The 72,089-nt window shown below is 39.1% G+C and overlaps 4 protein-coding genes and 1 pseudogene across 4 annotated transcripts; 3 read left to right on the forward strand and 2 right to left on the reverse strand.

Annotated features, from left to right (window-relative positions):
* Positions 1 to 10,576: 10,576 nt before the first annotated feature.
* On the forward strand, positions 10,577 to 11,521 carry LOC113430677 (olfactory receptor 5P60-like). Its single transcript, XM_026693099.1, has one exon. It carries the CDS (start codon positions 10,577 to 10,579, stop codon positions 11,519 to 11,521), a length of 945 nt encoding a protein of 314 aa, XP_026548884.1.
* An 11,856-nt stretch (positions 11,522 to 23,377) lies between these two features.
* LOC113430283 (olfactory receptor 2J2-like) lies at positions 23,378 to 24,322 on the forward strand. The gene has a single exon (XM_026692739.1). The coding sequence runs from the start codon at positions 23,378 to 23,380 to the stop codon at positions 24,320 to 24,322; it is 945 nt and encodes a 314-aa protein (XP_026548524.1).
* A 17,297-nt stretch (positions 24,323 to 41,619) lies between these two features.
* LOC113431889 (olfactory receptor 5P68-like) lies at positions 41,620 to 42,564 on the forward strand. Its single transcript, XM_026694145.2, has one exon. The coding sequence runs from the start codon at positions 41,620 to 41,622 to the stop codon at positions 42,562 to 42,564; it is 945 nt and encodes a 314-aa protein (XP_026549930.2).
* Positions 42,565 to 53,606: 11,042 nt separating this feature from the next.
* Positions 53,607 to 60,420, reverse strand: LOC113426037 (olfactory receptor 2W1-like). The gene is made up of 2 exons (XM_087945793.1): positions 59,454 to 60,420; positions 53,607 to 53,639 (listed from the first exon to the last, which is right to left on the reverse strand). Exons 1-2 carry the CDS (start codon positions 60,345 to 60,347, stop codon positions 53,607 to 53,609), a joined length of 927 nt encoding a protein of 308 aa, XP_087801919.1. The 5' UTR covers positions 60,348 to 60,420.
* A 5,109-nt stretch (positions 60,421 to 65,529) lies between these two features.
* On the reverse strand, positions 65,530 to 66,272 carry LOC113426036 (olfactory receptor 2B8-like; annotated as a pseudogene).
* Between the last annotated feature and the right edge of the window lie 5,817 nt (positions 66,273 to 72,089).

The following is a 72,089-nucleotide window of genomic DNA, read 5'->3' on the forward strand; positions in this document are numbered from 1 at the left end:
CGTGGGCAGCATCCTGCCCACACACTTTTATCTTTCTCGGTGACTTCAATCTACCTCATATTAACTGGACCCTAAACGAACGTACAACTGAACCCATACATGCAACCTTCTACAATGCTGTAACAAATCTGGGACTGGAACAACTAGTAACCAACAATACTAGGCTTAACAAATGCCTTGATCTCATCTTCTGCAACAGTTTGAATTCAATTTACGGAATACAAATTAAAGAACCCATTTCCAACAGTGACCACAACATGATTGACTTTTGTCTCAACATACATCCATACAAAAATCATCACAATGACAAAATCCCCAATTATAACTTCAAAAAAGGCAACTATGATCTTACAATCAACGATCTCTCTTCCCTTGATTGGTAATTTCTATTCACTGGATGAAATACTGTAGGAGACCATTACAACATATTTTCACTTGAAGTCAAAAGAGTCATCAAACTATATGTACCAATAACAACTCCCAAAACCAGGAAAAACAGATTACCCATAACAATAAGGAAACTTCAATCCAAAAAGAGATCACTTTGGCAAAAAAACAAATCTGGTCACGTTGCCAACTTCAAAAGGCGATACAAAAATCTATGCCCAGATAAAAACTGAATGCACTAATTATCACATTAAACAAGAGGAAAACCTTCTACGCACAAATTCCACCCATGCTTTCTACAATTTTGTAAACAACAAACTAAAATACTCATATATCTGATAGTAACACAATTGAAAAAGTCCAGCAATATTTCACAAGAAGAGTTCTCCGCTCCTCTACTCATTGCAGAATACCTGATGCCACCAGACTTGAAACACTAGACCTAGAAAACTAGAACTACGCTGCCTCTGGTCCAATCTAAATATAGCATATAAAATCATACATTGCAATGTCCTACTTGCAAATGAATACTTCAGCTTTAATCATAACAATACAAGAGCACACAATAGATATAAACTCAAGGTTAACCACACCAAACTTGACTGCAGAAAATACGACTTCAGCAACAGAGTGGTCAATGTTTGGAATACTCTACCTGACTCTGTGGTTTCTTCCCCAAACCCCAAAAACTTTAACCTTAGACTGTCTACTATTGACCTCACCCCCTTCCTAAGAGGCCTGTAGAGGGCATGCATCAGCGCACCAATCATGCCTACCATCCCTGTCCTATTGTGTTTTTTTTCTTATAAGTATCTATCTCATGTATTCAAAACTATATTTATTCTTATACTGTATCTTGTAAGTGATTGACAAATCAAATAAATACTAAAATACTAAATGTAAAAGCCATGTTCACACAACTTTGCTGTGTATGCTCATAGACATATATGTCTGCTGCTAAAATCATTGTATGCCCAAAGTGAAAGATTTAAATTGGGACCATCTCAAACTCAAGCAGTTAGTTCATTAAGTCCCAGTTGTTATCTGGTGTCACCTTCTTCACTGGAGGAGATCTTAGAATTCATTTTCTAAATCTTTGCCTTCCTGATATTCTCAATCAATGTTTTTGCTGATCAGTACTGAGGCAGAACATTGCAAGACCATATGGCAGGTGTAGGCAGTTTGGCATTTTAAGGGAAAGGGAGATGAAATTGGAGCAGTAACTTCTTCTATCAGCATATCTGTACTTCAACAAGTGTGCTGAAATGGGAATATTGAGATGGAAGGAGACTTTGATCTTCTCCTGTCCGCTGTTAAAAGTAAGGAATCAAAAGTATATCTCACAGTGGCAATCCAGTTTTTGTTAATCAATCTATAACAAAGGTGAATCCATAACTTTCTAGAGCAGAAATTGATTTCCATCCAAGTCTAACAGGAAGGAGAAGTCTTTGGAAATTGAAAAAATACAGCTGTATTTCCATGGCTTATTCTATTCTGTTCATAATTTCCAAACAGCTTAACCTTTGATGATGTCCCTTTTCTCAACCCATAGCCTATAGAAATACATAATAAGATAATTTTTATATACATAATGCAGACTTCCTTCATCTGAATTTGTTCAGTAGCTGCAAAGGAGTCCTTTGACTGATGTAAAGTGTAAGCAATAAAATAAAATAATGTTATGTTGTACATTGTAAATATTTGTATTGTAGAGTCTTCCGGTGGCAGGACAGGGACGTGCAGAGGTGGAGAAGACTGCTGCGGTTCTCGGATACCTTCTCTAGCGTCTGGAGCGATCCCTAGGGGATACACGAACCCCGGAGAGGTTTGTGTCAGCATAGGAGACTCTCGAGTTACAGGCTGGGGGTAGACAACCCCCCGGCAACGAAGAGAAGAGCTCCTGAGCCCAGCGCGGAAAAGCTAGCTGCCAGTCTATGGCGGCTCCAAAGTCCGGTCTGCCACCGATGTGATTAAGCAAGATAGTGACAGCCTGCAAGATCGGAGCAGTAAAAGGTGCTGAAAGATCATAATATAATATTGAAGAGTGAAGAATGACAGTGGCGTGAGAGATTTCTCTTCCTGGTTATGAGCAGCACTTTGTGGAAGCCGGAGAGAAAAGCGGCCAGAAAAGCGGCTTGAAAGTGAAAGTGTGACAAATGCAAGCGGAAAGGCGTGATCGTTAGAGTGAAAGTGTGGATTATAGCTTTTGAAAGGGAAACCCTTGGGAGAGAGGAAGAACATCGGAAACCAGGAGATTGGAGGACTTAAATTTGTGAGTGATTTGGTATTTAGGACTAACTTTTTGACAATATTTGAGAAGAAGGAGGCGACGGAGGAGGAAGAACTGCGGCACTGAAAGTGACTTATTAACTCTCTGATCTGAGCGCAATAGGATTATTGGCTTTATTTAATACTGTTGGGAGGACAGATTGTTAAGCGATCAAGAAGAGATGACTATTGGATTTTGGAGGGAATAATAAGTGAAGGAGATTTGTATATTGAGCTCAAAACCGGGAAAGGGAAAGAAGGAAAAAGAGGAAGGAGGAAGAGACCAACAGAAGGCTGGGAAGGATTGACTCCTTATTGCGATTAGTCAGCACATTATACCATTCGCTTCCCGGAGTGCTGGGAAGAAACTCAAAACTGAAACCTTTAGCTTGAAGATTGACTATAAAGTTTATTTATTTTTTCACATCACTTTACTTGTTGGAATTTCTATTTGGTATTAATTTAATATTATCATCTTGGCACTATTTTTACAATTTGAACCTCTAGCTCACGGGTGGGCAAACTTTTTGGCTCGGGGGCCGCATTGACTTTTAAAATTTGATAGACGGGCCGGGTCAGCACAAGATTTTTTGGGAATCGCCCCCCCCCCACCCTTCCCCCCCCTCTTCTCCTCCTTCCCCTCCCCTCGGAAGCCCCCTAAGCCAGGAGTTGCTACCGCCGGCGCGGCTCCGCGCGGCTCCGGTCCCGAGTTGCCTGGGGAAGGGAAAGGCAAAAAGGAAGAGCTGCAGTGGTACTTTGCAACGGGAGCAGCGGCACCGGAGGCTCAGGCTCAGCAGCTCCTGGTTTTGCCTTTTCCTTCCCAAGGCAACGCAGGACTGGAGCCGCGCGGAGCTGCGCCGGCGGTAGCAACTCCTGACAGCCCCAGCCGGACACCTGAGCGGAGCCCGGGCGGAACTGCCTGTTGCTGCTGCCGGAGCACTGCCGGGTCGCCTCCTCCAAGCAGCCCGCCCGCCCGCCGGGCTTCCTCCGCCCGCGTGGCTCGGGGCCAGGCACGAGCGCCCGCGAGTTAAAAGGAAGCCGAAAGTTGCTGGGAAGTTGCTTGGGTGCTGGGAGCAGGCTTTTAAAGTGCCGCCCGAGCAAAGTTTAAGCAGCCCACCCGCCCGCCGGGCGGAACCCTTCCCGCTCCTCGGCGGGAAGACGCTCCAGCCTGCAAACTTTGCCTTTGCAAAGTTTAAGCCTGAAGCCCCGGAAACCCGAGCAACTTCCCAGCAACTTTCGGCTTCCTTTAACTTGCAGGCGCTCGTGCCTGGCGGAGGGAAGCCCGGAGCCTCCTCCAAGCAGCCCGCCCGCCCGCCGGGCTTCCCTCCACCGCGTGGCTTGGGGCCAGGCACGAGCGCCCGCAAGGAAAAAAGAAGCCGAAAGTTGCTGGGAAGTTGCTCGGGTTCGGGCTTCAGGCTTAAACTTTGCACAGGCAAAGTTTGCAGGTGGGAGCGTCTTCCGCCGAGGAGCGGAAGGTTCCGCCCGGCGGGCGGGCGGGCTGCTTGGAGGAGGAGGCCCGGCAGCGCTCCGGGTTTCCCCTCCGCCATGCGGCTCGGGCCAGGCGCGACGCCCGCGAGGAAAAAGGAAGCCGAAAGTTGCTGGGAAGTTGCTCGGGTGCTGGGAGCAGGCTTTTCAAGTGCCGCCCGAGCAAATGTTTAAGCAGCCCGCCGCCCGTCGGGTGGAACCCTTCCTGCTCCTCGGCGGGAAGACACTCCAGCCTGCAAACTTTGCCTTTGCAAAGTTTAAGCCTGGATGCCCCGGAAACCAAGCAACTTCCCAGCAACTTTCGGCTTCCTTTAACTCGCAGGCGCCGCACCTGGCGGAGGGAAGCCTGGAGCCTCCTCCAAGCAGCCCGCCCGCCCGCCCGCCGGGCTTCCCCTCCGCCGCGTGGCTTGGGGCCAGGCGCGAGCGCCCGCAAGGAAAAAATAAGCCAAAAGTTGCTGGGAAGTTCCTCGGGTTTCGGGCTTCCAGGCTTAAACTTTGCACAGGCAAAATTTGCAGGTGGGAGCGTTTTCCGCCGAGGAGTGGGAGGGTTCGCCCGGTGGGCGGGCAGGCTGCTTGGAGGAGGAGGCCCGGCGGCGCTCCGGGTTTCCCCTCCGCCACGCGGCTCGGGGCCAGGCGCGAGCGCCCACGAGGAAAATAGAAGCCGAAAGTTGCTGGGAAGTTGCTGGGGTGCTGGGAACAGGCTTTTCAAGTGCCGCCCGAGCAAATGTTTAAGCAGCCCGCCCGCCCGTCAGGTGGAACCCTTCCCGCTCCTCAGCGGGAAGACGCTCCAGCCTGCAAACTTGGAAGTTTTGGAAGACGCTCCAGCCTGCAAACCAGCCTGGAAGCCCTGGGAAAAAAAGGGGGATCGGCGGGGACTCACCTTCGGAGAGGTCGCACTCAAAGGTGATTTCGAACTCCCAGCCGAGGCCTTTGCAAAGTTCTTTTCTTTCCTACCCCGAGAGCGCTCCGCACTGTTTTGCAGCTTTGGGGGCCACGCGCACAGGGCAATACGCCACACCCAGCGATTTTTTTTTCAGGGGCGGGCCGGATTGGACAGACCAATGGGCCGGATGTGGCCCGCGGGCCGTAGTTTGCCCACCCCTGCTCTAGCTTCTTGCTTATTGACTTCCTGAAACTAAGGTAAACTTTTCTCTCTTCTCTTTTCCCATTTTTTCAGCCTTTCTCCTTCCTATCTTAATTCCTTAATAAGTTTGATAAATTTACCTACTTAAAGGGGAAAAAAAGGCATATTGTCGTTATAGATTTCAGTGACAATTGATTTGATTGTTTTAAATAGTAACAACAAAGAGTGAAAAATAGTGCTGATTTAGATTATTTAGAATATTTAAGATTACCGTATTTGCCGGCGTATAAGACGACTTTTTTTGCCCTGAAAAACATGCCTCCAATTGGGGGGTGGTCTTATATGCCGGGTCATCTTATACGCCGGCAAATAATAATTGGGAAGCACTGCGGCTGCTCATGGGCTGAGGCACTTTGCGCACCGTGGAACGATCCCGTGAAGCCGAAAGGAGCAGCCAGCCTTCCCCAGCTCCCAAGGAACGAGGCTCACACTGCCCGAGCTCCGCTGAGGTATCCGGCTGGGGCTGTCAGGAGTTGTTACCGCTGGCGCGGCTCCGCGCAGCTCCAGTCCCGCATTGCCTCGGGAAGGAAAGGCAAAACCAGGAGCCGCTGCTGCCATTGCAAAGCACCGCCGCGCTCTTCCTTTTTGCCTTTCCTTCCCGAGGCAACGCGGACTGGAGCGCGCGAGCTGCGCCAGCGGTAATAACTCCTGACAGCCCCAGCCGGATACCTCAGCGGAGCTCGGGCGTGCGAGCCTCGCTTCCTGGGAGCTGGGAGAAGGCTGGCTGCTCCTTCGCTTCACGGGATTCGCTTCCACGGTGCACAAAAGTGCCTCAAAAACAAAAAGTGCAAAAGTGGAAGGCGTGCGGAAGAGGGGCGAGTATATAACAAACTATATTTTGAGTGGAAATGTTGGGGGGTCGTCTTATACGCCGGGTCGCCTTATACGCCGGCATATACGGTAATTCTTAAAGTAGTAATTGGGTTGGATTTGATGTATTACTGGTGACCAATATTGATATTCGGTATATAAATTTATTATAAAGATTATTATATATTATTAGATAACCTTCTCTAATATAGGTGTATAGACTGCCTATCTATATATTTGATTGAAGTATTAGAATAGAATTTTCATTTTAGGAGTTAAACACTGAATGGTGATCTGAGACAATATAATCAACATAGTGCAACAGCAAAAACAAATATTAAGAGAGATGACCTCCACGACAACTACGGCTTTGAAAACAGGAAGGAAGACCACTCCGACCCTAACAACTACTTTAACTTCTGCTTCACCAACAATCCAAAAAACCATTCAAGAATCTCTAATAGGGGAAAAACAGCCCAATGTCTCCAATGTTAACATACAAGCTACCCTACTATCCTTGCAAGAAGCAATGTCCAAGATGCAAGAAATAATTATTAAGAATCATAACGAAACCAGAGCGGACATTAGCGAATTAAAAGATGGGATGGGAAAGCTTAAAGTGGAAATGAAAGCAGACTTACTTAAGATGGAGGATAAGATAGGGTCCTTGCAAAAGGCTATGGAGAAAAACAAAGTTAAGATAAGAGAAATAGAGAGTAGGACAGAACGGATGGAGACAAATTTTGAAAGGATAGAGGAGGAATTTAAAAATGCAACTAGAGAAACCGAAGACTCTCTGGTCCACCTCGAAATGGATAAAGCAGTGGCATATTTAAGGTTTCAAAATGTGGCAGAAGCGAAAAATGAAGAACTAGAACAATTAATGGCAGAATTATTGGCTGAATTGTTAGGGAAAGAAAAAGACGATCTAATTAAAGAATTTGACGAGGTGTATAGGGTCAGCACAAGTTATGCTAGACGCCATAACTGCCCGAGAGAAATTCATATTCTTTTCACTAGGAGATGTGTGAGAGACTTAATTCTTAAAATGTCCAGAGAAGAAACAATAACATATAAAGGCAAAGAGATTATGATCCTAAAACAAATCCCAAGGAAAGTGAGGGTCATAAGACAAGATTATAAATTTTTGGCCAATTATTTAAATAAAAAAGAAATGCCTTTTAAATGGTTAATCCTGGAAGGGATGTTAATAACTTGGAAAGAGAGAAAAATCAAAATAGACTCTATAGAGCAGGCCCAAGACTTTCATGATCAGCTAATAGGCACGGATGACCAATACACCAAGGAGGAAACTAAAAGGAAACCACAGGATGACCGCAATCGCCATAGAAAACAAAAAGAAGGACTTCCTCAAAATTTAGGGAACGATAAACCACAACCAAGGAGAGAAGAAACAATCTCACAACAACAGCAAGAAGAAAACCGAATTATCACTAGACAAAAAACTAAACAGACTTAGGTAAATATTTGTATTGTAAACTGCCCAGAGCTACCTTATGCTTAAATGGGTAATCAAAAAATTTAATAAAACAAATAAATAAAATAAACATTTTTTATTATTGTGTTTTTATAGTTAAAAATTTTTTTTCATTATTTCCCTCTTAAAAAAATACCTGCTTTTGACTATATGCTGGACAAAGACCACTTTGGTAACTTTTCTGGTACATCACATAAAATCATTTTTTTTCCTTTATTTTCGATTATAAGAATTTTGGCTAAGGAGCAACTCTTGTATATAAATCTTTAGAAATTTACAATGAATACTGAGACAAGAGATCACAATGTTATTTGCATCTGCCAAGTTAATAATTTGATTGACAATATTGGTGTCTGTGTAGTTTGATTATTTTTTTGAGTTTCAAAATCTACAATTAAAAAGTTAAAAAATAATGAAGAAATATTGTTTGGCTAGAATTTTCCTGGCTAGTATATTAACTAAAACTGGAATTCCATGACCTTTTGTAGTGCTGATTGAAAAGCAACTCCTCTCACAGTTCTACAACAGAGATTAACTAAAAAGCACCATGGAGAATGTTCCTCCAACCACTTCTAATCAACCCTCTAAAGAGTAGAATGTGTCAGAATAAGGAATAGTAGAACTAATAGGCATTAACTTTCTATTTCTTAGGGATATCTCTTTTTCCATGGCTTATTATTTATTCTGGAATATCTAACAATTATTCATCAAAGGTGAAGATGTCTTGCCTTCCATAAGTGTGACTTCATCAAGCTCTAATCATTGTGATGGAATCTGAAGCTAGACTGGAGGGAGATGTCAAGAGAGGCTCAAGTTTAGAGTTGTTGCACTGCAGTGAGCAGCACAAGCCAGTCCTCCCCCAGAATCCTTGAACCCTTAGTGCAGGAGTCCCCAAACTTGGCAACTTTAAGACTTAACTCTCAGAAGTCCCCAGCCAGCATAGCATAACTGGCTGAGGAAATCTGGGAGTTGAAGTCCACAAGTCTTAAAGTTGCCAAGCTTGGAGACCTCTGTCTTAGTGTGTCATTCCCAAGGAAATGCAGCCATTGTGGTAAGAGTCTTGTAACATGATTGTATAACAATAAAGTTTATGCTCAAGACTCTTAACATGTAGTTCTGGTTGATTTCCCTGGAAAATCATGGAGAATTTTTTTTCTCAGGAACATCTCATGAAAATGGAAAAAAATCATCTTAGTGTGGGAGGAGGAGGAGAGATGTGGCTCTCCTCGAGCCAGCTGGCAGTCTCCCCCTTCTTAACCACCACTACAGGATAGCTCTGCTCCCAAAAGCTGACACTCGGGGCCCTCCAATAGGAGAGCACGGATCAAAGCCATGGACGATTGCAGTCTCCGGTTCATAAGTGAGGAGGACACCACCAGAAGTCCTTTAAATCATCATATTTGATTTAGGTAAATATAGTATCAGAAGCCCAATATATGTCCATATCTGTATTCCTTTCTTAATTAATGATATTAATTTTGAATTTCAAAAACTTTTCATCATCCATATTTACTTGGAAACCAGCTCATAAAAAACCCCAAACACAATTGATTAGGGGAAGATTTGTTTTCTTTAAACCCCATAACATTAATTAAGCGGTTTAAAGAAGGAGCAAAACATTTATAATGATTTACTGAAGAGGATCAAGGGGAATGGAATAATTTCCATTAAGTGGGCCACTAGTTGAAAAAAGCTCCCCTTATATTAAGGAAGGAAAATAACATGATGCCATTTCTCTTTTGTTCCTGAACAATTGCTTCATAAAGTTAAAGTATGTTTCAAGTTGAATTCTGCTCCTGTGGATTTAACTGATACTGTTTTTGTTGGCAATCAAAGCTGATCCCTCTTTTTTTTCCCTCTCTCTCTTTCTCTCTCCCTCCCTCCCTCCCTCTCCCTCTCCCTCTCTCTTCATCCATCCCTCTCTCTCTTTTTTCAGGATGCTTATTTGACAGTCCAGCTATGGTATCATTTCTGTTAGGTTACCAGGAAACTACATCTCATGTAGAGCAACAAAAAGCTTCAAAAGCAAGTTGTGTGATGGCTGCTCATACAATTCCCACTGAATGATCCCTATCTCAATATAAACAAATCTTATCATTTCAAAACTCCCTGAGATATTGTCACCGTAATTCACCTATAATAGTATGTTTTATCAAATAGACCTTAGACATCTATGATTTGTAAAGAGGCACAAGTCAATCTAAGAATGCATACATAACAATATACTTAGTTTATAAAGTAAGGGAACTCTTCAAAATGTATTGAGCATTTTGAAATGATTGTATGAGTTAAGTTTATAAGTTTCTATGTTATTGATAACTTTGGCTGAAGAGGATCCTAACTGAATTGTTTCCCAATGGACAAAGGATTTCTTACAAAGCTACTTAAGAACATACAATATATTCATTCCATGGAGGTTACAGATAAAGGAATATAGTGTGTCATACCCTCCCTAAATGGTTTACAGAGACAGCATATTGCCCCCAATAATTTTGGATCCCCATTTTACCCACCATGGAAGGATGGAAGGCTGAGTCAACCTTGAGCCTGGGGGTATTTGAACTGCCAAATTGCAGGCAGTCGACAGTCAACAGAAGTAGCCTACAGTACTATACTCTAACCACTGCACCACCAAGGCTCAACCGAGATTCTATTAATGCATTGATTTCTGTCTGGAGGACAAATTGTGTGTGAATCATTCCAACATTCAGGTTTCATAATGGCAATCCTGAGATAGGAGTTGGTTCATTATCTAGGATTATCACAATGTATATCTAGGATATACATTGTGATGATCCATTGATAACGTTTTGGTCCTGTTCTGAACTAATCAAAAGGTAGAATCCAGACAGTTGGATTGGAAATCAAGCATTCTCAGCTGATATTGAGTTATAGTAGATGTACAGATTATTCTTCCTTTTCTCTCTCCGTGTTTTGTATTTAAACTCATTGTCCAACAATTGCTCTGTAGGCAGAATGACAAGATGCATGCTGAGAACTTCACTTCAGAAACAAGGTTCGTTCTCTTAGGACTCTCATCTCATCAAAATCAATGCATTGTGCTATTTGTGGTCTTCCTAACAATGTACTTACTCACAGTTTTGGGTAACCTGCTAATTATCATATTGCTAAACATTGATGCTCAACTGCACACACCTATGTACTTCTTCCTCAGCCATCTTGCAATTCTGGACATAGCGTATGTCACCAGCTCTGTGCCTCAGACAATAGCGCACCTGTTGGCTGGAAATGGAGTGCTTTCCTCAATAGGTTGCATCTTACAGGGAGGCACTGCTCTGAGTTTGGGCAGTACTGAATGCCTGCTCTTGGGAGTCATGGCTTATGATCGCTACTTGGCCATCTGCAGCCCCTTGAGATATGCCTCTGCCATGAACAGAAAGTGCCAACATCTGCTTGCCATCTCCTGCTGGATCATAGGCTTCCTTGTCTCAATGTTCAATGTTATTTGCATCTTTCGTCATTCCTTCTGTGGTCCCAATCTCATTAACCACTTTTTCTGTGAGCTGCATTTTTTGCTAGATCTTACATGTGATGATGTAAAGCGTACCAAAGACATACTTAATGGTTTATCAGCATTTGTAGTTCTGGTTCCCTTTTCGGTTATCTTGTGTTCCTATAGTTGTATCCTCCATTCAATTTTTCAAATGCAGTCAGTTGCAAGACGTTATAAGGTTTTCTCGACCTGTGGCTCCCACCTTGCTGTGGTCATTGTGTTCTATGGAACCATCATCTCTATATACATAATCCTCCAATCACACTTATCTCCTGATAGGAACAAAAAGGTTGCAGTTATGTATCTTGTGGTCACTCCCCTGCTTAACCCTATCATTTACACTTTGCGGAATAAGAATATCCACAGGGCTGTGATCAAGGTGTTGAAAAGAAGGAACTTTGAAGAAAAACCATGAAGATTCATATCCTGTTGAATTCATCTCTTTTGACTCAAAGATTATTTTTTAAATCATTATCAATAGTTCACTGAAATAATTCAGCTTTTTATTTCTGATAAGTTTTTGAAACATCAGACATGATTATCAATTGACTGGGATGCAATTTAACTCTGATTCCTCCAACTTTGTTCAAAGAAAGCCTTGGAATTGAAAGCTATGAAAGCTCAATCTTTTTCAATTACTGAAAAGCTACTGCAGAAGAGGAACTGCATAACCTTTCAGAGATAAGGTAACAAAAGTAGAACAACATTAAGGTAAGAAAAGGTAAGAAAAGTAGAACAACATTAAGAAAAATCTTCAGGCAAATGTTATTAATTTGGTTGAAACACACAATAAAATGACATAGCACTGCAAAGATTGTACCTTTTTCATCACTCAATGCAATATAATAGTAATGGTTTAAAAATTGTAGCTCTACATTGTATCAGCTATAAAAATATTGTACTGCCTAACATATATACCTAATATATGATGAACATGTTGTTTTTTTAAATATAACCCTGGAAAATGCTAAATAGGAATTGCAACAGAAGCTGTTGAATCCTATGTCTAAAATTTGCCAGACAGCCAATATCAGTTTAACCCTGGAAATGAAAAAAAGATAATGACGAAGAAAGTGAGGAAGATTTATAACCAAATCTAACCATACCAAAAATTAACAATACTGTTCTAAATTACAATATAAAACATACAATCACACAATTTTGCTCTGTATGCTCATAGACATATATCTTTGCAATTAAAACCATTGTATGCTCAAAATGTAAGATTTAAATTGGAGCCATCTAAAACTACTTCCTAAAGCTACTTCCTAAAGGCCAAGGTGTTATCGCATCTCACCTTCTTCACTGAAGGATATTTTAGAATTCATCTTCTAAATCTTCTGCTTACTCGTATAAAGAAAATCAGTGTAAAATGTTCTATAGATGGCATTTAGCGCCAGTGAGATTGGCAAAAATATATCCAAATACAAAATTATAGTGTTGGAAATGTAAATAAAAAGATGGAACGTTTTTTCACATGTGGTGGCAATGCCCAAAAGCTAGAAAATATTGGATGAAGATACAAAGATGGTGACAGGAGATAACAGAACACCAAATAGAATTTAAACCTGAAATATTCTTATTGGGAATAATTAAAGAGAAATTTAGCAAGCAAATCCAATACATCATATTGCATATAATAACAGTGACGAGGATAGTTTTTGCACAGGGGTTGGAAATCAGAAAATATACACCATCAGAAGAGATGTTGATACAAAAAATATTAGATTGTGCTGAGATGGACAAACTTACAACAGAACTAAAAGGCAAGGGGGAATCAGAATAGTACACGGTTTGGGATAGATGGTATAAGTGGATAGAACATAAGAATAAGGATTTAATGTATAGGAATAAATGTAAATGTTTTCTGAGGTTCTTGCGGGTATTTGTATGTGGATCTTTGGTTATTCGGGTTTTCTCCCACGTAAGATTGGAAGTATCTAGGCAACGTTTCAATGAAGTCTCATTCATCATCTTCAGGCTTGTGTCTTCAGCTCTGTGCTTCTCAGAGTGATGTGAGCTTGCAGCTGCTTCTTCCTTTTAACTGCTAGTGGGGGTGTGACTTGATTGGGTGGGGGCTTGGCTGTGTTCTGATTGGGAGGGGGTGTGTTCTCATTGGTTGGGGGTTTGGCTGTGTTCTGATTGGTTGGGGGGGTTGGCCGTGTTCTGATTGGCTGGAGGTGTGTTCTGTTCAGGTGGGGGCTTGGTTGTGCTCAGGTTAGTCTTAGTTGCTGGGGGATTTGAGCTGGTGAGCTGTGATCCTGCTGTTTGGCTTCAAGTTCGTGGTCATGCTGCATCTTCATGGTGGGTGTCAGTTTGCTTCATGTATGGCTCGGAGGGGTTTGAAGTGGGTAGTGATGCAGCTGCAGTGCGGCTTCTGGTCCGTGGTCATGTCTCATCTTCTGTGTGGGTGTGAGTCTGCTTTCTACGTCTGCTTTCTACCTCTTCCCTGGTCCAACACCTCAAAGCCACAGGACATGAGATTGACTTTAAAAATACCAGAACTATCGCGAAAACCGAACACTTCAGCAACAGAATAATCAGAGAAGCCATAGAGATAGAAAAACACCCACACAGCATGAATAAATGAGATGACACCTCCCGCCTACCAGCCATTTGGAAACCCGCCCTCATGAACAGATGAGTACCTAACATGAAGAATGACACCAGACCCACACCCACGAGGGCCACACAAGATGCCACCACCACACTTCCACAAGGAGTAAATGAAATCCCTTGCATTGCCTGCCCCACCACATACATTGGACAAACTAACAGAAGAATAAGTGCACACATTGAAGAACATAAGAACTCAATCAAAAAGAAGAACTGACCTCTTCCCTGGTCCAACACCTCAAAGCCACAGGACATGAGATTGACTTTAAAAATACCAGAACTATCGCCAAAACCAAACACTTCAACAACAGAATAATCAGACAAGCCATAGAGATAGAAAAACGCCCACACAGCATGAATAAACGAGATGACACCTCCCGCCTACCAGCCATTTGGAAACCTGCCCTCATGAACAGATGAGTACCTAACATGAAGAATGACACCAGACCCACACCCACGAGGGCCACACAAGATGCCACCACCACACTTCCATGTAGAAAGCAGACTCACACCCACACAGAAGATGAGACACGACCACAGACCAGAAGCCGCACTGCAGCTGCATCACTACCCACTTCAAACCCCTCCGAGCCATACATGAAGCGAACTGACACCCACCATGAAGATGCGGCACGACCACGAACTCAAAGCCAAACAGCAGGATCACAGCTCACCAGCTCAAATCCCCCAGCAACTAAGACTAACCTGAGCACAACCAAGCCCCCACCCAAACAGAACACACCTCCAGCCAATCAGAACACGGCCAACCCCCAACCAATCAGAACACAGCCAAACCCCCAACCAATGAGAACACACCTCCACCCAATCAGAACACAGCCAAGCCCCCACCCAATCAAGTCACACCCCCACTAGCAGTTAAAAGGAAGAAGCAGCTGCAAGCTCACATCACTCTGAGAAGCACAGAGCCGAAGACACAAGCCTGAAGATGATGAATGAGACTTCATTGAAACATTGCCTAGATACTTCCAATCTTACGCGGGAGAAAACCCGAATAACCAAAGATCCACATAAATGTAAATATATCTATTATTGAAGACACAATACTGTTAGCAATATAAATAGAGATGTGTAATTTTTAAAATAAATAAATATTTTTTAAAAAAAATATATATATATTCTGCTTACTGACATTCTTAATCAGGGATCTTCCCAAATTCAGGGAAAGTTTTGTCTTTCCATGAATTGGAAGCAGAACATTGCAAGACAATATGACTGGGGCAGGTAGGCTGGCATATTAAGACATAGACATAGACATAAGACATAAGAATTTATTTGTCATTACACTCGCAAGCGGGTGCAACGAAATGAGGTGCTCTTCCACAAGGTAAAAACTGGACAAACACCACTAAAAAGAAAAAAATTAAACTAAACACAACCAACCATACAATCATCTCTATGCAATTTAAAAATGTAAATACCCCATTACTCTCAGCCATTTAATTCCACAAAAATCTTATGACCCTGCATTCAAACTCAAAACTGCACTTGGATAAAAACTGTTCTTAAATCTGGTCGTCCTTGTTCTTAATACCCTAAATCTCCTTCTCGATGGTAATAGTTCAAAGAGCTGATGTCCCGGATGAGAGGAGTCATTCAATATATTAAGTATCTTCCTCTTACGTCTATTCCTATACAGTTCTTCCAAAGAGGGGAGTGAGCAGCCAATGATGTTTTGGGCCATCTTGATCACCCTCTGAATTGCCTTTTTCTCTGCCACTGTGCAGCTCGAGAACCATACACAGAGACAGTAGGATAATATACTCTCAATTGAACTCCGATAGAAGGTAATCAGTAGACTCTCAGCCAGTTGTTGTTTCCTAAGAATCCTTAGTAAATACAACCGTTGTTGTGCCTTCTTAATTAAAGCAGCGGTGTTTGCACTCCAGGTCAGGTTATTTGTAATGATGGTCCCAAGAAACTTACATTCAACCACCTGTTCCACACGAACTCCCTCTATATACAGTGGCTGAATGTCTGCTCTTTTTTTCCTATAGTCCACTATAACCTCCTTGGTCTTCTTAATATTAAATAGAAGATTATTATTTTTGCACCAGCGGGATAGCTGTAATACCTCATCCCGATATGCAGACTCATCATCCCCAGAAATAAGTCCTACAAGCGTAGTATCGCCTGCAAATTTCATTATCCTATTGTTGGGATGTTTATTTGTGCAATCAGATGAATAGATGGAGAACAGTAGTGGACTAAGGACACAACCTTGTGGAGTGCCAATGCTAAGTGTCTTGACAGTAGAAATATAATCATTCAGTTTAACTCTTTGTGGACGATTTGTTAAAAAGTCCAATATCCATAAACAAATAGAATCTGGAAAATCTAGATCTTTGAGCTTGGCTATTAATCTGTGCGGTATGATGGTATTGAAAGCAGAACTAAAATCTGCGAACAACATTCTTACATAATTCCCCGGTGTTTCCAAATGGGATAAGGCCATGTGAAGCACAGTAATAATTGCATCCTCGGTTGATCTATTTTCTTTGTAAGCAAACTGTAAGCAAATATTAAGGAAAAGGGATGGGAAATTGGAGCACCAATTTCTTCTATCAGCATCTCTGTACTTCATCGAGTTTGCTGAAATGGGAACACTGAGATGGAAGGAGACTTTGAAGTTCTCCTGTCCACTGTTAAAAGCAAGGAAGTCAAAGTATATTTCACTGTGGAAATCCAGTTTGTGTTAATCAATCTATAACAAAGGAGAGTCCATGACTTTCTAGAGCAGAAATTGATTTCCATCCAAGTCTAACAGGAAGAAGAAGTCTTTGGAGATTGAAAAGATGCTGCTGTGTTTCCATGGCTTATTCTATTCTATTCATAATTTCCAAACAGCTTAACCTTTGAAGATGTCCCTTTTCTCAATCCATAGTCTTTAAAAGTCTAATTAAGATTACTTTTTTAATATGCATTATGCAGACTACATTAATCCTAACTTGATCATTAGGTGGGAAGGAGTCCTTTGACTAACATAATGTATATGCAACAAACAATATAATGTTATTTTGTGCATTGTAACTATTGGAATTTGAATTCTTTATTATCATTGTACATATATACACAGTATACATACAATGAAATTTACATAACATCCAGAGACCAGACCAACACGTGCACGTACTTGACAATCCCCAAACACCCCCCCACACCTGCCAAAATACCCCACCCCCTAAAAACATACAAGCATCCGCACAACAGACCAAGTAATACTGTCCAATAGCTTATGGTGGTTCTTAAATTCATTGTTAAGTGCAATTATAGCTCTGGGATAAAAATCTGTTCAGAAAACTTGTGTTTTGAGTTTTAATTGTTCTGTATCTTCTGCCAGAAGACAACGGTTCACAAATATTGTAAGTAGGATGGGAAGAGTCTCTGAGAATGTTGTGCAACTTCCTCAAACAGCGAGATGCAAAGATGTCATCCAGGGCTGGTAGCTGGAGCCTGATGATATTCTGGGCAGTTTTAATTATTCTCTGTAGAGCATTTTTGTCCACTACAGAGCTGCTCCCATACCATGCAAGAATGCCATATGTCAGGACACTATCAATGGTGCTGTGGTAGTAGGACAGAAGTAAATGCTGAGATAGATTTATCTTCCTGAGCATTCTCAGAAAGTACAGCTCCTTCTGTGCCTTCTTCATAAGCATATTAGCATTCAAGTCCATGAGAAGTCCTTAGAGATATAAGTGCCCAGAAATTTAAAACTACCAACCCTCTCCACCTCCTTGCCATTTATGTACAGTGGTAAATGTACATCTCTCTTCCTCCTGAAGTCAATTATAAGTTCTTTAGGGTTTTTTTGTGTTAAGTGTAAGATTATTTTCTTTACATCACAGTATCAGCCCTTGTACTTCCTTTCTATAAGCAGACTCATTGTTCTTATTAATGAGCTCCACACTGTCGTGTCCTCCACAAATTTAATAATTGCATTGATATTATACAATGGGGTGCAGTCATGTTTGTACAAAGAATAAAAGAAGGAGTGACTTCCGGTTTGTTCCTCATTGGAGTTGGAGCAGAATCTGCATTCGTGTATGGTTTTGCCCAAGCTCACTTGCTGGAGGGTCTCAATCAGGACTGGAGCCACCCTGTAGGGGTGGTGAAGAAGGGGGAAAATTCCTGGAGGGTCGAGCAATTCCTGTCCCTGACAGGAAAATCTCTCTCAAAGGCAAGCTGCAGCGGTAGTCCTAAAATGGCCACCACGAAAACAAAGAACCTTCCAGGAAACTAAGTTTTGTGCTGGAGCAGAGAAGCAGTGAGTAGAGTGTGAACCAGGCAAATGACATCACTTTTGAGGTGCCCCAGTATTAAAAATAAAGGGTTATTTTGGAGGAAAGTGTGTGGAAGAGGTGAGCAGAGAAAGTGAGAAAGAAATTGGATTTTATAAAACTTGGATTGGATTACTGTATCGGACTAATTTGGAGGAGAAATTTAAAGGAAAATACTTTAACACAACAAAGGTTTAGAAATTAAACTGGGTATATATTGAACTGTGGGCACTCAAAGGGAATAATTAAATTCTGGAACTGAGTGTGTTGAAAAGAAAAGAAATAATAGCTAATGATTGAAATTAGCGAACTTAATAAAATATTATATTCAACAAAGAAAGTTAAAGATAAAAAGATTCAAGAGTGGCACCTGATGGTACAGGAAAACTTCAGTACATTTTTTTAAAAAAGTGTCTGGTCTTTTTGAGAGTTTGGAATTTGGAACTTAAAAGAAAATTAAAGGAACTTTATTATTGTCATAGAATTTGGGAAACAGTTGGGAAAGGGCCAATTAGAAGACCTGGAATAAAGACTCAAGAGTATGAATTGTTGAAAATAAACCCAAAAGATATTGGCTGAAATAATATACTGGACTTTAGGATTGAATATATCCATCAAAGAAGAGTATTTTAGCTATTAAAGAAGAGGAAAGGAAAAGAAAAAACCGAGAAGATATAATGGAGGAGCTATTCATTGATATAAGACTGGATTTACAAGACACAAGATTGGATTTGCAAGATATAAGGGACATGACAAAAATTAAACTTGAAATGTGCAATTGCGTACTAGAGAAATTAGAAATGGTAATTCAGCATACACAAGAACACAATAAACCAGAGGGGGAGGAGTTCTGTAAAGAAGAAGCCAACTTAGAAGGACAAAAAGAACAATTATTTAAGCAAGGGGAAAGGGAATTAGAATTAAAAATTTGTGGTCTGATGGGGTGATAAAAGGGAGAATGGTTCGAAAAATGGTTAAAGAGAGAGGGAAAAAGCAGAAAAAGGTAGGGCAAAAGAAAAATCAAAAGAGGGACCAAGAAAAGTTTAATAATTGGAATGAGAAATGGAGGGGAATAAGAATGGGAAAAAAGGGAATTAAGAGAAAGGTTCAGAAAACAAAGAGGAATAGGAAACAAACAAGGATGAAAAGAAAGTACATTGTCCAAAGAGTGAGAGATAATGGGTGGGGGGAAAAAAGGATAAGGAAGGAAATTCCACAAGGTAATATGTTGTGATGTATAAGAATATATTGAAAATAGTATTTTATAATGTATAGATGATTTATAAGGTGTGTGTTTTATACTAGATAGGGAGATTGATATTAAAATAGAATGAAGGTGGTTAGCTCAAATTATTAATTAGAGGGGACAATTATATTTACAGATAGGTATTGATAAAATAACAAATGTGACAGAAAAATAATAATATGAGAAATGACAATAGAAAGGAGATGAGAATTTTGGATAACATTGTAAAATAAGACATGAGAATATACTAAGAAAAATGGAAGGAGATATAACAGGAATTGGAATTAAATAAATGAATATAGAGTTGAGATGAGAATTTTAGATAACATTGTAAAATAAGATATGAGAACATGAATTGAGATTGGATAAGATAAGCTTAATATTTAATAATAATAAGGATGAGGCAATATGAAATCGAACAAATACAATTAATGGGTGACTATGGTCATGTTTTTATTGAGATGTGAAACCTGGAACCACACTGCTTGCCAAATGAGAATTTTTTATTATAAAAATAAAATAAAAATTGTGAGAAAATGAAAAATGGAATTACAAGGTATGTCTAATAGATATGGTGGTAGGCATTTGGAGAAAATTTTGAAAGGTTGAAAATAAACATTGAAGAATTATGAATTAATGTGAATATATGCAATGAGAGATGTATGATATATTGATGCCACACTGTTAATGTATTGTTGTTATATGTATATTGAAATTAAAAAAATTGGAAAAGAAAAGAATAAAAGAAGGGGTTTAGCACACAACCCTGGGGGGCTCCTGTGCTTAGCATCAGAGCAGAAGAATGGTGAGATCCCATCCTTACTGACTGTGGCATATCTGTCAGAAAATCCTTTATCCACAAACAAATTTTCTGATTTATACCCAAACTGGACATTTTAAGAAACAACCTGTTGGGTAGAATGGTGTTAAAGGCAGAGTTATAATCCACAAATAACAGCCTTGCATATGTTCCCTGTTGTTTCAAATAATTCAATACAGTATGGACAACAATAGACAGAGCATCATCAGTTGATCTGTTACTCTTATATGCAAATTGGCATGAGTACAAAGTAGATGGAAGACTAGCCTTAATGTAGTTCAACATCAGTCTCTCAAAACATTTCATGACAACAGATGTTAAAGTTACTGATCTATAATCATTGAGAGATACTACTACTGTATGCTTAGGGATCTTCAGGCAGGTAGGGATAGAGCACTGTGACAGGGAAAGATTGAAAATAACTGTGAACACTCCAGCTAACTCTGCAGTGCTGTCTCTAACAACTCATCCCAAGATTCCATCTGGCCCAGCTGCCTTCTGGGTGTTAATATTCTGGAAAGCGATTCTCACATCACAAATCTGCAGTAGAAGTGGTTGTCTGTCAATGGTAGATGTTAGTAGTGTATTATCAGTGGTAGATACTGGAATGATGGTCGTTCCTGTTTCCACCTCAAAATGGCCGAAGAATTGATTTAGCTGCTCAGCCAAAGAATCACTACTGCTAGACAAATTATTTTTGTTGCTCTGCTCTATAATTTGTTGCAGACCTTGCCATACCCGATGAGAGTCTAAGCTCTCAAAATGATGTTCAATCCTCCATCTGTACGTAGCTTGAATGTCCCTGATGCCCTTTTTCAATTTAGCTCTTGCCTCTCTGTACTGTAGTGCATCATCAGAATGGAAAGCAGCATTTATAGCTCTTAATAAGAGACACACTTCTCTATTTATCCAGGGCTTGTTGTTAAAAAACATCCGTACTTGTCTGGTGGTACTGACAACATCAATGCAGTGAGTAGCATAAGTGAGTCCTTCCCCAGATCCTTGAACCCTTAATGTGTCATTCCCTAGGGAATGCAGCCATTGTGGTGAGAGTCTTGTAACATGATTGTATAGCAATAAAGTTTTGTTTGAGACTCTTCCCAAGTAGATCTGGTTGATTTCACCTGACAATGATAGAGGATTTTTTTTTCCTGAAGGGCATCTCATGAAAATGGAAAATACCATCTTAGTGTGACTGAACATATAATAACACACATATATTTTTCCTCCTATTTAGTCCACATTACCAGGACAATCATTCTAAACTGTCATACTTGATTTAGGTAAATATAGTATAAGAAGTCCAACATATTTCCATATTTGTTTTGCCCTCTTAATTAATATTATTAATTTTGAATTTTAAAAAAATGTCATCATCCATATGTACTTGGAAACCAGCTCATAGCAATTCCAAAGATTTAACATACGTTGATTAGGTGAAAATTTAAACCCCAAAACATTAATTAAACAGTTTAAAGGAGGAGCAAAACATTTATAATGATTTACTGAAGAGTATCAAGGGGAAATGAATAATTTCCATTAAATGGGTCTCTGGTTGATAAAAGCTCTCCTTTTATTAAAGAAGGAAAATAACATGTTCCCACTTCTCTTCAGGTCCTGAATAATTGCTTCATTAAGGTAAAATATGCTTCAAGTTGAACTCTGTTCCTATGGATTTAACTGACACAGTTTGGCTGCCAATCAAAGATTATGTGTCTCACGATCTCCCTCTTTCTTAATTTCTCTCTCTTTGTCTCTGTCTTTCTCTCTGTCTCTCTTCATTTGTCCCTCTCATTCTTTTTGTTCAAGATTTCTTTGACTTCCTAGTCCAGTCATGGCATCATTTCTGTTAGGTTACCAGGAAATTACATTTCATGTAGAGCAGCAAAAAGCTTCCCAAAGCAAGTTGTGTGGTGGCTACTCATACAATTCCCAATGAATGATCCCTATCTCAATAGAAACAAATCTTATCATTTCAAAACTCCCTGAGATATTGTTGTATTCATGCATAATAGTAGGCTCTGTCAAATAGATCTTAGACATTTACGATCCGTAAAGGGTCATAAGACAATCTAAGAAATGCATAAATAACAATCTACTTAGTTTATAAAGTAAGGGAACTCTTCAAAATATATTGAGAACTTTGAAAGGATTGGTATGAGTTAGCAGTTTATAAGTTTCTATGTTATTGGTAACTTTGATTGAAGAGGATCTTGACTGCATTCTTTCCTAATGGACAAAGGACTTCTTACAAAGCTACTTAAAAACATACAGCATATTCATTCTGTGGAGGTTATAGATAAAGGAATCTAGTATGTCATATCACCCCTTACTGTGCTTCCATCTGATGTTGTTGTTTTTTTTTTGTTTTTTTTTGCTATAACTAATCTATAGCCCTCCTACAGGTATTAGGCAGAAATTCCAGATAGCTATATGAATACTATTTAGACTTCTATACTGCTTCATAGTGCCTTTCAGCCCTCTCTAAAGGGTTTACAGAGTCAGCATATTGCCCCCAATAATTTTGGATCCTCATTTTACCCACCATGGAAGGATGGAAGGCTGAGTCAACCTTGTGCCTGTGGGTATTTGAACTGCCAAATTGCAGGCAGCCAATATTCAGCCGAAGTAGCCTACAGTACTATACTCTAACCACTGCGCCATCAAGATTCTATTAATGCATTGATTTCTGTCTGGAAGATAAATTGTGTGTGAATCATTCCAACATTCAGGTTTCATAATGGCAATCCTGAGATAGGAGTTGATTCATTATCTAGGAAATATAGCACATTTTGATAATCCATTGATAATGTTTTGGTCCTGTTCTGAACTAATCAAAAGGTAGAATCCAGACAGTTGGATTGGAAATCAAGCATTCTCAGCTGATATTGAGTTATAGTGGATGTACAGATTGTTCTTCCTTTTCTCTATCTGTGTTTTGTATTTAAACTCATTGTCCAACAATTGCTCTGTAGGCAGAATTCCAGATTCTATTAATGCATTGATTTATGTCTAGAGGATAAATTGTATGTGATCATTCCAACATTAATGTTTCATAATGGCAATCCTTGATTCATTATCTGGGAAATAAGCATATTATGATAATCCATTGATAATGTCTTTGGTACTATCTGAACTAATCAAAAGCTAGAATCCAGATAGATGCATTGGAAATCAAGATTTCTCAGTGATATTGTGTTATAGTGGATGTACATATTCCTCTTCCCTGTTCATATTTTGCGCTGAAAGTCATTGTGCACCATATCTCTGCTCTGTAGGCAGAATACAAAGATGACCACTGAGAACTTCACTTCAGAAACAGGGTTCGTTCTCTTAGGACTCACATCTCATCAAAATCAATGCATTGTGCTATTTGTGGTCTTCCTAACAATGTACTTGCTCACAGTTTTGGGTAACCTGCTGATCATCATATTGGTACACATTGATGCTCAACTGCACACACCTATGTATTTCTTCCTCAGCCATCTTGCAAGCCTGGACATAGTGTATGTCACCAGCTCTTTGCCTCAGACTTTAGTCCACCTCTTGGCTGGAAATGGAGTCCTTTCCTTGACAAGTTGCATGCTGCAGGGTTACAGTGGATTGCTCACAGGCAGTACTGAATGTTTATTGTTGGGTGTCATGGCTTATGATCGTTATTTTGCCATATGCAACCCTTTGAGATATGTCTCTGCCATGAACAGGAAGCACCAGCATCTTCTTGCAACATCCTGCTGGGTCATAGGTGGTGTCTTCTCAATGGTCAATGTTATGTGCATCTTTCGTCATTCCTTCTGTGGTCCCAATCACATTAACCATTTTATGTGTGAGCTGCGTTTTTTGCTAGATCTTTCATGTGATGATGTAAAACTAACCAAAGTCATACTTAATAGTCTATCAGCATTTATGATTCTGATCCCTTTATCAGTTATCTTGTGTTCCTATAGTTGCATCCTGTATGTAGTTTTTCAAATGCAGTCAATTGCGGGTTGTTATAAGGTTTTATCCACCTGTGGCTCCCATCTTGCTGTGGTCACCTTGTTCTATGGAACTGTCATCTCTATATACATAGCTCCCCATTCCAGCTCATCTCCTGATAAGAACAAAAAGATTGCAATTCTGTATCTTGTGGTCACTCCCCTGCTTAACCCCATCATTTACACTTTGCGGAATAAGAATGTCCACAGAGCTGTAATCAAGGTGCTGAAAAGAAGGAACTTTGAAGGAAAACCATGAAGATTCTTAATCCTGTTGAATTCATCTCTTTTGACTCAAAGCCTCTTCCTGCCTCTTCCGTCATTATCAATATTTCACCAAAATGATCCAGCTGTTTATTTCTGAGAAGTTTCAGAAACATCAGACATGATTCTCAATTGACTGGAATGCAATTTAAATCTTATTCTTCTAGCTTTGTTCAAAGAAAGGCTTGGAACAAAAAGCTACAAAAGCTCAATCTTTTTCAATTATTGAAAAGGTACTGCAGAAAAGGAACTGCATAACCATTCATGCTCTGAAAAGGTAAGAAAAGTGGAACATTAAGAGAAATTTTTAGGCAAATGTTCTTAATTTGCTTGAAACTCACAATAAAATGACATAACGGTGCATAGATTGTACTTTTTTCATCACTCAATGCAATCTAATACTAATATAATGGTTTAAAACTAAGTCTACATTTATTCAACTACAGTAATGTTTGTACTGTTAAATATGATAAAAATGTTGTTTGTGAAAGAAATCCCTGGGAAATTCTAAATAGGAGTTACAATAGAAGCAAGGAACCTATGTCTAAAATTTGGTAGATAGCCAAAAATTAGACAAAGAAGGTGAGCTAGAATTATAACCAATTTCTTCCCCCCCCCCCAAATTTTATAACATTTTATTAGATTATAGAATAAAATACAAAAGGAAATAGTAGGGCACAGTGGGAAGGGGAAGAAGAAACAAAAGTGAGGACGGGAGGGAGAAAAGACAAAAAATCCATTGATCTCTGGCTCCCTCTTTTGCAGTACAATAAAGCATTACCATCAAACCTTGACTTTTTACTTTTCCATAATAGTATAAACTAGCCATTTCTATTACAAGAAATGAATCAAGTCAGTAAAACCCAACATCAAAGTTTCATTTTTTTCCCCACCTCAAGCAGAAAGTCCAGAAATGGTCTCCATATTGCAACAAAAGTGTTTCTATTCTTTACTTTGATCAAAATGGTGGAAATCTAAATGTCCTTCCATTTGTTTACATACAGTACTCTTGCCATCAACCTATATAAGATCAGAGTATGATTGTGTTTTTTTTCTTTATTTCTTGTTTTAAAAAATACTTGATTTTGACTATATGTTGGACAAAGACCACTATATTTTAAAATGATATTTATTTTATATAAAAGCAAACTTATTAAAAGGATCTAACAAGTCAAGATACCAGTAACATTTGTACATACTCTAGTAAACCTAAAAAAATAGTGGCCTATTATGTTTTGCAAAAAAAAGTTATTTATTCCCAAATTGAATTAAAGGTAACTTTTCTGGTAGATCACGTAAAATAATTTATCTTTCTTTGTTTCAGATGACAGGAATTTTGGCAAGGAACAACTCTTGTATATAAATCTTTGGAAATGTGCTATGAACACTTAGACAAGAGATCAGAATGTTATTTGCATCTGCCAATTTAATTGACAATATTGATATCTGTGACAAATGATTTTTTAATTTCAAAATCTACAATTAAAAGGTCTCAAATAATACTGAGAAAATGTTGTCTGGCTAGAATTTTCCTGGCTAGTATATTAACTAAAACTGGAATTCCATGACCCTTTAAAGAGCCAATTAAGCAACTCCTCTTGCACTTCAACAACAGGGATTAACTAAAAAGCACCAGGTAGAATGTTCCTCCAACCAGGGGTGGGATTCTACCTGGTCGGACCGGTTATATAGAACCAGTTGTTATGATTCTGCCCAGTTCAGAGAACTGGCAAATTGCATCACTGGCTAGCCCCTCTGCTCCCCACCCACTCACTCCTTACCTGGCATGTGCACCATCACACTTGCCTGCTAAGTTGTTATTTTTCCTTTTTGTTTTTTTAATCATCAGCTGTTCTGCTGTGCTGGGAGATTTAGATTAGCTAGAAAGCAGGAAATAGTTGGATTTCTTGCTTTCTAACTAACCTAAAAGCAGAGCTGAACCTTCCTTAGGACTGAAGCTTCTATTTTTTAGTGTAGATTTAGGTAGCAGATTGCAGACAGATAGATCTCTAAGTGAATCTGTGATTCTGTGAGCAACTCAATCTGCCTGCCTGCTTTGCCTGATTTTGGGTAAAAGCTGCTTTTTTAAAATAAAAAATTAACTATTTACATAAATATTTACAATATTTACAAACAAACCATGCCCAGCCAATCACGTGACTACCAGGCCACACCCAGTCACTAAGCCACACCCACCCAGTCATGTGACTACCAAGCCACACCCACAAATTAGGCCATGCCCACAGAACCGGTTGTTAAGAAATTTGAATCCCACCTCTGCCTCCAACCCCTTCTAATCAACCCTCTGAAGAGTAGAATGTGTCAGAATAAGGACTAATAGGCATTAACTTCCTATTTCTTAGGGATATCTCTTTCTCCATGGCTTATTATTTATTCTGGAACATCTAATAATTATTCATCAAAGGTACTCCAGATGTCTTGCCTTCCATAAGTGAGTTCATCAAGCTCTAATCGTTGTGATGGAATCTCCAGCTAGACAGGAAGGAAAGGTTAAGAGGGGCCCAAGTTTAGAGTTGTTGCACTGCAGTGAGCAGCACAAGAAAGTCTTCCCCCAGAATCCTTGAACCCTTAATGTGTCATTCCCAAGGGAATGCAGCCATTGTGGTGAGAGTCTTCTAACATGTATAACAATAAAGTTTCAGTTTGAGACTCTTCACAAGTAGCTCTGGTTGCTTCCACCTGGCAATCATGGATAATTTTTTTTTCTGAGGGACACCTCATGAAAATGGAAAAAAATAATCTTAGTGTGATTGAACATTTAGTAATGGTCATATATTTTCCCTCCTATTTAGTCCACATTACTAGGACAATCATTCTAAATCATCATATTTGATTTAGGTAAATATAGTATCAGAAGCACATTCTCCTCAGAAGTCTGCATTCTCCTCAGAAGTCTGCATTCTCCTCATAATTAGTGTTATCAATTTTGAATTTCAAAAAATTTTCATCATCCATTTTTACTTGGGAACCAGCTCGTGGCAACCCCAAAGATTTAACCCAAATTGATTAGGGGAAGATTTATTGTCTTTAAACCCCATAATATTAATTAAGTGGTTTAAAGAAGGAGCAAAACATTTGTAATGATTTACTGAAGAGGATCAAAGGAAAATGAATAATTTCCATTAAGTGGGTCTCTAGTTGATAAAAGCTCCCCTTATATTAACGAAGGAAAATAACATGTTATAAATTCTCTTCAGGTCCTGAATAATTGCTTCATTAAGGTAAAGTATGTTTTAAGTTGAACTCTGTTCGTGTGGATTTAACTGCTTTGTTGGCAATCAAAGGCAATCTCTCTCCCCGGCCTTCTCCCTCTCTCTCTCCATTCATTCCTCTCTCTCTCTTCAGGATGTTCCTTTGACTTCCTAGTCCAGCTATGACACCATTTCTATTAGATTACCAAGAAACTACATCTCAGGTAGAGCAGCAAAATGTTCCAAAAGCAAATCATGGAGTAGCTGCTCATACAATTCCTACTGAATGATGCCTACCTAAATATAAACAAATATTATCATTTCAGAACCCATTAAGATATTGTCACCATAATTCACACATGATAGTAGGGTCTATCGAACAGACCTTCAATATCTACGTCCCTGTAAGGTAACAAGACAATATAAGTAATGTATAAATAACAATCTACTTGGTATACAATACAAAGGAACTGCTCAAAAGACTTTGAGAACTGTTCAAAAGATTTTGATTGGTATGAGTTATCAGTTTCTATATTATTGGTAATTTTGAATGAAGAAGATCCTGCCTGCATTCTTTCCCAAAGGACAAAGGACTTCTTACACAGCTACATTAGATCATTCTTTGGAAGTTTTAGGTGTGATGTATCACCACTTACTGTCCTTCCAGTATTTCTCACTTTTTCTAATAATAGCCTATAGCCCTCCTACAAGTATTAGGCGGAAGTTCCAGATTCTATTAATGCATTGATTTCTTTCGGAGGATAAATTGTGTGTGATCATTCCAATATTTATGTTTCATAATGGCACTCTTTGCTTCATTATCTGGCAAATACAACAGGTTATAATAATCCACTGACAATGTCTTTGTACTATTCGGAACTAATCAAACAGTAGAATCCAGACAGATGCATTGGAAATCAAGATTTCTCAGCTGATATTGAGTTATAGTGGATGTACAGATTATTCTTCCTTTTCTCTCTCCGTGTTTTGTATTTAAACTCATTGTCCAACAATTGCTTTGTAGGCAGAATGCCAAGATGCGTGCTGAGAACTTCACTTCAGAAACAGGATTCGTTCTCTTAGGACTCACATCTCATCAAAATCAATGCATTGTGCTATTTGTGGTCTTCCTAACAATGTACTTACTCACAGTTTTTGGTAATCTGCTAATTATCATATTGGTAAACATTGATGCTCAACTGCACACACCTATGTACTTCTTCCTCAGCCATCTTGCAAGCATGGACATAGGGTATGTCACCAGCTCTGTGCCTCAGACTTTAGCCCACCTCTTGGCTGGAAATGGAGTGCTTTCCTCAATAGGTTGCATCTTACAGGGAGGCACTGCTCTGAGCTTGGGCATTACTGAATGTTTGCTGTTGGATGTCATGGCTTATGATAGCTACTTGGCCATCTGCAACCCATTGAGATATGCCTCTGCTATGGACAGAAAGCACCAACATCTCCTTGCCATCTTCTGCTGGATCATAGGCTGTCTTCTCTCAACTGTCACTATTTTTTGCTAGATCTTACATGTGATGATGTAAAGCACATCAAAGACATACTTAATGGCCTATCAGTATTTGCAGTTCTGGTTCGTTTTTTGGTTATTTTGTGTTCCTATAGTTGCATCCTCCATTCAATTTTTCAAATGCAGTCAGTTGCGGGACATTACAAGGTTCTATGGTACCATCATGTCTATATACATAAGACCCCATTCAAGCTCATCTCCTGATCAGAACAAAAAGGTTGCAGTTATGTATCTTGTGGTCACTCCCCTGCTTAACACCATCATTTACACTTTGTGAAATAAGGATGTCCACAGGGCTGTGATCAAGGTGTTAAAAAGAAGGAACTTTGAAGAAAAACCATAAAGATTCATATCCTGTTGAATATCATCTCTTTTGACTCAAAGCCTATTTTTTAAAGTCATTATCAATATTTCACTAAGATGATCCAGCTGTTTATTTCTGAGAAGTTTCTGAAACATCAGACATGATCATCAATTGACTGGAATGCAATTTAACTCTGTTAATAAAATGACATAGCACTGCAAATATTGTACCTTTTTCATGACTCAGTGCAATCTAATACTGATATAATGGTTTAAAACTGTAGGTCTACACTTTTTCAGCTACGATAATATTTGTACTGTTAATTTAGGCTACCTAACATACTAAAAAATATTGTTTGTGAAAGGTATCCCTGGGAAATTCTGAATAGAAATTATAATAGAAATTGTTGAATCTATGTCTAAAATTTGCTAGATAGCCAATATCAGTTTAACTCTGGAAATGAAAAAAAAATGACAAAGAAGGTCAGGTAGAATTATAATCATTTTTTAAATTTAATATCATTTATTTAGATTATAGAAAAAAATAGAAAAATAAAAAGGAAATAGTAGGACACAGTGGGAAGGGGGAAAAGAAACAAAAGTGAGGAGGGGGGAGAAAAGATAAAAAACCCATTGATTTCTGACTTCCTCTTTTGCAGTAGACTAAAACAATACCATCAAACCTTGACTTTTTATTTTTTTATTTATTTTGATTTTTCAATTGCTTACAAGATAACATGTATAAGTATAAACATAGTTTTGAATACATGAGATGGATATCTATAAGAAAAATAAAAAGAAACAATAGGACAGGGACGATAGGCACATTTGTGCACTTATGCACGCCCCCTACAGACCTCTTAGGAAGGGGGTGAGGTCAATAGTAGACAGTCTAAGGTTAAAGTTTTTGGGGTTTGTGGAAAAATAACCACAGAGTCAGGTAGAGTATTCCAGACATTGACCACTTTGTTGCTGAAGTCGTATTTTCTGCAATCAAGTTTGGTGTGGTTAACCTTGAGTTTGTATCTATTGTGTGCTCTTGTATTGTTATGGTTGAAGCTGAAGTATTCATTTGCAGGTAGGACATTGCAATGTATGATTTTATATATTATATTTAGATACGACCGAAGGCAGCGTAGTTCTAGCTTTCTAGGTCTAGAGTTTCAAGTCTGGTGGTATAAGGTATTCTGTAATGAGTAGAGGAGCGGAGAACTCTTCTTGACTTTTTACTTTTCTGTAATTGTATAAACTAACCATTTGTATAACAAGAAATGAATCAAGTCAGTAAAACTCAAAATCAAAGTTTCATTTATTTCACCTCAAACAGAAAGTCCAGAAGCATTCTCTATGTAACAACAAAAGTACTTATATTCTTTATTTTGAACAAAACAGTCAATTTAACCATTTCTGCCAACTCCATCAGCTTCTGTAGCCATTCATCCATGGTGGAAATCAAAATGTCTTTCCATTTTTGTGCATATCATACTCTGTCTGCAGTCAACATATATAAGATCAGAGTTCCAATTTTTTCCAAGTCTTTTTCCATTAAATACAAAAGAAAAGTTTATAGTTTCATCTTTCTCTTCATTATAAGAATATCTCTATTCAAATACGAATACTACTCCAATATTCTACCACACACAAAAATAATAATACTGTCCTGAACACAACACAAAAACCTGAACACAGAACACAACACAAAAACCTGAAATCCAATAGCTACAAACCAACAACTGCAACCCAATCCACAAAACACCATAAATCCAACAAATAGTGATATCCCAATCCACATCAGAAAAGCTGTCGAGTGCAAACAAAAGCATCCTAACGCCATCTTATTTGGTCTAGAGGACATTAATAAAAATGATGATACCACAATTGCCTGGAACATCATCAGTGGCTATCAAGCATCAAGCATCTATCTCCCCTGATGAAATACTTGACATTTCTCACATTGGCCGAGAGCTCAAAAATAGAGATGGCTCTGTGGCCCCACGCTTCTGCAGAGTCATTTGCAAAAATGAATTAAGCAAACATGGATTCATTTATACTATAAATTCACTCACAAAAGCAACACCAACCATCAAAACCTCCAATCTCATCCTGACCTAACTTTACAGCTATGTGCCCGCTCCCATATACTACGCACAGAATTCAAAAATTGTCTAGACAATGGAGAGAAGGACCTGTACATTGATTACCATCAACTTTTGATTACTACCAAGACTTTTTCAAAAGAAAGTCACACAACCCACAACTCAGCATCCAAACCTTCTTCAAGCAATCCACCATCACCCAAGACTAGGCACGCACGCCCCCAAATACCTCATTTCAAACTACAACTGGCCTTAAATGCAAGCTACTCAATTCAAGAAGCCTTGTAAATAAAATACCTAAATTTCTCCTCTTACTAAATATGGCTAAACTTGACATCATATTTGTCTGTGAAACATGGCTCAACACATCTCTCCCTGACTCCAATACCCCAGTAAGAGACTATCATGTTTACTGATCTGATCGTGAAATCCGTAGAGGAGGTAGGGTTGCTATCTCCTATAAAAAGTCCTTACATCTAAAAAACATCCAAGTTACTCAAGAGCTTGCTCTTCCTGAGACCATTATCTATGAACTGACCTTAACTATCACATTTCGGTTCTTACTATGTTACAGAGCCCCTGATTATGACATTGAACACGTAAACAAGCTAAATATACTACTAACATGGGCAGCATCCTGCCCACACACTTTTATCTTTCTTGGTGACTTCAATCTACTTCATATTAACTGGACCCTAAACGAATGTACAACTGAACCCATACATGCAACCTTCTACAATGCTGTAACAAATCTGGGACTGGAACCACTAGTAACCAACAATACTAGGCTTAACAAATGCCTTGATCTCATCTTCTGCAACAGTTTGAATTCAATTTACGGAATACAAATTAAAGAACCCATTTCCAACAGTGATCACAACATGATTGACTTTTGTATCAACATACATCCATACAAAAATCATCACAATGACAAAATCCCCAATTATAATCCCCAATTATATTCACGAGGCAAGAAGCCTCGTGAATAAAATACCTGAATTTCTCATCCTACTAAATATGGCTAACTTCGACATTATATTTGTCTGTGAAACATGGCTCAATGCATCTCTCCCGACTCCATTACCACAGTAAGAGACTATCATGTTTACCGATCAGATCGTGAAAATCGTCGAGGAGGTGGTGTTGCTATCTTCTATAAAAAATCCTTACATCTAAAAAATATCCAAGTTACCCAGGAGCTTGCTCTTCCTGAGACCATCATCTGTGAACTATCCTTAAATATCACAATTCGATTCTTACTATGTTACAGAGCACCTGATTATGACATCGAACATGTAAACAAGCTAAATACATTACTAACATGGGCTGCATCCTGCCCACACCCCTTTATCTTTCTTGGTGATTTCAATCTACCTCATATTGACTGGACCCTAAATGATTGTACAACTGAAATCATACACTCAGCCTTCTACAATGCTACTACAAATCTGGGACTGGAACAACTAGTAACCAACAACACTAGACTAAACAACTGCCTCGATCTCATCTTCTGCAATAGTTTGAATTTAATTTACGGAATACAAACTAAAGAACCCTTTTCCAGTAGTGACCACAATATGATTGACTTTTGTCTCAACATACGTCCACACAAAAATCACCACAATGATGTAATCCCCAATTGTAACTTCAAAAAAGGCAACTATGATCTTATAGACAACGATCTCTCATCCCTTGATTGGCAATCTCTATTCACTGGATGCAATACTGTTAAAGACCATTACAACATATTTTTACTTGAAGTCAAAAGAGTCATCAAACTATATGTACCAACAACAACTCCCAAAACAAAACAAAAAAGCAGATTACCCATAACAATAAGGAAACTTCAATCCAAAAAGAGATCATTCTGGCGGAAAAACAAATCTGGTCACTTTACCAATTTCAAAAAACGATACAAAAATTTATGCCACCAGATAAAGACCGAATGCACCAATTATCACATTAAACAAGAGGAAAACCTTCTAAGCACCAATTCCACCCGTGCTTTTTACAATTTTGTAAACAACAAACTAAAAGACTCAAGGTCCATCCCTCCCATGATAGGACCTGATGGTAAAGACTGCAAAGAAGACACCATTAAAGCCAACATCTTTAACACATTCTTCGGCTCAGTATTTGTAAACAGCAATGGATCATGTCCAGTATTTCCTAGCCGTACCACAGATAACAACAATAATCTAATACATATCGATTTCACAGAAGACAATGTTGAAAAAGCACCACGCAATCTAAAACTATCCCTATCTATTGGACCGGATGGAATATGTGCCTACTTCTTAAAAAAGCTATCCACTGCCATAGCCAAACCTCTAAGCATAATCTTTGAAAAATCTTTCAGGACCAGCTCCTTGCCTAACCTATGGTCACAAGCCACAGTCATCCCCATCTTCAAAAAGGGAGACCCAAGCCTAGTTGAAAATTACAGGCCAATCTCCTTATGCTGCGTCACCTGTAAAGTCATGGAATCAATTATTAACCAATCCATCATCCTCCACTTAGAGACAAATAACCTACTCTCCAATAAACAATTTGGTTTCAGAAAAAAACTATCCTGTAATCTGCAACTCTTACACTGCAAAAACATATGGACGACACAACTCGACCAGGGCAAAGCAATAGGCATAATCTACATAGACTTCTGTAAAGCCTTTGATTCAGTGGTACCGACAAACTACTCCTAAAAATAAAATCCTATGGTATCTCTGGACAACTGAATAACTGGATAGAAGCATTCCTGTCAAACAGACAACAAATGGTCAAAATTGGGAGCGTCCTATCAAATCCAGTACTTGTCAATAGTGGTGTCCCCCAAGGCAGTGTTCTAGGACCAACTCTCTTCATACTCTACATAAATGACCTCTGTGATCAGATTAAGAGCAATTAGCGTTCTCTTCGCTGATGATGTAAAGCTGTTCAATACCACAGACAATACTGCTACCCTACAAAAAGATCTTGACTATGTATCAGAATGGTCAAACAAATGGCAACTTCAAATCTCAACAAATAAATGCTCTGTCTTACATATTGGCAAAAAAATCAGAAAATAAAATACAAGCTGAATAGTCAAGATCTTGTTGATGACCCAAGCTCTGTAAAGGACCTTGGAATACTCACTCTAATGATCTAAGTGCTAGAGCCCACTGCAACTACATAGCCAAAAGGCATTAAGAGTTGTTAATCTAATCCTACGTAGCTTTTTCTCTGGTAATATCACACTACTAACCAGAGCATACAAAACATTTGCTAGACCAATACTCGAATACAGTTCATCAGTCTGGAACCCACATTACGTATCTGATATTAGCACAATTGAGAAAGTCCAGAAATATTTCACAAGAAGAGTTCTCCACTCCTCTACTCGTTGTAGAATACCTTATGCCACCAGACTTGAAATTCTAGAACTAGAAAACCTTGAATTACGCCGTCTTCGGTCTGACTTAAGCATGGTATATAAAATCATACATTGCAATGTCCTACCTGTCAATGAATACTTCAGCTTCAACCATAACAACACAAGAGCACACAATAGATACAAACTCAAAGTTAACCGCACCAAACTTGATTGCAGGAAATACGACTTCAGCAATAGAGTGGTCAATGTCTGGAATACTCTACCCGACTCTGTAGTTTCTTCCCCAAACCCCAAAAACTTTAACCTTAGACTGTCTACTATTGACCTCACCCCTTTCCTAAGAGGTCTGTAGGGGGCGTGCATAAAGCGCACCAACGTGCCTACCGTCCCTGTCCTATTGTTTCTCTTATTCTTTTATTTTTCTTATATGTACCCATTTCATGTATTCACAACTATGTATACACTTATACTTATTATCTTGTAAATAATTGGCAAATCAAATAAATAAATAAATAAATAAATAAATAAATAAATAACTTCAAAAAAGGCAACTATGATCTTACAATCAACGATCTCTCTTCCCTTGATTGGTAATTTCTATTCACTGGATGAAATACTGTAGAAGACCATTACAACATATTTTTACTTGAAGTCAAAAGAGTCATCAAACTATATGTACCAATAACAACTCCAAAACCAGGAAAAACAGATTACCCATAACAATAAGGAAACTTCAATCCAAAAAGAAATCACTTTGGCAAGAAAACAAATCTGGTCACGTTGCCAACTTCAAAAGGCGATACAAAAATCTATGCCCAGATAAAAACTGAATGCACTAATTATCACATTAAACAAGAGGAAAACCTTCTACGCACAAATTCCACCCATGCTTTCTACAATTTTGTAAACAACAAACTAAAATACTCAAGGTCCCTCCCACCCCTGAAAGGACCTAATCGCAAAGACTGCAATGATGACACCATCAAAGCAAACCTCTTTGACACATTCTTTGGCTCAGTATTTGTAAACAGCAATGGATCAAGGCCAGTACTTCCTAGTCGAACCACAGACAACTACAATGAGTTAATACATATTGATTTTACAGAAGACATTGTTGAAAAAGCACTGCGCAATCTAAAACTATCCCTATCTATTGGACCAGACGGAATATGTGCCTACTTCTTAAAAAAGCTATCCACTGCCCTAGCCGAACCTCTAAGCATAATCTTTGAAAAATCTTTTAGGACCAGCTCCTTGCCAAAACTATGGTCACAGGCCAAGGTCATCCCCATCTTCAAAAAGGGTGACCCCAGCCTAGTTGAAAATTACAGACCAATCTCCTTATGCTGTGTCACCTGTAAAGTCATGGAATCAATTATTAACCAATCCATTATCCTCCACTTAGAGTCAAACAACCTACTCTCTAATAAACAATTTGTTTTCAGAAAAAAACTATCCTGTAATCTGCAGCTCTTGCACTTCAAAAACATATGGACTACACAACTTGATCAGGGAAAGCAATAGACGCAATCTACAAAGACTTCTGTGAAGCCTTTGATTCAGTGGTACACAACAAACTACTCCTAAAACTAAACTCTTATGGTATCTCTGGACACCTGCATAACTGGATAGAAGCATTCCTGTCAAACAGACAACAAATGGTCAAAATTGGGAGCATCCTATCAAATTCTGTACCTGTCAGCAGTGGTGTCCCCCAAGGCAGTGTTTTAGGACCAACTCTCTTCATACTCTACATAAATGACCTCTGTGATCATATTAAGAGCAACTGCATTCTCTTCGCTGATGATGTAAAGCAATTCAATGCCACAGACAATAATACTACCCGCCAAAAAGACCTTGAGTATGTATCAGAATGGTCAATCAAATGGCAACTTCAAATCTCAACAAATAAATGCTCTGTCTTACATATTGGCAGAAAAAATCAAAAAATAAAATACAAGCAAAATAGTCAAGACCTTGCTGAGGATCCAAACTTTGTCAAGGACCTTGGAGTACTCATCTAAAATGATCTAAGTGCTAGAGTCCACTGTAACTACATAGCCAAAAAGGCATTAAGAGTTGTCAATCTAATCCTACATAGCTTTTTCTCTGGTAATATCACACTACTAACTAGAGCATACAAAACTTTTGCTAGACCTATACTTGAATACAGCTCATCAGTTTGGAACCCATATCATATATCTGATAGTAACACAATTGAAAAAGTCCAGAAATATTTCACAAGAAGAGTTCTCCGCTCCTCTACTCATTGCAGAATACCTGATGCCACCAGACTTGAAATAGTAGACCTAGAAAATCTAGAACTACGCTGCCTCTGGTCCAATCTAAATATAGCATATAAAATCATACATTGCAATGTCCTACCTGCAAATGAATGCTTCCGCTTTAATCATAACAATACAAGAGCACACAATAGATATAAACTCAAGGTTAACCACACCAAACTTGACTGCAGAAAATACGACTTCAGCAACAGAGTGGTCAATGTTTGGAATATTCTACCTGACTCTGTGGTTTCTTCCCCAAACCCCAAAAACTTTGACCTTAGACTGTCTACTATTGACCTCACCCCCTTCCTAAGAGGCCTGTAGAGGGCATGCATCAGTGCACCAATCATGCCTACCATCCCTGTCCCATTTTTTTTTATAAGTATCTATCTCATGTATTCAAAACTATATTTATTCTTATACTGTATCTTGTAAGTGATTGACAAATCAAATAAATACTAAAATACTAAATATAAAAGCCACGTTCACACAACTTTGCTGTGTATGCTCATAGACATATACCTCTGCTGCTAAAATCATTGTATGTCCAAAATGAAAAATTTAAGTTAAGCAGTTAGTTCATTAAGTCCCAGTTGTTATCTGGTGTCACCTTCTTCACTGGAGGAGATCTTAGAATTCATTTTCTAAATCTTTACCTTCCTGATATTCTCAATCAGAGATCCTCCCAAATTTATGGAAAGTTTTTGCTGATCAGTACTGAAGCAGAACATTGCAAGACCATATGGCAGGACTAGGCAGGTTGGCATTTTAAGGGAAAGGGGGATGAAATTGGAGCAGTAACTTCTTCTATCAGCATCTCTATACTTCAACAAGTGTGCTGAAATGGGAATATTGAGATGGAAAGAGACTTTGATCTTCTCCTGTCTGCTGTTAAAAGTAAGGAATCAAAAGTATATCTCACAGTGACAATCCAGTTTTTGTTAATCAATCTATAACAAAGGTGAGTCCATAACTTTCTAGAGCAGAAATTGATTTCCATCCAAGTCCAAAAGGAAGAAGTCTTTGGAAATTGAAAAAATACTGCTGTATTTCCATGACTTATTCTATTCTGTTCATAATTTCCAAATAGCTTAACCTTTGATGATGTCCCTTTTCTCAACCCATAGCCTATAGAAATATATAATAAGATAATTTTTATATACATAATGCAGACTTCCTTCATCTGAATTTGATCCTTTTAATAAGTTTGCTTTTAATAGCTGCAAAGGAGTCCTTTGACTGACGTAAAGTGTAAGCAATAAAATAAAATAATGTTATGTTGTACATTGTAAATTTTTGTATTGTAAACTGCCCGGAGCTACCTTATGCTTAAATGGGTAATCAAAAAAATTAATAAAACAAATAAATAAAATAAACATTTTGTTTTATTATTGTTTTTTATACTTAAAATATTTTTTTCATTATTTCCTTTTAAAAAAAATACCTGCTTTTGACTATATGCTGGACAAAGACCACTATATTTTAAAATGATATTTATTTTATATAAAAGCAAACTTATTAAAAGGATCTAACAAATCAAAACACTAACAACATTTGTACATCCTGTGGAAAATCTAAAAAATATTGGCCTATTATATTTTGCAAAAAGAGTCATTTATTCCCAAACTGAATCAAAGGTAACTTTTCTGGTATATCACATAATCATTTCTTTTTCTTTATTTTCGATTACAAGAATTTTGGCTAAGGAGCAACTCTTGTATATAAATCTTTAGAAATTTACAATGAATACTGAGACAAGAGATCACAATGTTATTTGCATCTGCCAAGTTAATAATTTGATTGACAATATTGGTGTCTGTTTAGTTTGATTGTTGTTGTTTTTTGAGTTTCAAAATCTACATTTAAAAAGTTAAAAAATAATGAAGAAATATTGTGTGGCTAGAATTTTCCTGGCTAGTATATTAACTAAAACTGGAATTCCATGACCTTTTGTAGTGCTGATTGAAAAGAACTCCTCTCACAGTTCTACAACAGAGATTAACTAAAAAGCACCATGGAGAATGTTTCTCCAACCACTTCTAATCAACCCTCTAAAGAGTAGAATGTGTCAGAATAAGGAATAGTAGAACTAATAGGCATTAACTTCCTATTTCTTAGGGATATCTCTTTTTCCATGGCTTATTATTTATTCTGGAACATCTAACAATTATTCATCAAAGGTGAAGATGTCTTGCCTTCCATAAGTGTGACTTCATCAAGCTCTAATCATTATGATGGAATCTGAAGCAAGACAGGAGGGAGATGTCAAGAGGGGCTCAAGTTTAGAGTTGTTACACTGCAGTGAGCAGCACAAGACAGTCCTCCCCCATAATCCTTGAACCCTTAGTGCAGGAGTCCCCAAACTTGGCAACTTTAAGACTTAACTCTCAGAAGTCCTCAGCCAGCATAGCATAGCTACATAGCATAGCTTGCTGAGGAAATCTGGGAGTTGAAGTCCACAAGTCTTAAAGTTGCCAAGTTGTGAGACCTCTGTCTTAGTGTGTCATTCCCAAGGAAATGCAGCCATTGTGGTAAGAGTCTTGTAACATGATTGTATAACAATAAAGTTTATGCTCGAGACTCTTAACATGTAGTTCTGGTTGATTTCCCTGGAAAATCATGGAGAATTTTTTTTTCTCAGGGACATCTCATGAAAATGGAAAAAAATCATCTTAGTGTGGGAGGAGGAGGAGAGATGTGGCTCTCCTCGAGCCAGCTGGCAGTCTCCCCCTTCTTAACCACCACTACAGGATAGCTCTGCTCCCAAAAGCTTGCACTCGGAGCCCTCCAATAGGAGAGCACAGATCAAAGCCATGGACGATTGCAGTCTCCGGTCCATCAGTGAGGAGGACACCACCGGGAGTCCTTTAAATCATCATATTTGATTTAGGTAAATATAGTATCAGAAGCCCAATATATGTCCATATCTGTATTCCTTTCTTAATTAATGATATTAATTTTGAATTTCAAAAACTTTTCATCATCCATATTTACTTGGAAACCAGCTCATAAAAAACCCCAAAGATTTAACACAATTGATTAGGGAAAGATTTGTTTTCTTTAAACCCCATAACATTAATTAAGCAGTTTAAAGAAGGAGCAAAACATTTATAGTGATTTACTGAAGAGGATCAAGGGGAATGGAATAATTTCCATTAAGTGGGCCACTAGTTGATAAAAGCTCCCCCTATATTAAGGAAGGAAAATAACATGATGCCATTTCCCTTTTGTTCCTGAACAATTGCTTCATAAAGGTAAAATATGTTTCAAGTTGAATTCTGCTCCTATGGATTTAACTGATACTGTTTTGTTGGCAATCAAAGCTGATCTCTCTCTCTCTTTCTTTCTCTTTCTCTCTCTCTCTCTCTCTTTCCCTCCCTCCCTCCCTCCCTCCCTCCCTCTCCCTCTCTCTCTCTCTTCATCCATCCCTTTCTCTCTTTTTTCAGGATGCTTCTTTGACAGTCCAGCTATGGTATCATTTCTGTTAGGTTACCAGGAAACTACATCTCATGTAGAGCAACAAAAAGCTTCCAAAAGCAAGTTGTGTGGTGGATGCTCATACAATTCCCACTGAATGATCCCTATCTCAATATAAACAAATCTTATCATTTCAAAACTCCCTGAGATATTGTCACCGTAATTCACCTATAATAGTATGTTTTATCAAATAGACCTTAGACATCTATGATTTGTAAAGAGGCACAAGTCAATCTAAGAATGCATAAATAAATATACTTAGTTTATAAAGTAAGGGAACTCTTCAAAATGTATTGAGCATTTTGAAATGATTGTATGAGTTAAGTTTATAAGTTTCTATGTTATTGATAACTTGGGCTGAAGAGGATCCTAACTGAATTGTTTCCCAATGGACAAAGGATTTCTTACAAAGCTACTTAAGAACATACAATATATTCATTCCATGGAGGTTACAGATAAAGGAATATAGTGTGTCATACCCTCCCTAAATGGTTTACAGAGACAGCATATTGCCCCCAATAATATTGGATCCCCATCTTACCCACCATGGAAGTATGGAAGGCTGAGTCAACCTTGAGCCTGGGGGTATTTGAACTGCCAAATTGCAGGCAGTCGACAGTCAACAGAAGTAGCCTACAGTACTATACTCTAACCACTGCACCACCAAGGCTCAACCGAGATTCTATTAATGCATTGATTTCTGTCTGGAGGACAAATTGTGTGTGAATCATTCCAACATTCAGGTTTCATAATGGCAATCCTGAGATAGGAGTTGGTTCATTATCTAGGATTATCACAATGTATATCTAGGATATACATTGTGATGATCCATTGATAACGTTTTGGTCCTGTTCTGAACTAATCAAAAGGTAGAATCCAGACGGATTGGAAATCAAGCATTCTCAGCTGATATTGAGTTATAGTAGATGTACAGATTATTCTTCCTTTTCTCTCTCCGCGTTTTGTATTTAAACTCATTGTCCAACAATTGCTCTGTAGGCAGAATGCCAAGATGCATGCTGAGAACTTCACTTCAGAAACAAGGTTTGTTCTCTTAGGACTCACATCTCATCAAAATCAATGCATTGTGCTATTTGTGGTCTTCCTAACAATGTACTTACTCACAGTTTTGGGTAACCTGCTAATTATCATATTGATACACATTGATGCTCAGCTGCACACACCTATGTACTTCTTCCTCAGCCATCTTGCAAGTGTGGACATAGGGTATGTCACCAGCTCTGTGCCTCAGACTTTAGCCCACCTCTTGGCTGGAAATGGAGTGCTTTCCTCAATAGGTTGCATCTTACAGGGAGGCACTGCTCTGAGCTTGGGCAGTACTGAATGCCTGCTCTTGGGAGTCATGGCTTATGATCGCTACTTGGCCATCTGCAACCCCTTGAGATATGCCTCTGCCATGAACAGAAAGCGCCAACATCTGTTTGCCATCTCCTGCTGGATCATAGGCTTCCTTGTCTCAATGTTCAATGTTATTTGCATCTTTCGTCATTCCTTCTGTGGTCCAAATCTCATTAACCACTTTCTCTGTGAGCTGCGTTTTTTGCTAGCTCTTGCATGTGATGATGTAAAGCACACCAGAGACATACTTAATGGTTTATCAGTTTTTGTAGTTCTGGTTCCCTTTTCGGTTGTCTTGTGTTCCTATAGTTGCATCCTATGTTCAATTTTTCAAATGCAGTCAGTTGCGGGACGTTATAAGGTTTTCTCCACCTGTGGCTCCCACCTTGCTGTGGTCACCTTGTTCTATGGTACCATCATGTCTATATACATAAGTCCCCATTCAAGCTCATCTCCTGATAAGAACAAAATGGTTGCAGTTCTGTATCATGTGATCACTCCCCTGCTTAACCCCATCATTTACACTTTGCGGAATAAGGATATCCACAGGGCTGTGATCAAGGTGTTGAAAAGAAAGAACTTTAAAGAAAAACCATGAAGATTCTTATCTTGTTGAATTCATCTCTTTTGACTCAAAACCTATTTGTTAATGTCATTATCAATATGTCACTAAAATAGTTCAGCTGTTTATTTCTGTGATGTTTCTGGTGGGATGTGAAATTGGAGCTCTAACTTCTTCTATCAGCATCTCTGTGCTTCATCGAGTCTGCTGAAATGGAAATATTGAGATGGAAGGAGACTTTGATTTTCTCCTGTCCACTGTTAAAAGTAAGGAACCCAAAGTATACCTCACAGTGGCAATCCAGTTTGTGTTAATCAATCTATAATCAATCCCTCCAAGTCTTAATAGGAAGGGGAAGTCTTTGGAGGTTGGAAAGACGCTGCTGTGTTTCCATGGATTATTCTATTCTCTTCATAATTTTCAAAGAGCTTAACCTTTAGTGATGTCCCTTTTCAATCCATAACCTGTAGAAATCTATATTAAGGTGATATTTTTTTATCTGCATTATGTAGTCCACCTTCATCCTAACTTGATCAGTAGGTGGGAAGGAGTCCTTTGACTGACATAATGTGTACCCAAGAAAACAAAAATAATGTTATGTTGTATATTGTAAATATATGTATTATAAACTGCCAGAGTTACTTTATGCTAAGATAGGTGGTCAATACATTTAATAAAATAAATGAATAAAATAAACAATTCTTTCTTTATGATTTTACTTTTATAATTAAAAATCAAAATATTTATTTTTATTTTTATTTCCTTTTTAAAAGAATGCATGACTTTGACTAAATGTTTGAGAAAGACCACTGTATTTTAAATGATATTTATGGCATATGAAAGCACACTTGCTAAAAGAATCTAACAGCAAGTTAAGATTTGAGCAACACTGGTACATCCTGTGGTAAACATATAAAATATTAGCCTATTATGTTTTGCAAAAACCTGTCATTTATTCCCAAATTGAATCAAATGCAACTTTTTTGGTACATCACATAAAATCATTTCTGTTTCTTTGTTTCCAATTATAAGAAGTTTGGCTAAGGAACAATTCTTGTATATAAATCTTTTGAAATTTTTTATGAATACTAAGATAAGAGATCAGAATGTTATTTGCATTTCCCAAGTTAATAATTTGATTGACAATATCGGTGTCTGTGAAGTTTGAAGTATTTTATTATTATCATTATTATTGTTGTTATCATTTATTAAAATATACATCAGCATCAGTACATGAACAGTGTGGCATCTTGGTATCATTCATTTTGGTACAAGTGGCAATAATAATATTAATAATATTTGTTACATTAGTCAAATTTATGTAAAATTAATGTACATGTTTGTTTAAAGTAGTTATTCAATATTTCAATGTTCCATTTTAATGCCAATCACAATATTATTTGAGCTTACATAGTAGTGCCATCTTTCAACCTCTAATCTTTCCCTCTAGTCATTGCTTTTATTCTATAATATAAAAAATATTTGTGCTAATATTCCTCCTAATTCTTATTTCTACTTCTATTCTGGCTTTTAGTCAGGCAACTGTTACTAATCCTAGTGTTAGTAACCATGTTTATATTAAGATATAGTCCTTCATTATTTAATTATTCAATGTTTCAGTGCACCATTCTAGTGTCAATCTCCATATTGTTTAAATATACATAATAATACCATCTTTCAACCTCTTATCTTTCCATCTAGCTATTACTTTATATATATAAAAGTGTGTATTCTTATTTCTATCTCTATTCTAGTTTTTTATCATCATTATATTAGACAGACAGACAGACAGAAAGAAAGAAAGAAAGAAAGAAAGAAAGAAAGAAAGAAAGAAAGAAAGAAAGAAAGATTTCCTTTCTATCTATCATCTCTTTGTCATTTTAATACTTCAATTCTTATTCATTTTTAGCTTGCCTCCCATACTCTTCTCTGCAATTCTGTCTCTATCTACATCTGTGTCTTCACTGTTCAGTCTAAACATTTCTGCCATCTCTACCCTCCTATGCTGCCAGATCTTCACAGTAGATCTTCACAGTATCTACCCAAGCCCCTTTCAGAAGTATCTTTCCTGCTTATCCAATTACATTTTTAAATCTCTTAAAGTACTTTCCCCTTGGTTTATTTCATCAGTCATTATTATGTTTCTTGTCTTTTCCTTCTCATCTTCTTGCTCTATTTGTTGGTTTGTCTGTTCTATCTTTTCCTCCATTTTTTCGGTTGTCTCCTCTCTTTCCTGGAATTTTTGGTCTTCATTCATTATCAGTTGCAGGGTACTTTCTATTTTCCCATTTATGCCATGCAATAGGTTCTGTATCTCCTGTGATTCTTTCTCATAGTATCCTTAATGCTTTGGAACATCAACACCATTTCTTTTGAAATTTCACTTATTTCCCCCGATGGAGCATCTTGTGTTATTTTAGTAAGTCCCGCTTTTACTCAATAGTCCAAAAACAATATATTCAAGCCTATTGTTGCTCCTCAGAAAGTATAATACTCATAGTTCTTTATATTTCAGGATTATTCAATCAGATCCATTTAGATAGTCCAGGAAGCATTTCAAAAGTCAGAAGTCAGTTTACCTTCCTTAAGAGTCTTCCTTATTCCCACAGCTGAGTCTCCAGTAATCATAAAGTAGATAATTATAGATCAGTAGGTATCACCACAGTCCTCCAGATGAGCATTGTTTATTTCTCTTATCAGAAACTTTCCCAGGCTTGGAAAGTTGGATATATTTTCCATTCATCAGTAGGTGATGCCCTCAACTTAGGTTTCAGCATTGTTGGAAATGTAACCAATTTTAATTCAATTTATAGAAGCAAAGTCAGTTATTCAAGTAGATAGTTCCAGCATTTTAAAATGCCTTTCCAAAACAACACCTACCCAGTTTGAAAGTCCAATTTTCTATGTTTTAAAAAGCTTTTAGCTTCTCTCTCCTTAGTTCCTTTCTTTGGGGTCTAGGATTTTTCTCTGTATAATTATTTGCCTCTTTAGCAAACTGTTATAAGAGTCTCTTTTCCTTGATTTTCTTTCTTTTTTCCTTTTAAAGTTAGGTTCTAAATAAAAAAGGAATCATCTCACCCAGCTCCATTCACTGTCCATCTACACTGCTCCTGCACTTTTTTTGTTGCCTCAGCTGTCCTAGCTTCATGGCAGCCATGATGGCTGCCTCTTGTCCTCATCATGGATGAAAGGGAAGAAGCCTGAGTCAAGCAAAGGAGTTGCAGGTCTCTGCAACCTCTTTTCTTCACCACCCATACTGGATGGATTTAGCTTCTTTCAAAGCCCTCCAATGGAGAGAACTCAGCATGGGTGTGTGGAGATTCTTTACTCACATTTGATCTCACTGCAACATCAGCCAGAAGTCAAAAGTTTGAAGTTTTTTGAACTTCAAAATGTACAATTAAAAGTTCTCAAATAATAATGAAGAAATATTGTCCAGTTAGAATTTTTCTGCCCAATATGTTAAATAAAACTCGAATTCCATGATCCTTTGTAATACCTAGAAAAACAACACCTCTCACAGTTCAGTAACAGGGACTAAATACAATGCACCATGTAGAAAGTTCCTCCAACCCCTTCTAACCAACCCTCTGAAGAGCAGAATGTGTGGGAACAAGGAATAGTAGAACTCATAGCCATGTTCTTCCTATTTCTTAGAGATAGTTCTTTCTCCATGACTTATTATTTATTCTGGAACATCTAACATTTATTCCTCAAAGGTACTCTAGACATCTTGCCTTGCATAAGTGTGACTTCATCAAACTCTAATCATTGTGGTGGAATCTACAGCTAGACAGGAGAGAGAAGTCAAGAGGGGCCCAAGTTTAGAGTTGTTGCACTGCAGTAAGCAGCACAAGCGTGTCCTCCCCCAGAATCCTTGAACCCTTAATGTGTTATTCCCAAGGGAATGCAGCCATTGTGGTGGGAGTCTTGTTACATTATTTGTGGCAATAAAGTTTCTGTTTGAGACTCTTCACAAGTAGCTCTGGTTGCTTTCACCTGACAATCATGGAGAAATTTCTCCTGAAGGACATCTCATGAAAATAGATGTGTGACTGAAAGTTTAGTAACAGGCATATATTTTCCCTCCTATTTAGTCCACATGACCAGGACAATCATTCTAAATAGTTATATTTGGTTTATGCAAATACGATATCAGAAGCCCAATATAAGTCTATATCTGTATTCTTCCCTAATTCACTGAATTTCCAAACTCTTCATCATCCATACTTACTTGGAAACCAGTTCATAGCAACCTAAAAATGTAACACAAATTGATTAGATGAATATTTATTTTCTTTACACCTCCTAACATCAATTATGTGGTTTAAAGAAAGAGCAAAACATTTATAATGATTTACTGACAAGGACCAAGGGGAGTAGAGTAATTTCCATTAAGTGAGCCTCTAGTTGAAAAAAGCTTAAAGAAGGAAGATAACATGTTCCCACTTCTCTTCAGATCCTGAATAATTTCCTCATAAAAGTAAAGTATGTTTCAAGTTGAATTCAGCTCCTGTGGATTTAACTGATACTGTATTCTTGGCAATCATATATATATATATATATATATATATATATATATATATATATATATATATATATATATATATATATATATATATATATATATATATGATCCACATACAAATACCCGTGAGAACCTCAGAAAACACACACACACACACACACACACACACACACACACACACACACACACACACACACACACATATATATATATATATATATATATATATATATATATATATATATATATATATATATATATATATATATATATATTCTGAGGTTCTCATGGGTATGTGTATGTGGATCTTTGGTTATTCTGGTTTTCTCCCGCGTAAGATTTGAAGTATCTAGGCAACATTTCGATGAAGTCTCATTCATCATCTTCAGGCTTGTGTCTTTGGCTCTGGCTTCTCAGAGTGATGTGAGCTTGCAGCTGCTTCTTCCTTTTAACTGCTAGTGGGGGTGTGACTTGATTGGGTGGGGGCTTGGCTGTGTTCTGATTGGGCGGGGGGGTGTTCTCATTGGTTGGAGGTTTGGCTGTGTTCTGATTGGTAGGGGGGGTTGGCCGTGTTCTGATTGGCTGGAGGTGTGTTCTGTTCAGGTGGGGGCTTGGTTGTGCTCAGGTTAGTCTTAGTTGCTGGGGGATTTGAGCTGGTGAGCTGTGATCCTGCTGTTTGGCTTCGAGTTCGTGGTCGTGCCACATCTTCATGGTGGGTGTCAGTTCGCTTTATGTATGGCTCGGAGGGGTTTAAAGTGGGTAGTGATGCAGCTGCAGTGTGGCTTCTGGTCCGTGGTCATGTCTCATGTTCTGTGTGGGTGTGAGTCTGCTTTCTACGTGGAAGTGTGGTGGTGGCATCTTGTGTGGCCCTTTCTCTTGATAAGAACAAAAAGATTGCAATTCTGTATCTTGTGGTCACTCCCCTACTTAACCCCATCATTTACACTTTGCAGAATAAGGATGTCCACAGAGCCGTGATCAAGGTGTTGAAAAGAAGGAACTTTGAAGAAAAACCATGAAGATTCATAAACCTGTTGAATTGATCTCTTTTGACTCAAAGCCTATTCCTTAAAGTCATTGTCAATATTTCACTAATCTTGTTTTAATTCATTAACTGAATTTAAAAATCTTACTCTGCTATGTTTCTCCTAATCAATAAGTAAAATAAAGTACTTTGAATATAAATTGTTTCTCGTCTAGACCAATGATGCAGACATTATGGATAATTATGTGTGTAACTGGTAAAGTTATATTAAAAGGCAGAGACATCATGTTGCTGGCAACGATTCATATTTTCAAACCTAGGGTTTTTCCCAGTAGTAATATAAACCAGTGAGAGTTGGACCATAAGGAAGGATGAGCACTGAAAAATTGTTGCTTTTGAATTGTGTTGTTGGAGAAGACTCTTCAGAGTTACTTGGACTGCAAGTTGTTTAAATCCATCAAAGGAAATCAACCCTGAATGTTCTTTGGAAGGACAGATACTGATGCTGAAGCTCAAATACTTTGGCCATCAAATGAGAAGAGAGAAGACTTATTGAAAAATATCCTGATGTTGGAAAAGATAAAAGGCAAAAGGAGAAGGTGATGGTAGAGGATGACATGGTTAAATAGTGTCATCTACGCAGAAGATGGTAGAGGACGGGAAGGCCTGGAGGAACATTGCCCATGGGGTCGTGATGGGTCAGACACAACTTCACAACTAACAACAACAACAACAATGCAACAAACTTAAATTTGGGCAAACTTCAGGAGACACTGGAAGAGACCTTTCTGCTTCGTCTTTTTTGTAAACATATAGGAAATGGTCTCTTTGGAAGATTTAATATCTATATGTTGCTGTCACAAATTTTCCATCACATTTTCTTTTTTTTTTTTTTTTTGTAAAAGTTTTATTGATTTTAACAACAAATAAAAACACATAAAACATAAAACATAACATAAGAACATCATCATTCTTCATAAATTTACAGACAATGTATCGGTTGGTTTATCACTCCTTTTTGTGCATCTATTTCATAGTCATCATAATAATTATGTTACATAATAACTCATATTATCAATCAACAATTATATATCCTAATATCCTTATTAAACAATCATTTGACTATAATTTAACTAATTCATGCTTAAGCGAGATAACTATAATTTAGTTAATTTATAACAAATCGTAAAATCATACCAAATCTATCTTAATATAATATTCTAAAAATATTATCAAAACCAAAATATATATATATTCTATTATTATATTGTTTTATCTAACCATTGATAAAAAGATCCCAAACTTCATAGAATTGTTTATCTTCTTGTTCTCTAATTTCAAATGTCAATCTACTCATTTCAGCACATTCCAGTATTTTCTTAATAATTTCTTCCTCTAATGGTATTTTCTCACTCTTCCAATTTCTAGCAAATACAATCCTAGCCGCTGTTAACACATTTACAATCAAATACTTTAAGTTTTTATTAAATGTATCAGGTAAGATTCCCAATAGAAAAATCTCTGGTTTCAAATCTATATGTTTTTTTGTCATTTCTTCCAACCATATGCGAATTCTAGTCCAGTATTTCCTGGCCTCCTCACAAGTCCACCACTTATGGTAATATGAGCCAGGGATCTGATGACATTTCCAACACTTTTCGGATTTATTCTTGAACATTCTTGCTATTCTTGTCGGGGGAAAATGCCACCTGTAAAACATCTTATACAAATTTTCTTTATATGCTACTGACATTGTCATTTTATAATTTTGAGACCACAATTTTTGCCATTTTTCTAAATCAATCCCATATCCAAAGTTCTTCCCTCAAACAATCATTGTTTCTTTGACTTGTTCTTCCTCTAATTTAATTTCCAACAAATAACTATATAGTTTTTTAATCACTTTTTCATCAGCACCTGTCAAAATCCCATCTAAATCGGTCAATTTATCATAAAATCCTTCTGTTTTAGAATCTTTAAGATACCTTGAGTGTATTTGCGCATATGAAAACCAATTCATCTTTATATCTTGTTCTTCTAGCTTTTGCATCGTTTTAAGTTCACCCTTTTCATCCAGTATTTCCCCATATCTAATTGTTGCTTTTGAATTGTGTTGTTGGAGAAGACTCTTCAGAGTTACTTGGACTGCAAGTTGTTTAAATCCATCAAAGGAAATCAACCCTGAATGTTCTTTGGAAGGACAGATACTGATGCTGAAGCTCAAATACTTTGGCCATCAAATGAGAAGAGAGAAGACTTATTGAAAAATATCCTGATGTTGGAAAAGATAAAAGGCAAAAGGAGAAGGTGATGGTAGAGGATGACATGGTTAAATAGTGTCATCTACGCAGAAGATGGTAGAGGACAGGAAGGCCTGGAGGAACATTGCCCATGGGGTCGTGATGGGTCAGACACAACTTCACAACTAACAACAACAACAATGCAACAAACTTAAATTTGGGCAAACTTCAGGAGACACTGGAAGAGACCTTTCTGCTTCGTCTTTTTTGTAAACATATAGGAAATGTTCTCTTTGGAAGATTTAATATCTATATGTTGCTGTCACAAATTTTCCATCACATTTTTCCAGTCAAATAATATCAAAAATTTTCTTCAGAAAGAAAGAACTTTTTAGCTTTTATTATTCATTGTTCAAAAGAGAAAGCTTTTTTCTTCATTTTGCCATCTTAAGCTATTTCAGATTCCCAAGAGGTTTAATTATGGAGCAATACAACTATAATAATCTTTGGGGATTCTCTAAATGAATAGTTATTTGTTTATGAAATCCACAAATTTATTCCAAGTACTCAAATAAAGAAGACAATGCAGCACAACATGTCTATCCTGCCACACACTACATAATTTTACTGGCAATTTTACTAAGTGGGTGAGAACATCTCAGTGGACAACATATGACTGACTGAAAAAGCTGCCACCAAAGTCACTGAGGGTCTGAAACATAGAAGTGTTGCAAAGTTCTTGTGTGATGAGCATTTGCACTACCCCCAGTGAAAATAAATCTCATAGAATTATCAAAGAATTATATCTTTTTGCCCAATACATACAATAAATCAGAGCCGGGCTCTTAGTTTCTATGGACAGAATCTCTTCTCCCAGGACTATTGCAAAAAGTTGCATGATACAATGACTCTCTCACCTCTTTCTAATCAACATTCTGAAGATAAGAAATAGTCCAGGAATTGACATTCAGACAGCTTTATTTTTATTATTGTTGTTGTTGTTATTGTTGTTTTACACAAAAATGACAGTATGCACAGCAGACGAGATAACTATGCTGGGTTTTGTATCATAAATCACTAGTCAAACACTTCCCAAGCATTTAGGACTGTGTGATGTATCGGCAGATTATGGGAGCAGATCCCAGTAAGATGGCCTTCTGCAGCTGACCAATGGTGATCTTGTCAGTGCCAATTGTTTTTAAGTGCTTGCCTAGGTCTTTAGGCATAGCACCCAGTGTGTCAAGTACCACCTGCACTGGTTTATGCCAGAGTCTCTGCAGTTCAATTCTCAAGTCCTGATATCTGGTGAATTTTTCAAGTTGTTTCTTGTCGATTCTGCTATCACCAGGTATGGCAATATCAATGATCCAAAACTTTTTTCTTCTCCACAATCATGATTGTATTGTATTCCAGAACTTTGTCAATCTGTATTCGGAAGTCCCACAGTAGTTTTGCATTATGATTGTTATTGTTACTGTTACTGTTACTATTATTTTTATTATCTGGTTTTTTTTCTTTTGATTATTTTTATTATGCAATTTTCTTTGTTATATATAAAATTTCCATATCTACCATAACTGTGTACTGTCTGGGTACAATCTCTTTTAAATACAAGTAATAAATCTTATACATACAATAACTATAATTATTATTCTCAAAACCTATTCACCATGATCTTCATTTATCCTTATTAAACATTTCCCATTATTTAATTAAAACTCTATTCAGCTTTATCCATAATTGGTAAATAATATCAAACATTATAAACATCCTTTGAACATCACATTTATAAACATTATCCTCTAATTCTGTTAATCAGCATGTTTACTTATCTTGATTATTCAATATTTCATTATTTAGTTGCACATTTATTTCATCTTTGTTTACATATCCTTCTCCAGTCTAAGTTTCTAACTTCTGCTTCTACTTTGTAACCATTGATAAAATTAAAAAGTATTCTGTTTCTTCTTTATCCTTAATTTTTACTTTTAATCTATCAATTTCAGCACATTCTAATATTTTCTTTATTACATTTTCCTCTATAGGTATATTTTCATTTTTCCAGTTTTGTGCATATACAATTCTCACTGCTGTGACCACATGTAAGATCGTGTAAGATCAGACCACTCATACGAGTACTCCTCGACTTAAAACAGTTCATTTAGTGACTGATCAAAGTTACAACAGCACTGAAAAAAAGTGACTCATGACCATTTTTCACACTTACAACCATTGCACCATCCTGATGATCAATGATCAAAATTCAGAAGCTTGGCAACAGACTCATATTTCTTTTTTTTTAATGGTTTTTTATTTTTAGACAAACATACACAAACAAAACATAAAACATAGCACCATCTTCAAGTTACATACATACAGTGTGTCGGTTGGTTACAAAACTTTTGTGCATTCTCTCTATTGTCCTCACAATTTATATAAATTCTCATATTATTAATCTAATATATATGTATACATTATTATCAGTTATTAAACATTTATTTGACTAAACTATTGTTCCATCATTTTATACGAGATATTCTAAATTTTAGGTAAATTTATATTATAGGTTCATCCAATGGTAGTACATTTTTATATTATATTATATATCATTCTATTATTCTCATATTGTAAAATTTTCTGACATATTTCATTTCCATATCTTTTTGTCTAACCATTGGTAAAATAAATCCCATATCATATAAAATTGTTTATCTTCTTGTTCTCTAATTTGAAATGTCAATTTACTCATTTCAGCACATTCCACTATTTTCTTAATAACTTGCATTGGCATTTTCTCATTTTTCCAATTTTTAGCAAATATAATTCTAGCTGCTGTTAGTACATTTACAATCAAATATTTCAGTTCCCTATTGTATATTTCTGGTAAGATCCCCAATAAAAATATGTCTGGCTTAAAATCTATGTGTTGTTTTGTCATTTTTTCCAACCATGTGTGGATTTTAGTCCAATATCTTTTTGCTTCTGCACACGTCCACCACGTATGGTAATATGAACCCGGTATCTGATGACATTTCCAACATTTTTCAGATTTGTTCTTAAACATTCTTGCGATTCTCATCGAGGATAGGTGCCATCTGTAAAACATCTTACACAAATTTTCTTTAGATGCTGTTGACATTGTCATTTTATAATTCTGAGACTGCAATTTTTGCCATTTCTCTAAATCAATCCCATGTCCAAAATTCCCCCCCCAAGCAATCATCGTTTCTTTAACTTGCTCTTCTTCCAGCTTATACTAATAAATGTCCATAAAGTTTTTTAATTATCTTTTCATCAGTACCTGTCAATGATCCGTACCTGATGATCAATGATCAAAATTCAGAAGCTTGGCAACAGACTCGTATTTCTGACAGTTGCAGCAGTGGTGATATGCTACCGGTTCGGCCTAGTTTGGCCAAACCGGTAGCAAAAAATCCTACCAGTTCGGCTGACACGATAGTTAAAAAGAAAAGAAAAAGCCTCCAATGATCAGCTGAGAGGAGAAAGAAGAGAAAAGTTCAGGATCGGCCCTTCCACTCACCCCTGCACTTTTCTCTTCTTTCTCCTCTCAGCTGATTGGTGCTGCAGGCCTCAGCTAGTGTGTGGAAAGGTGCACACACGCGGGCACGATCACCGAACCAGTAGTGGAACAGGTAGGATCCCACTGGTCGATTGCAGTGTCCCAGGGTCATATGATTCCCCTTTTGCAAATTTCCGGCAAGCAAAGTCAATGGGGAAGTGAGATTGACTTAACAACTATGTTACTAACTTAACAACTACAGTGATTCCCTTAACCACTATGGCAAGAAAGCTCTTAAAATGGAGCAAAATTCACTTAACTGTCTTACTGAGCAACAGAAATTTTGGTCTCCCTTGTTGAGGACTACCTGTAGATATAAGCTACCTATTTTACTTAGAAATGAATAAGTGTTTGTGGGCTGTTCTTTATTCCAAAAGATCTTCAGCTGTACTTTATTTATTTTATTTATTTATTTGATTTGCCAATTGTTTACAAGATAATAAGTATAAATGTATAGTTGTGAATACATGAAATGGGTACATATAAGAAAAATAAAAGAATAAGAGAAACAATAGGACAGGGACGGTAGGCACGTTGGTACTTATGATACATCAAGGATATACCTGTCCTTCCAAAAGCCTTTTTTTTAAGAAAAGTACTTTTTTTCCTCAAATAAATTACACTGAAAATGAGAGAGTCAGCTGAGATTGGTCTTGTAGGAGTTAAAGGACCATGTTATTCATTAAAATGAGATCCTGTTGTATAAGAAGTATATCTGCAACAGCTTGTTTGAATTTGCTTGCTTGTTTTTCACTTTTCTGAACCACTCATTTCCTTCAAAGAAGGACCTTTTTTTTTTCTTTTAATGACCCTGTAATCGCTTGCATTAGGGTGTAGTCAAGGTGATTGAATAGAGCATAGCATTTACTGGCCAGATGCCCTTCACAGCAGATATTTTGTGTTTGCACCCAGAGAAAGAAGTATCTCCTCTACCTAGGATCGAACTCACAGCCTGCTGATTGTGAGGCAAGAACTTCGTCTCTAGTCCACAACCCTACTCTTCAAAGAAGGACCTGAATACTTTTTAGAAATAGAAAAGGGTTTATGTAGCTGGGAAGATACATTTACATCTGCTGTTATGGAAGGCAGATAACAGATAACAGATAATCAGAGTTGGAAGAGACCTAATAGGTCATCTAGTCCAACCCCAAACTGAAGTGGGAGACTCTACACCACTTCTGACAAATGGCAGTCCAATCTCTTCTTGAAAGTTTCAAGTGATGGCACTCCCACAACTTCCAAGGGCAAGCTGTTCCATTAGTTGATTGTTCTCACTTTCAGAAAGTTTCTCCTTATTTCCAGGTTAAATCTCTCCTTGCTCAGTTTCCAACCATTATTCCTTGTCTGGCCTACAGGCACTTTAGAAAATAGATTGACCCCTTCCTCTCTGTGGCAGCCTTTTAAATATTGGAAGACTGCTATCATGTCTCCCCTGGTCCTTCTCTTCACTAGACTAGCCAAGCCCAGTTCCTGTAACCCTTCTTCATATGTTTTAGTCTCCAATCCCCTAATCATCCTGGTTGCTCTTCTTTGTACTTTTTCTAGAGTCTCAACATCTTTTTTATAATGTGGTGACCAAAACTGGATGCAGTACTCTAAGTGTGGTCTTACTAAGGCTTTATAGAGTGGTATTAGTACCTCACTTGATCTCGATTGTATCCCTCTGTTAATGCAACTCAGGATTGCATTAGTTTTTTTGGCTGCTTCTCCACACTGCTGGCTCATATTTACCTGGCTGTCCGCTAAGACTCCAAGATCTCTCTCACAGTTACTGCTATTGAGCCTGGTTTTACCCAGTCTATATGTGTACTTTTGGTTTTTCTTGCCTAAGTGTAGGCCTTTACTTTTCTGTACATTAAATTTCATTTTATTACATACGGCCCACTGTTCTAGTCTGTCAAGATCTATCTGGATCTTGAGCCTATCTTCTTGGGTGTTAGCTATTTCTACCTATCTGCAAATTTGGTAAGTTCCCCTTCTATTCCCTCATCTAAGTCATTAATGAAGATATTGAAGAGTACTGGGCCTAAGACAGAACCTTGTGGCACCCCACTGCTTACTTCCCTCCATGTACACTTAGACCCATTAAAGACTACTCATTGAGTATGGTTTGTCAGCCAGTTGTGAGTCCATCTAGTGGTGGTGCTATCTAATCCACTTTTTTCTAGCTTACCAAAAAATAGGTTGTGGTCTACTTTGTCAAATGCCTTGCTGAAAACTAAATATATTATATAGTATTTTGCTGGTCTACTAATTTAGTCACTATGATCTATTTAGGAGATCTATTTAGGGGGATAGGGCAGTATTGTTATTATTATTTATTAAATGTATTCACTGCTCATTTTACCACTGGGCAGTTTACAATGTTAAAAGAATGTCTTGTGTGGCCTTGTGCATAGGTTGAAAGAGATACAAAACCACAGGTTTTCTGTTTTGTGAGCCTTAGAAGAATATAAAGTGTGAATGCTTCCATTATTACTTAAGCATCCTGGCCTTGGTTTAAATTTCTATGAAAAATCCTGATGAAGAGATTCAATTTTAGAGGTTCTCCCTCTTTCTCAGCCACCTGGTGTTCTCACTGGAAGTCAGAGACTTTATTTGAGTAATTAAGATACTTTATTAGAGAGATGGATTATGAAGCTGCAATGAAGAACCACTTCTATGAAAACCTAATTCTATATGTATATGTATGTCCCAAACATTAAGATTCATTCACACATTCTTTTATGATAATGGACTCCTTACAGTCTGTTCCCATTCTGCTAGGTGGTTATACCTGGCTTATATTTCCCAAACAGTGATGTATAGTTCCAAGCTCCTTGTTAACTATCTTGCTATCTCTAGTAGTTCCTCCATTTTATTACTGTCTCAGGGTACATGTTAAGTTTTCTGTGAGCTATCATATAGATGAGAAACAGTGTGACTCAGAGTATAGCATTTTTGTGGTGGAATCAGACATTATCTCTTGATTCATTGAAAAGGCAATTGACTCATAGCTTGAATATGCTATTTCAGTAGAACGTAGGCCTATTCTATCCTGTTCTATCTAAGAGGAAGAATTGGATGTGAGAAAATATAGGTTTGTGTCTCTTGTGTTGTTATGTAAGATGCTGTAGAACAGGGGTGTCAAACTCGATTTCATTGAGGGCCACATCAGGTTGTGTTTGATCTTGGGGGGGATCCAGGTGGGCATGGGCAGGGTGGGCATGGCCACCTCAATGTCACTTGTGTTGGGGTGCCTGTGGTGACCCAAGCATTCTGCCAGTGAAAATGAAGCTTGGAAAGGCCATGCATGGCCCTCCCAAGCTCCATTTTGCTGGCAGAGGCTTGCAAGGGGCCATCGCAGACAAAAATAGAGCTTAGGACAGGGGTGGGATTCTACCAGTTTGCACCTATTCACTAGAACCGGTTGTTAACATTCTAAACAGTTCGGAGAACCAGTTGTTAGAAGAAATTACTGGCCTAATCCTGTAATGAAGGCAGGAAGGAAACATTCTGGTGTTGCTTACAGAAACTGCCTTTCCATTAACCCTTATCACATTTTTGGCAGGACTAGACTTCCTGTCTCTTCCCTTGAGTTTTTTTCCCCTCCTTTGCTGCTACTTTGCTTGTTTGGAGTGACCATTCAAAGTTACAATGGCACTGAAAAAAATGACTGATGACCATTTTTCATACTTACGACTGTTGCAGCATCCCCACAGTCATGAAAGGCCAGGTGAGGAGATGCATGCCTCGATGTGAGTGATATTGAGTTGGTCACGCCCAGCCAGTCACATGACCACCAAGCCATGTCCACCCAGTCACATGACCACCAAGCCACGGCCACCAACTAAGCCATGCCCAGAGAACCAGTTGTTAAAAAATTTGAATCCCATCCCTGGCTTAGGAGAACAGCGTGCGGCCCTCCCAAGCTCTGTTATCATTGGCAGAGGCATTGTGGGCTGGTCCTTTGCTGTTTTCAAGGTGGCCCCACAGGCCGGATCTAGCTCGCGAGCTTTGCGTTTGACACCCTTGCTGTAGAACATTTCATTGTACAGAGAGTTTGTAAACATCCACAAAACATAGTTGGGGGTGTGGAGGCAATAAAATAAGATGAATAAATTATATCGGCCTAGTTCCTTTTTTTAATACCAATCATAGTCTGATACTCTGGTAATGCTATGGGTAGAATGTATCTTGATCTCAAAGAAAAAAACATTTCTCATGTTCTTTTATTATTAACAAGATGATAAAATACCAGCTGGATCTGGCATATACTTAAATTCAGTTGTCTTCTTCAAACATTCTGTTAACAAATAAAGGCTTCAGCAATTTCAGCAAAATGATACCGGTTAATAACATATGATGAAAATGAAAGACCATGGCAAGATTAATAGCGATAGGGTGGGAAGAAAAGAAAACATAGAGTAAGTTAGGAAATAAAAACTCTTCTATTTACATATCACCCCCCCCCCCCGCCCACATATTCAAACAAAAGAAAACTTGCCTTCATAGCAAGGATCTGTACATTTTAAGAAAGTAATTAAGTTTGGTGGTCATGCTCAAAATGGCAAATTGGAAAGGTGGATTAGTTAGAATAGTGTCACAATGAGAGGTTTGGCTTGTAGAAGAAAAAGCTATTCTCTCATGAAGAGTGTAGAGATTTTTTTGACAGCAAGACTATAAACATAAAAGGTAGAATGATCGCTTACGTATATTCTACAATTTATTATGCCATTTTCATAATTTATAGATCTGCTTTCCTTTTCTTTGACATGTGAAGGGGCTAGAAATGTCATCACAAAAATTATGCACAACTGAATTCTGTGCAACTGAAGATGAAAAGCTATTCTATCTTTTGAGATTGGAGATCTAGGTAAATATAGCAGTCAAGGGAGTAGTAGAACTGGAAGTTGTTTTCTTTATTAAAAAAAAGTTATCAAAAGTAATTTGAACCATATTTGGCGCCTATGTTGTTCCTGTTCTTTTTGTGTTAGATATATTAATGTGTTTTTTTTCTCCTGCCCTACTATAATAATCCACGGCATAAATCATGGTTGATATTTTTATTCTCCTGTGGGCTTTCAATTTTTATCTAGTTCCTTAATCTTGACAACCATAATAAAATATGTTAATGCTTGCTGAATCAACATTTTCATTCTGACAGTACTTTAACATAATGAAAGAAAACAAGGACTGGAGTCAACATCTTGACTACTCTTGAATAATTCAACAATAGAGATATTTTTTTGGGGGGGGGGGGAAGAATGGCAGATATCACAATTTACCAAGTATGTTCTTCCCTATAGTGTGGACAGATATATTTGGAGTTTTATGAGACTTCCATCTGAAGAAGACAGAGGAATAAACCTACCCTAGATATTGGCATATTTGCATTCACTTTGATGCAAAATATAGGGTACATGACAGTTGCAAGATATTCCCTGTTTGAAAAACATCAGGGGAGAAATTTTAATTTTCTTATGAGGAGTTTCTCTCTTAGCATTTTCCAACCTTCCATCAAACTTCAATATCCACTTCTTAAGTTAAAAACATTTAATTCAGCAAAATGTAGAATATTCTTCAAAGTCTTTTCAGCATTTTGAGTGCTGCCAAATGGATGTCTTTGTTCCTTAGAGTATAAATAATGGGGTTAAGAAGGGGAATGATTATAAGATAAAAGACGGCAATTTTCTTGTCATGATCAGGGGTGGAGTCTGACTGGGGGACAATGTACATAGAGATAATAGTGCCATAGAACAAGGTTACCACAGCAAGGTGGGAACCACAGGTGGAGAATGCTTTGTGCCATCCTCCTGTTGACCGCATGTGCAATACAGAATTCAGAATGTACCCATAGGAAGTCAGGATAACAAAAAGGGGAACAAGAACAATGAAAGTTGAAAGACCAAAACCAATTACTTTGGTGATTCTTGTGTCACCACATGCAAGTTTTAGCACAACAGGTGGTTCACAGATGAAGTGGTTGATGACGATCGCACAAAAGGGATGGCGAAAGGTGCAGAGGACATAAATTGCAGAGAACAGAAAACCAACGGTCCAACAGAATGTGGCAAGCAAGAGTTGGCGCAACCTGTCCATGGCTAATGCATATACCAATGGATGGCAAATGGCCAAGTAGCGATCGTAAGCCATGGCTCCTAATAGCAAACACTCAGTACTACCCATAGCCAGAGTCATGTAACCCTGCAGAATGCAACGCACTAAGGAGATGACCCCATTTCCATTCAAAAGGTGACTCAACATCTGTGGCAATGTGCTAGTAACATACCCAATTTCCATGCCAGCAAGATGGCTGAGAAAGAAGTACATGGGGGTGTGCAGTTGAGAATCAACCCATACCAGAATGATGATCAGAGTGTTTCCAAAGATGGTAAGCAAGTAGATAAGAAGAACAGTCAAAAAAAGTAGCAGCCGGGTTTTGGGATGGCTAGTGAGCCCAAGCAGGATGAATTCTCTGGTGATGGTATAATTCTCAGCTCGCATCTTTCCTTCTGTTTGAGAAGAGAGGTGAAGTTGGGACAAAATGAATGTCCCTAAAAATAGGGTGATCTTTAACAAGAGGATTCCTCCAGCCACAACATTTAATCAGCAAATTCATCTTCTTTCAAAGAATCCAGATTTCCAGTAATGATTTTCTGCAGGCATCATTCATATATTTATATGGAAAAGTTGCTTTTTGTGGCAGCAACTTCATTTTTAGCGAACCTGTGTACTGAGTATGACATTGGATACAAATAGCAAATAATGCATTATTTACAATGTTAGAATGAATGAACATCATGAACATTAAGCAAAGAAATAGGAGAGAATGAGTTTATCTTTGCACTACCTACCTTTTCTCTCACTACACAAGAAAAAGGTGCAAAGTATTGAAATTTAAAGTAGGAGACAATTTCGCAAACATCTATATTCTCCAAAGCCTATGGATTTACTATTTCATGGCCTTTGATCCCTGTTGTATCTTCATGGGCTTGTTGGAAGGAAAATCCATCTGGTTCAGTTCCAAGCTGGGAGAAAGATGCTGGAAATAACATGGAGGCTGATTGGAAAGAAAGGTTTATTAATGATGCAGCTGACAAGATAGAGTTGAAAGTAGGTGGGTTTTTATACCCTCTTTGGGCTTTGTATTTGAGCTTCCTGCTCCTGTGCAAGAACATGGCCTTTAATATTCTATTGGCTGTTGTCTGATTCCTATGGGGCCATGGCTGGCTCTACAGGCAAAATGGGAAATGCAAATCTTAGGTGCTTTTCTGAGCTAATCCTCTCAATCGTTTTGGCTTTCTAATTGCTTATTTGGAGTTTCCTGACTGACCCAGTCTTTCTGAAGGGATTACCGAATCTGCATTTGTAAAAGCTGGCCTCCTCAATTTCTGCTTGGGTGAAGGGAGACTGGTGCTGGTTTCTGCCTCCCTTAAGATTTTTTCCCATTTCTCCTTTTGGGGAAATATTCTAGCCTGCCTTTTTTAATATTTCCCAAAATATTTCATTCTTCTTGGGGGTTGTTTCTTACAGGTTTACCCAAGAAAGGAACTTGAGCTTGAAAATATGCATAAAGGTATCTGATTATCTGCTGAAATAATTGCCTATAAATAGTTATGTTTTGCTTTCATTTGGGGTATTAATGCTAATGGTGACATAAATTCACTGGAGGAGTGAATTTGGCAAAAACTGATAAATTTGAACTATAAATACCACAAATGAGACCATATCAGAGGTGGTATTCAGCAGGTTCTGACCAGTTCTGGAGAACCGGTAGTGGAAATTTTGAATAGTTCAGAGAACTGGCAAATACCACGTCTGACTGAAGATTTTACAGTATCCTTTCCCTGCCATGCCCACCAAGCCATGCCCACAGAACTGGTAGTAAAAATGTTTGAATCCCATCACTGGATCATATACATACGGGGTAGAGCCTCATTTTTGAGATATGAAGAGGTGTGGATTTGTAGCAAAATTAACAACTACCAGGTAAATGTCAACAAATGATCATCATTTGGGGATCATTAAATGAAGTTACTAAGGAATTTTTTTAGTTCTAGGTTGATCCCTCTTTGTTTAGTTTCCATCCATTGTTTCATTTATGTCCTAGCTTCAGGTGCTTTGGGAAATAGATTGACCCCCTCTCAAATATTAAAACACTGCTTTCATTCAGTTTTTTTCATAGAAACATTTGTATGGAGAGCAGCTTGGACCTCTCTTCAGCTTCACATCCTCTTTTCAATCAGAGAGAAGCAATCTTTGCTGCAAAAGTTGGCTCTGCTTTTCATGAAGCTGTGTTCAATATGTCTTTCTTCCCCAGAAGCTCTAGAGAAATTTCCAAAAAACCAATATGCTATAAAAATACATTCAGTCCAAATAATTCCTATTTTATCACATCAATATTTAGGCAGCCATTTTGTTTTGATGTAGAATAAGATAGTGTTTCTCATGTTTGAGGCCAGAAAGGTTTTTTTTTAATTGCTTTGCTATTGAGATGAAATATACAGGTGAAACTCAAAAAATTAGAATACCATGCAAAAGTTCATTTATTTCAATAATGTAACTTAAAAGGTGAAACTAATATATGAGATAGACTCATTATATGCAAAGCAAAATAGTTCAAGCCATGATTTGTCATAATTGTGATGATTATGTCTTACAGCTCATGAAAACCCCAAATCCACAATCTCAGAAAATTAGAATATTACATGCAATCAATAAAACAAGGATTGTACATAGAACAATATCGGACCTCTGAAAAGTATAAGCATGCATATGTACTCAGTACTTGGTTTGGGTCCCTTTTGCAGCAATTACTGCCTCAATGCGGCATGGCATGGAAGCTATCAGCCTGTGGCACTGCTGAGGTGTTATGGAAGACCAGGATACTTCAATAGTAGCCTTCAGCTCTTCTGCATTGTTCGGTCTCATGTCTTTCATCTTTCTCTTAGCAATGCCCCATAGATTCTCTATGGGGTTCAGGTCAGGCGAGTTTGCTGGCCAATCAAGCACAGTAATTCCACGGTCATTGAACCAGGTTTTGGTGCTTTTGGCAGTGTGGGCAGGTGCCAAGTCCTGCTGGAAAATGAAGTCAGCATCCTCATAAAGCTCGTCTGTGGAAGGAAGCATGAAGTGCTCCAAAATCTCCTGGTAGACGGCTGCATTGACCCTGGACTTAATGAAGCACAGTGGACCAACACCAGCAGATGACATGGCTCCCCAAATCAACACAGACTATGGAAACTTCACACTGGACTTCAAGCATCTTGCAGTGTGTGCCTCTCCATTCTTCCTCCAGACTCTAGGTCCTTGGTTTCCAAATGAGATGCAAAAGTTGCTCTCATCAGAAAAGAGGACTTTGGACCACTAACCAACAGATTACTTCTGTTTTTCTTTAGCCCAGGTAAGACGCTTCTGACGTTGTTTTTTGTTCAGGAGCGGCTTGACAAGAGGAATACGACATTTGAAGCCCATGTCCAGGATCCGTCTACGTGTGGTGGCTCTTGATGCACTGACTCCAGCCTCAGTCCAGTCCTTGTGAAAGTCCCCAACACTTTTGAATGGCCTTTTTCTGACAATCCTCTCCAGGCTGCGGTCATCCCTGCTGCTTGTGCACCTTTTTTTTCCACACTTTTCCCTTCCACATAACTTTCTATTAATGTGCTTTGATACAGCACTTTGGGAACATCTGACTTCGTTTGCAATTACCCTTTGAGGCTTTCCCTCCTTATGGAGGGTGTCAATGATGGTTTTCTGCACAACTGTCAGGTCAGCAGCCTTTCCCATGATTGTGATTCCTACTGAACCTGACTGAGAGACCATTTAAAGGCTCAGGAACCCTTTGTAGGTGTTATGGCATAATTAGCTGATTAGAGTGGGACACTTTGAGCCTAGAATATTGACCCTTTTCACAATATTCTAATTTTCTGAGATTGTGGATTTGGGGTTTTCATGAGCTGTAAGCCATAATCATCTCAATTATGACACATCACAGCTTAAACTATCTTGCTTTGCATGTAATGAGTCTATCTCATATATTAGGTTCACCTGAAATAAATGAACTTTTGCACAATATTATAATTTTTCAAGTTTCACCTGTATTTAAGGATTTGATTGCTAGAACTATATTTTTTTTTGCTTTTGAGAATAGACAAATTGTTTAAAATCTATCAGCTCCCCAAAATGATAATTGTAAAGGTACAGGACTAAAATTATACTTATTGTCGCATTCATTGTTTTGGAAGTATGATATTTTATTTACTCGGTGTAAATGTTGGTTGACAAAAGTTCAAATTTTATACAACAATATTGAATGAACAATTGTTGTTAAATATTAACTGGTTCTATACTTCACAAAACTTCAGCTTATTTTAACAAGGATCATGTTTCTCTCTTTTCATTTGGTTTAAAGTGTATTATTTCTCTTTCTTTTTCTTACTTTCTGCAACTATCAAGTTGTTTTTTAGCCAAAAGATTCGGAAATTCTTTTCCATACTTATAGTATAACCATAACCATCTTTTAGTGTTTATCCAGATTCAAGGAGCTCAGATATGTTAAGTTCTTTATCTGTTTTCTTTATGAAAAAGTGTCCAAATGACCCTTTATTTTAATTTTAGTAATGGAGAAATTTAACATTTCATCAATAACCAGTTAAGTGTATTGGTTAAGGCATCAGGCTAGAAACTGGGAGTCTGTGAGTTCTAGTTCAACCCCCTCCAAGCTGGATGACTTGGAGCAGTTACTCTCTCTCAGTCCTAGGAAAAAGGCAATGACAACACTTGATGAAAAATATTGCTAGGAAAACTCTATGGACTTGTTCATGGAATCACCAGGAAGCAAGACTTACTCAAAAGCACAAAACTCAATTCATCACATCTCTTTGTCTGTCCTCTGATGAGGGCCAAGTGAAGGAATGGAATTTACAATAAACATTAGAACTCTATTTTATTGATTCAGGGTGTCTATGTTGTAAAACCTGACACCATTTTCCCTTTCTTTCTCTTATATCAAAAAGTATCACAACATGGCAATCTTGAGTTCCTTTCTTACATGTTCCTGTTTTCCTGGGATATGTTCATGTTTTGTCAATAAGTGCCCCATGTACCACTTTATTAAAACCCTAATAAGACCACACACCTAGAATACTGCAAACAATTTTGGTCACCATACTACAAAAAAGATATTGAGACTTTGGAAAAACAGCCTAAGCAACTAAGATGAGGCCTGGAGACTAAAACATATGAAAAATGGCTGCAGGACCTGTGTTTGGCTAGTGTAAAGAAAAAAAGAATTGGGGGTGACAGTAGCAGTATTCCAGTATTTGAGGGGATACAGTAACAGTATTCCAGTATTTGAGGGGATGCCATAAAGAAGAGGGGTTATTCTCTAAAGCACCTGAGGGCAGGACAAGAAACAATGGTTGGAAACTAATCAGAGAGAGAAGCCACTGGGAATGAAGGAGAGACTTCCTAACAGTGAGGACAATTAACGAGTGGAACAGCTTGCCTTTAGAAAGCATGGTCACTCTATCACTGGAGGTGTTTAAGAAGAGACTAGATAGTCACTTATCTGACATGGTTAGGTTCTCCTGCTTAAGCAGGGGGCTGGATTAGAAGATTTCCAATGTCCCTTCCAGCTCTATATTCTGTTCTGTTCTATTCTAGTCCTGCCTGCTTTTCTACCTCATCATCCCTACAAAAGAGCAGGAACAGTTAAAATGGCATTATTTTTATAGTCAGCCTCCCTAAGTTTAAAGAAAACAGTTTAAAATAAGCCAAGAAAGATGTCAATGGTCATATTCATTGTTCTAAGCCCCATCTTCTCGCTACCTTGATCACTGCTGAATGAATCTCCTTGTTCCGCAAAGTATATATGACTGGGTTAAGCAGGGGAGTAACTACTAGGTAACAAACAGTCATTTCCTTATTGTGAGCAGGACTTGAGTCTGGTTGGGGGATAATGTACATAGAAATAACGGTCCCATAGAACAAGATGACTACAGAAAGGTGGGACCCACAAGTGGAGAAGGCCTTCCTGCAGTTGACCGCACGTGCAGTATAGAATGCAGAATGAATCCATAGGAAGACAAGATAATTGAAAGGGGAATGAAAGCCATGAATGCTGATAGACCAGAGACAATGGCTTTAGTCATTTTTATGTCACCACATGCAAGTTTCAGCACAATAGGCAGCTCACACATGAAGTGGTTAATGAGGTTAGGACCACAGAAAGATTGATGAAAAGTACTGATGACATAAACCATGGAAAATGCAAAGCCAATTATCCAGCATGTGCTGACAAGCAGGATCTGGTGGAACTTGCTCATGGCTGTAGCATATAACAATGGCCAAGTAACAGTCATAGGCCATGACGCCTAACAGCAAACTTTCAGCACTGCCTATGTTCAATGCAATATAACCTTGCAGCATGCAACGTGTAAAGGAGAGAACTCAATTCCTGGTGACCAGATGAGCCAACATCTGAGGCAGCATGCTGGTAACCAACCCAATCTCCATTGCAGCAAAATTGCTGAGAAAATAGTACATGCGTGTATGTAGCTGGGAATCAGCCCACACCAAAGTGATGATCAGCAGGTTGCCAAAAAGGACAAGCAATGATGAGGAGCACCCCAAAGAGCAGAAGCTGGGTCCCTCGATCATTTGTGAGTCCTATCAACATGAATTCTTTAACAGAGGTGAAGTTCTCGTCTCCCATCTGGCTTTTTTACCTGTAAGATAAAATAAGTTGTTGAAAAATAGTGAAAATCCCTTAAAATAGGATATCCATAGAAGACTATTGTACTATATTAGCATACTCCAAACCCTCGAAACTGATTGGTCCAGACGGACCGCGACCTGATTGGTCGAAATCCCGGCCGTGGTTGGAGCGTTAAGAATCTACCACGTTTGGCTGTGCCGATCGCGGGAGATTCAAAGCGCTGCCATTGGCCGCCGAGCCGCAGCGAGCCCTATATGAAGGGCTGCCGCGGCTTGACTTGCTCAGACTGTTCTTATTCTAAATAAAGAGCTGAAATCACTAAGATGGTCTCGCGTCTCCTTCGAACCGATCTGCACCCGATCTAACACTGGCGACGAGGGTGGGATTGTGAGACAAGGAGACCACCCAGCACGTGGCGAGGCGGCCAGCAACAGCAAGCAGCATGGCCGGCATCAACTCACCACCCGCACCCTTCAACCCTGCTACCGAGGACTGGGAATCCTATACCAATAGGTTCCAGATGTTCCTCGAGAGTAGCAATCTTAAAGATGCAAACGGCCACAAGAAACGAGCTGTTTTCCTCACACACTGCGGGCCTGCGGTGTTTAAGATGGCCAAAGCCTTGGCCAAACCAGAGGACGTCAAGACCATGGAATGGGGCAATCTCGAGCCCCTGCTGCGAAGCCACTACGCCCCCGTCGTGCCCATCCTCATCCAGCGGCACTACTTCTACAGGCGGGACCAGCGCGAGGGCGAGGGGCTTGGTGACTTCATAGCGGCACTACGAGATTTGGGCGGCCTGTGCGAGTTCGCCAATCTGGACGAAGCCCTGCGAGACCGCGGTCGTCCTGGGACTCCGAGACCCCATTCTCCAGAGCCGCATCATGGCGAAGGGTGACGTCTCCCTCGCCAATGCCCTCACGGAGGTCACCGCGGCTGAAGCGGCCAAGAAATCAGCGGCTCGGATGCGGCAATTGAGCATCACGCCACGACCAGCGACCGGCGAGACGACTTCGAATCCAGAAAAGCGGCCCGAGATCGACCATCGAGACACAACCACACACCACGGTGACATTGACTCCTTCTCAGAGACCGAGGACGAGGAGGAGGAAATTCACCGCCTGCAAGCGGCACGAGGGCGACGGGAACCCCGAGGTCGTAAGTCGAGGTTCCAGTGCGCTGGCTGCGGAGGCGATCACCCCCGTTCGGACTGCCATTTCCTTGATGCCATCTGCCGGCAGTGCAAGAAATGGGGGCACATCGCCAAGGTGTGCAGAAATAAAAACACTACAGCCCGAGGCAACGAGATCGCAGCCCTCGACGGCGAGAGAACACCCCCACTAGACACCGAGATCGCCAGACGGAGACCCGCTGGAGCCAAGAGGGTCGGAACAGGCGGCTCAACGAGGCAAGACAAAGGGAGGAAACACACCGGACCATTGTCATCGGCCATTCCTCCACAAGCGACGCCAGGAAGGTATACGTGACGGTGGGGATAGAAGACCAGCCATGCGACATGGAGGTGGACTCTGGGTCCTTCCTCTCCATGGTCTCATGGCACACCATCAAACGCCTGGCACCCACCATCCGCCGCCACGAACTCGAAGACCAAACGCTGACTCTCAAAGACTACCAGGGAAACCGCATCCCTGTAGTCGGAAGAGGCCATTTCAAAATCACCTTCAAGGGCCACACCGAAGTGCTACCCCTGACGATCGCTCGACCGAGATCGACCGAGCCTATTGGGACTGCAGTGGTTCACAACCCTAGGCATCGAGGTAACCGGCATCCACCACGTTGAAGAGGCGGACTGGGAAGTGGCACTCGTGAAGGACTTCCGGGAAGTCTTCGATGACAGCCCAGGCAAGTACCGGGGGTCCCCTATCTCCTTCAATATAGACCCGAGCATCGCACCAATCCGCCTTAAGCCCAGGCGAGTGCCATTTGCACTCAGGCCCAAGATCGATGAGCAGCTAGATAAGCTCATCACGCAAGGGGTACTGGAACCAATCGCTCACGCCCGGTGGGAGACCCCCATAGTCACCCCCATCAAGCCAGATGGGTCCGTGAGAATTTGCGGGGACTATAAGGCCAGCCTAAATCACGCGCTCCAACAAAGCGCACACCCCGTCCCAGTAGTGCAGCACCTTCTGCACACACTGGGGGGAGGCCAGATTTTTGCAAAGCTTGACCTGGTGCAAGCCTACCAGCAACTGCCGGTCGACGCCACAACCGCCGAAGCCCAGACCATCGTAACACACCAGGGGGCTTTTCGTTGCAACCGGCTCCAATTTGGAGTCAGCGTGGCACCCGGGGTCTTCCAAAGCCTCATGGAAAGACTCCTCCAGGGCATAGAGGGGGTGGTGCCCTATTTTGACGACGTCTTGGTGGCCGCGGAAAACGAAAAACAACTAGAAGCCCGGTTGAGGGAGGTACTGAAGAAATTCAGAGACTCGGGACTCAAAGTCAAGAAAGGGAAGTGCCAGCTACGGGCTGAGAGGGTCGAATTTCTAGGGTACCTCCTAGACAAACAAGGGATCCACAGAAAAGAAACTGAGAGCCATAAGGGAAGCACGACCCAAAAACAAAACGGAACTACAGGCTTTCTTGGGACTGTTAAACTTTTACAATGTCTTCCTACCTCAAAAGGTGACCGTGGCGGAACCGTTGCATAGGCTGTTAGACAAAACAGCCACCTGGACCTGGGGAGCACAGGAAGAGAGTGCCTTCAACAACACAAAGAACCTGCTAACATCTGATGCGGTACTAATCCAGTACAGCGAGACCCTGCCATTAACGGTAACATGCGACGCATCGCCATTTGGGATTGGTGCCATACTCAGCCACCAGCTACCGGACGGGAGGGAAGCACCCATCGCCTTCTCGTCAAGGACACTTTCAAAGCCAGAGCGGAACTACAGCCAGTTCGACAAAGAGGCCCTAGCAGTCGTTGCCAGCGTCAAGAAATTTCATGAATACCTTTACGGTAGGACTTTTACAATCATCACAGACCACAAACCACTGCTAGGAATCCTGGCGGGAAACAGGGCCACACCGAACATTCTATCACCAAGAATGACAAGGTGGTCTGAATTCCTAGCAGCATACAATTACCAGCTGATACACCGACCCAGAAAGGACATCGCCCACGCAGACGCCCTGAGCCGCTCACCCCTGCCTGACAGGGAAGACGACCCAGCACCCACGACAGAGGTACTTCAAATAGAGACAATATCCAACCCACTCGTGACCACGCCAGACATTGCCAGAGAAACAAATAAAGACAAGCAGCTGGCGCAAGTCTTGAGCTGGGTTGGAAAAGGGTGGCCGGAAGGGAAAACAGACGAACTATTCAGACCCTTCCGAAACAGACAAACCGAACTCTCGACCGAGAAGGGCTGTATACTTTGGGGAGACAAAGTGGTAATCCCGGAAAAACTACAGAAAAGGGTGTTGGGAATGTTGCACGAGGGACACCCAGGAATAGTTAAGATGAAAAGCCTGGCCAGAAGCTACGCATGGTGGCCAGGAATAGACCAACAGATCGAAACCTGGGTAGCTAAATGCAAACAGTGCCAAGAATCCAGACCAAACCCTCCCGCCGCCCCAATCCAGGAGTGGGAAACGCCAAGAGGCCCGTGGTCTAGGATTCACATAGACTTCGCGGGGCCAACCAAGGGACACATGTACCTCATCACAGTAGACGCTTACTCCAACTGGCTGGAGGTAAGCACCATGAAGTCGACCACAACAGAGGCGGTAATAAAGAAACTAAATAAACTCTTTGCCACACACAGCCTGCCAGACGTGCTAGTGTCGGACAACGGGCCCCAGTTTACCGCACTAGCATTCGAACAATTCTTGGCAGGCCAGGGCATAGGCCATGCGCTAACCGCGCCCACAAATCCAGCAGCGAATGGGCGGGCGGAACACATGGTCCAATACACGAAGAAAACCATCCAGAAAATAGAAGCAACCAACATACAGGACAGAATTATTAAAATGCTCCTCATTCAACACATTACACCTAGCGTGACCACAAACAGAAGCCCGGCAGAACTAATGATGGGCAGGAAACTATGGTCGACGCTTGACAGAATGCACCCAACATATAACCCGGAAAAAACCCCGGGTTCCTCCAGCAAACTCAGAAAATATAACATAGGGGACCCAGTATATGCAAAAACCCTATCTGGGGAACCACTCTGGGTACCAGCAACAATTACACAAATAACCGGCACCCTATCATACCGGTTAGAAACAAGCAACGGAAGAAACTGGAAACGACACATCAACCAACCAAGATCAAGAATAACCGACACCCATACACCTGAGCAAGAAATTAGAAGGGGGGGAAAATGGCAAGCGTTATGGAAAGAGCTGAAGGGAACCTCCTAGCGCAAACAGAACACCCCCCACCCAGAACAAATAACCCACAAATAAACCAGTCCTACTCACCAGTAAACGCAGGACATGAACCGCCAGAAGCTTCACCTGGAAGGAACAGCCAAGCCAGTTCAACCGGCCCGGAAAGATCCAGCGGGAACATCAGGAGCGGCAGCTCAACCAGCCCGGGTAGACCGGGAGGGAGCTACCACGAAAGGCCTGGCTCACCCTTCCAGGCGATTCCATTCCAAGGAACCGGAACAACAGAGAACCCCTCCGAACCGGTCGACGACCACACTAGGACTGAACTGCGCAGGTCAACTAGGCAGGTACGAAGCCCCGCCTACCTACGCGACTACGTCACGATGCACCGACAGACGAAACCAAGAGGGGAGGGGTGTACTATATTAGCATACTCCAAACCCTCGAAACTGATTGGTCCAGACGGACCGCGACCTGATTGGTCGAAACCCCGGCCGTGATTGGAGCGTTAAGAATCTACCACGATTGGTTGTGCCGATCGCGGGAGATTCAAAGCGCTGCCATTGGCCGCCGAGCCGCAGCGAGCCCTATATGAAGGGCTGCCGTGGCTTGACTTGCTCAGACTGTTCTTATTCTAAATAAAGAGCTGAAATCACTAAGATGGTCTCGCGTCTCCTTCGAACCGATCTGCACCCGATCTAACAACTATTGTAGGCAGTAATCAAGGCTAAATACTCATGTCAGTCTGCCTCAGACTTTTAGGAGTTCTTTTAATCAGGAATCTTTCTGGGGACAAGTTCTTTCAACAAAATTATATGTAGAGAACATTTGGAAATAATAAATCAGCTACTATGAAGTGGCATGGATATTTTTATCTCCATGTAAAATTACCAAGCCCGTGGAATTTCTCAAGCATTTTTAATGAGATATTTATTTGTATTGAAACTTTATTTTTTTACAAATAATTCAATTCAGCAATCTTATCTAATATTTTTCCTTCTCTTATTTTCCCCATGAGATGATTTTGGAGGAGAGTGAGTGACTGGTCCAGTCATCCAGCTAGCTTTCATGTCTAAAGCAGGACTAAGACTTGCAGAAACTAGAAATTTCAAAGAAATTTCAAGAAAGGTTACTAAATCTAGCTGGCTGAGAATTGAGAA

Source organism: Notechis scutatus, chromosome Z (assembly GCF_049901735.1).
Source record: "Notechis scutatus isolate UNSWTSFEM ecotype Mainland chromosome Z, rNotScu1.2, whole genome shotgun sequence".
In the NCBI taxonomy this organism is placed as follows: domain Eukaryota; kingdom Metazoa; phylum Chordata; class Lepidosauria; order Squamata; family Elapidae; genus Notechis; species Notechis scutatus.

Coding starts and splice junctions, on each gene's coding strand:
- LOC113431889 (XM_026694145.2), top strand. CDS start 41,620: ATGCATGCTGAGAACTTCACTTCAGAAACAAGGTTTGTTCTCTTAGGA.
- LOC113426037 (XM_087945793.1), bottom strand. CDS start 60,347: ATGCGAGCTGAGAATTATACCATCACCAGAGAATTCATCCTGCTTGGG. Junction 53,640..59,453: donor GGAACAAAGACATCCATTTG/GCAGCACTCAAA, acceptor CAGAAATACGAG/TCTGTTGCCAAGCTTCTGAA.
- LOC113430677 (XM_026693099.1), top strand. CDS start 10,577: ATGCATGCTGAGAACTTCACTTCAGAAACAAGGTTCGTTCTCTTAGGA.
- LOC113430283 (XM_026692739.1), top strand. CDS start 23,378: ATGACCACTGAGAACTTCACTTCAGAAACAGGGTTCGTTCTCTTAGGA.